This window comes from Cynara cardunculus (assembly GCF_001531365.2).
Source record: "Cynara cardunculus var. scolymus isolate 2C chromosome LG 4, CcrdV1, whole genome shotgun sequence".
Lineage (NCBI taxonomy): Eukaryota > Viridiplantae > Streptophyta > Magnoliopsida > Asterales > Asteraceae > Cynara > Cynara cardunculus.
The window spans coordinates 14,149,111-14,207,030 of NC_037531.1; the positions used below are offsets into that span (position 1 = coordinate 14,149,111).

At 33.7% G+C, this 57,920-nt stretch overlaps 6 protein-coding genes across 7 annotated transcripts; 3 read left to right on the top strand and 3 right to left on the bottom strand.

The window, feature by feature from the left end:
* Nucleotides 1-15,285: 15,285 nt before the first annotated feature.
* On the top strand, nt 15,286-17,202 carry LOC112510903 (protein LYK5-like). Its single transcript, XM_025116257.1, has one exon. The coding sequence runs from the start codon at nt 15,286-15,288 to the stop codon at nt 17,200-17,202; it is 1,917 nt and encodes a 638-aa protein (XP_024972025.1).
* Nucleotides 17,203-17,550: 348 nt separating this feature from the next.
* On the bottom strand, nt 17,551-23,281 carry LOC112511866 (protein DA1-related 1-like). Its single transcript, XM_025117690.1, has 12 exons — nt 23,207-23,281; nt 22,494-22,651; nt 22,208-22,289; nt 21,304-21,451; nt 19,834-19,954; nt 19,498-19,581; nt 19,061-19,180; nt 18,757-18,969; nt 18,612-18,674; nt 18,412-18,530; nt 18,087-18,145; nt 17,551-17,949 (listed from the first exon to the last, which is right to left on the bottom strand). Exons 2-12 carry the CDS (start codon nt 22,608-22,610, stop codon nt 17,678-17,680), a joined length of 1,398 nt encoding a protein of 465 aa, XP_024973458.1. The 5' UTR covers nt 22,611-22,651; nt 23,207-23,281; the 3' UTR covers nt 17,551-17,677.
* A 1,543-nt stretch (nt 23,282-24,824) lies between these two features.
* LOC112511867 (dirigent protein 17) lies at nt 24,825-25,477 on the top strand. The gene has a single exon (XM_025117692.1). It carries the CDS (start codon nt 24,833-24,835, stop codon nt 25,376-25,378), a length of 546 nt encoding a protein of 181 aa, XP_024973460.1. The 5' UTR covers nt 24,825-24,832; the 3' UTR covers nt 25,379-25,477.
* Nucleotides 25,478-28,152: 2,675 nt separating this feature from the next.
* On the top strand, nt 28,153-43,396 carry LOC112511865 (exocyst complex component SEC3A-like). 2 transcript variants are annotated; one of them, XM_025117689.1, is made up of 25 exons: nt 28,153-28,516; nt 31,137-31,207; nt 31,813-31,893; nt 31,993-32,060; nt 32,146-32,248; nt 32,823-32,968; nt 34,490-34,607; nt 35,119-35,223; nt 36,277-36,378; nt 36,454-36,591; nt 37,528-37,656; nt 37,749-37,829; nt 37,922-37,996; nt 38,749-38,922; nt 39,059-39,191; nt 39,269-39,327; nt 39,436-39,606; nt 39,677-39,756; nt 41,264-41,345; nt 42,039-42,136; nt 42,255-42,363; nt 42,496-42,564; nt 42,724-42,789; nt 42,865-42,954; nt 43,066-43,396. In XM_025117689.1, exons 1-25 carry the CDS (start codon nt 28,339-28,341, stop codon nt 43,174-43,176), a joined length of 2,637 nt encoding a protein of 878 aa, XP_024973457.1. In that variant the 5' UTR covers nt 28,153-28,338; the 3' UTR covers nt 43,177-43,396. The 2 variants fall into 2 exon arrangements, with proteins under 2 accessions (XP_024973457.1, XP_024973456.1); XM_025117688.1 differs by having other exon boundaries at nt 37,799-37,996.
* Nucleotides 43,397-43,941: 545 nt separating this feature from the next.
* LOC112511389 (mediator of RNA polymerase II transcription subunit 18) lies at nt 43,942-47,033 on the bottom strand. The gene is made up of 6 exons (XM_025116989.1): nt 46,894-47,033; nt 46,591-46,669; nt 45,771-45,870; nt 45,192-45,249; nt 44,744-45,100; nt 43,942-44,154 (listed from the first exon to the last, which is right to left on the bottom strand). Exons 2-6 carry the CDS (start codon nt 46,624-46,626, stop codon nt 44,052-44,054), a joined length of 654 nt encoding a protein of 217 aa, XP_024972757.1. The 5' UTR covers nt 46,627-46,669; nt 46,894-47,033; the 3' UTR covers nt 43,942-44,051.
* A 1,814-nt stretch (nt 47,034-48,847) lies between these two features.
* Nucleotides 48,848-50,088, bottom strand: LOC112510904. The gene is made up of 5 exons (XM_025116258.1): nt 49,729-50,088; nt 49,582-49,677; nt 49,406-49,490; nt 49,194-49,318; nt 48,848-49,057 (listed from the first exon to the last, which is right to left on the bottom strand). The coding sequence occupies exons 1-5, from the start codon at nt 50,086-50,088 to the stop codon at nt 48,848-48,850; spliced, it is 876 nt and encodes a 291-aa protein (XP_024972026.1).
* Between the last annotated feature and the right edge of the window lie 7,832 nt (nt 50,089-57,920).

Genomic DNA, 57,920 nt, shown 5'->3' on the forward strand with positions numbered 1-57,920 from the left:
TATATATATATATATATATATATATATATATATATATATTATTAACCTGGATATCTAACTCGCTATGCGAGTCGACTAATTCCAAGGCGACCACTTGCTTTGCAGATAGCTTGGAGTTGCCGCAATTAAACCTCCGTGACCACAATGAGATTTTTATTCCTCTTTGGATTTAAGTCTGAGACCTCCTGATATTTTTGACATTTGAAACCAAAACTCAAACCAATCAAGTTCCACTACATTTAACATATATTTAATATCGGAGAACATCAAACATAAAGGGTAAATGATTAAAATAACCACTTTATGCAACCCTTTTACACAAAATAACCAGTTTTTTTTGGGTTTTACAAAACTAACCACACGGATCTCCTCCGGGGGCGATCTGTACTTTTTCTTAGAAAAAACAATTTTAAAATTTCTTTTTTTTCCACTTGGGGCGAGCCACGTCATCGGATCGCCCCCGGGGGCGATCCAAGTTTTTTTTTTTTTTTTTTGTAATACCAATTTCACTATAAATATCAACATCCTATTTCATAATTTTTCATACTTTCCCTTTCATTTCTCTTCTCATATATTCTACTCTCACAACCTTTAACCCATTAAACACAATAAAACCATCACAAAACATGAAATCACGTCAAAGTGATGATGTTTGTGTGTATCTTCGAAGTGGCGGTTAAAGCCCGTACGCATATATACGTTAAAAATACGTACGTAAAACGTACGTGAATATACGTAAATATGCGTACGTGTTAAAACCCGTACGCATATATACGTAAAATACGAATTTTCAATTTTTGTATCGTTTATATCGTTTTTTTTTACATAATCCATCTCTCTCTCTCTCTCTATATATATATATATATATGTTACCGCAATTTATATCGCCTTTTATACGTTATGCATCTATATATATATATATATATATATATACGTTACCGCAATATATATCGCTTTTTTTACGTTATGCATATCTATATATATATATATACATTACCGCAATTTATATCGCTTTTTTACGTTATGCATCTCTCTCTCTCTCTCTCTCTCTATATATATATATATATATATATATATATACACGTTACCACAATTTATATCGCTTTTTTTACCTTATGCATCAATATATATATGTACGTTACCGCAATTTATATCATTTTTTTACATAAATATAAGTAGGTATATATATATACGTATATACATACGTACACATATATATACGTATATATATACGTATATACATACGTACACATATATACGTACATACATACGTGAAGATACGTAAATATGCGTACGGGTTTTAACCCGTACACATATATAAGTATAAAATACGAAGTTTCAATTTTTGTACCGTTTATATCGCTTTTTTTACGTAATGCATCTATATATATATATATAAATGTTACCGCCACTTCGAAGATACATACAAATATCATCACTTTGACGTGATTTCATGTTTTGTGATGGTTTATTGTGTTTAATGGGTTAAATATTGTGAGAGTAGAATATATGAGAAGAGAAATGAAAGGGAAGATGTGAAAAAAACTATGAAATAGGAGGTTAATATTTATAGTGAAATTGGTATTAAAAAAAAGAAAAAAGAAAAAAAGCCTGGATCGCCCCCGGGGGCGATCCGATGACGTGGCTCGCCCCAAGTGGAAAAAATATATTTTAAGTTTTTTTTCTAAGAAAAAGTATGAATCGCCCCCCACTAGTACGGATCACCCTCGGAAGAGATCCGTATAATTAGTTTTGTAAAACCCAAAAAAACTGATTATTTTATGTAAAAAGGTTGCATAAAATGTTTATTTTCATATTTTTTCTTCACAATCCTCAAATTTGACTATACATATTTGTTTGTGTCGGTGGAAATTACTGATAAAAGTACAAGTTTACGTACTTGAAGCGCGTAAAAGAAACACGACATTGGTGGGACCGCAATAAGTTGGGTGGATCTCATTTTCAAACTTCCCTTGGATACTTGGTGGATAATCATATTAAAAGTTACAAACAATAATAAATACCTCAAACCTAACATATGTAAACCATAAGGGTGGTGTCTGATTGGATTTATCTTGGCTTCAAAGATCAAAAGTAGTAGGAGGTTTCAGGTTCAAATCCAATGAGGAATAAAAATTCTTTTGTGACCACGGAGGTTTAAATGTGGTGACTCCGGGCTATCTATAAAGCAGGTGGTTTTCCTGGGATTAGTCGGCTCGTATAGCGGGTTGGATATCTAGGTTAATAAATAAAAAATAAATAAATATGTGTAAGAGAATCTTTGATAGATTTTTAAGCAACTTTTGTATGAATAAAGTTGTGTGTAATTAATTTGTCTGTATAAATTAGAAATTTTTTTGTTAGAAAAGTATTTTTTTTTCATAGATGGGATTTAATCGGATCCTAAATTTCTACATTTAAATTGGATCGGTCAGTTCTTGAATGAAGTCTATAATCCAATAAGACCGAACGGAAAAAATCCAATGACCACCCCATTACTCATCTAACGAGTATCCAACTGTTACATACATACATACATACATACATACATACATACATACATACATACATACATACATACATACATACATACACACACACACATAGGGATCAAATCAAATGAGAACCACAAAAATGTTACAAACTGCGTGAGAAGAGATTTAAAAATAAACTGTTACATGATATATTTTTTTTCATCAAATGCTAAGATTTAAAATAGTCTTTCACATATATTTGTTTCATATGTGATACTTTCACAATGTATTTGTTTCACCTTATATTTTATATGTATTTTATGTTTCACTAAAGTGAATTAGAAAAAAGTTTCACAAGCAATTTTTTTCATAAGGTAAAAAAAAATATACGTGAACCAACCAATATGTTAAATCATAGCTTTTGATCAAAAAAACTAATACAAAAAGATATTTTTTATATCAGTTTTAACAGGTTTGTAACATTTTTGTGATTCTCATTTGATTATCATCCTATATATATACATATATATATATATATATATAATTAATAATATTTTAAAATAAAGTTTTCAGTTCATATTTGTATATATTGGTTTTTTAAGAAATTAGAAACAATATGAAAAAAAAAATTGAAGCAAAAATTTATTAATGAGTCCCAACCAGGCAAGTACTATTCATAGAAGAAGCAAGAAAACTGAGCATATCACAATAAATAATAGGACAAGAAGAGAAAAGTGATTTTTGCGCCAAAACGTGAGCAAGGAACGTCACGTTGACTTTGAAGTACCTGCATAGTATTGGCATTTTGTAGACGTGGTTCGCTACCCTATCAGTTTGTTGCCTAACAAAGCAGAGATGGTAAGAGTATTGTTGAATGAGCAAAATACGACAACTCCAAAGAATATCTCCTTACTCAGAAACATCATTTCTTGAAGCATGGATAGCTAATAATAACATCTGATAGATATAACCGATCCAATCCAATCCAATCATCTATTGGATTGGATTGGTTGTCCAATATAACTGGATTAAATCGGATAACAAAATCCAACATCTAATGAATAATTAAATCAGATCGAATCCATCTTAATTTATCGGGTTTCAACCTATGAAACCTCTAATAACGAATACATCCAATTTAAAAAATAAGGTTTCAATGGTTGAATATATATATATATATATATATATATTTACAAATCTTGAGATTTAAAATGATATTATATAACAAGTATAAAAAAAGTGACGAAAAGAAAAGGAATATAATTGTTCGGATTTTGTCGAGTGTTATAAATTCGATAAGGTGAGAGAATATGACATCTTTATTATATTTAACAAATTTTAGCAAACAAAAGAAGCAACATAAATGCTACAAGAAGCAAAAACGCGTGTCTTCTATTTTTATTTGTCGCAGTCCCGAGTTCTGACATGTTTGAAAAAAATCACAATTCATTTCATTTTGTACATATTTATTGGTACCGACTTTTGTGTGAATTGAACACATCACGATTAGATATCTTTATCGAACATGGTTTTTGCGAAGACGACAAATCATTATCAACAACGATTGATCATATTATTTATTATACGTATAGACAAACAAAGGAAAAAAGAGTTTTTGACACTTTTGATATAGAACTCCTAAATCAACGTTAGTTATTAGATATGGCAATTTCAATCCATGGATCTAGAAAATGGTCGACTTGGATTATTTTTAGAAGCCGTTTATCAAATGCTTATTGACCAAGACTCTTAACTTGTTTTTTCCTCTTATTGGATAAGATTCTCGATCCTTGAAAACCAATCTCAACCATCTAATCACTCTAAGACCCAACAAGCATCTGCTCTTCATGAGAATGATTCAATCCAGCCATAAGTTCTCATGCAAATTCGTTTTCCGCTCATAAGTAAGCTCTTCTCCACGGCATATTTTGACTCTGATCTTCGCTTCCTTCATTCGGTTTCTGTTTCTTGGCTGAACCAGTAGGTTTCCAACCTTCAAAGCAATATGATGCTTTTACGTCAGATACAGATGAAACTCGTGCTCAGTTCAAGTCACCAGGATCTATCTCTTATGCAAGGTTTATTGATGAARGTTACCTATTATTGTAAATCTATTTTTTATATAAAGTACAAAAGGCGTTGTCGTGCATTCTAAACAAGACAAATTAACAACCTTAATTACTGTTTCATATATAATTAAGGAAGGATATTTTTTTGTTTATTGATATCAAAATTTAGAATAAATTATTATTTTGCTATAATTCAATCTTATGTGATGTAATAATAAAATATTTTAATTTTCATTAATTGATAATAATCTTTTATATTTCATTACTTTATTGTATTATTAATTTAATTTTCACTCGTTTATATTCTCAAATATACATTATTTATTGGTAACGTATAGAAAGACATGTATTTTTATAAAATAAATTTGACTATTTTAAATAATAAATATAAAAAAATTGTAAAATAAATTTGACTATTTTAAAATTTTATCATAATTAATATAATTTTGATAAACGTCATTGTTGACTATGGATTGGACGTCAAATGACTAGAATTGCCTCTTCAACATGCCATTTATCTAATAACTAGTTTCAAATTTCAAAAATATCACAAAAATGTCATCGTCTTTCATAGATGTAGATTAAATTCAATTATGATTAAGATTGGTGCTCACAGTCCTCAACTTTTTTTTTGGTCCTCACATGATTTAACCCCTAGGTACATAATTTGATAAATGTGCTAAACTGTTTAAAATTTGTTTTGAAAACACAGGTATTCGAAGAGAGGATATCCACTATTCTAAAAATTAGTACGTTTATATAGGCAGGTATATTAATCTCTCAAGCCCTTTCTCCCACATTGCACTCAAAGTCTCCATATACGTGTTCATGTTTTTTCATTCAAGCATTAATAATTTGTATTTAAGGCATTATAAATGTTGTATTCTGAGAATTTGAACTTTTTTGCAAGTTTTATCTAAATACTTTATAACATAGTATATATTAGAGTAGATGAACGATCATGTAAGAATAAGAGTTAGGATGAGAAATGTAAGAAGGGGTTTGGACCCATGATCACTTCTAATCTCAAACCAACCCATGAATTGCTCTTTAGAAGAAAATTGATCCGGTACTTTTCAACAACAAATAAAATACATCAATAAGAAAATAAATAAATGCTAAAAGAAAAAAAAACAAAGTTTATTCACCAACTAATTTTGTCTTATTCAAAATTATTATTAGAGCATTAAGTTAAAAATATTATTTTTAAAGAAAATTTCACATTTCTATAGTAATTGTTGTGTTGTGATAATTTACATGGATGGGTGCATGACACATATGAATTAACCGTAGGGTTCCGATGACAAGGAAAGTTATAGTGAGAAATGTAAGAAGAGATATATATCATCGGATCAATATATGTTTATATGCAAATGTCATCTTGGAGTGTTACATTTTATTTCAAGATTTCCAATTGCTCCATTCTTTTTAATCCAATTCGTTTTTTTGACAAAATACCAGTCAAACATGTAAGTCGGATCGCCCTTGAGGGAAGATCCTGGGATAGGTGGGGGAAATTTTCTTATTTAAGAAAAATCAGATACATGTAGACACCTAAATCAATTTAAAATATTTTTATGTACTTTTTTTGGTCAAAGAAGGTTGGATCGTCCCTCTATGATGAACATGCCTCCCGGGGACGACCCGTGTGGTTTTTTTTTGTGAACTATTTGAAAAAAAATGGTTATTTTGTAAATATATTAGGTATATTTTGGTTATTTTGATGAAAAACCCTTATATTTAACCTAGTTGAAATGTTTGTTTGAAGGGTAGATGAGTAGAAAGGAATATAAATAGGTAGGAGTAACCACTAATTTTGATGTTTGAGATTTAGGGGTCGTTTACCAAATACTCATCCGGGTAAGGCTTACCAAGTAACATTACCTCACCGGATGAATATGGTAAGGACCAAAAATCTTACCCGGTAAGAGCAAGACAGGAACCAAGAGTCTTACCCGGTAAGTAAGGCCGACGACTCTTACCACGGTAAGCGCTTACCGAGTAAATTGTTGCATACAATGTCGTTTTGGTGGATTAAAATCTTATCCGGTAAGTAAATATTAATGTTAAATTTTACCGATAAGCACTTACTGGGTAAATGTTTGGTAAACGACCCTTTAGTAAAAAAAGTTTGAAAGTGGAATCTAAACTTTGATAATTCTAAAAAACGTCATAATGGTTCTCATATGCTTTGAAAATGGTTACTGTTAAGTAACTCCGTCAATGAATATCTGTTAAATGAAGGATATGTTTGTCTTTTTACCTGTTTCTTTGTCCTTTTTGTTATCTTTATTTATTAATTATGTTTTTTTCTTATTAAAATTAATAAAGAAATATTATATTATATTAAGATAAAATATAATAATATATTTAACATTATATGTTTTTTTCCTCATTCCCTTTCACTCCCACGAACGCCACTCCATATTTCTGGTGACCCCTAATATTAAGGTGTCGTTTATCAAACGTTTATTTGGATAAGCTTTTATGAAGTCACTTTACTTTACCGGATGAATATGACAAGGGCTAGTAATCTTACCCGGTAAGAACGAAGGCAAGAATCAAGAGTCTTACCCGGTAAGTGAGGACGAGGACTCTTACCATGGTTAGCGCTTACCGGAATAAATTGTTGCATACGATGCGTTTAAGTGAATAAAATTCTTACCCGGTAAGTAAGCGATAGTGTTGAATTTACCAGTAAGTGCTTACAGGGTAAGTGTTTAGGTAAACGGCTCCTAAGATAATTTCTTAATTATTTTTAATAAAAAAAAAAGCATAATTAATAAATAAAAACAATAGAAAACGTGAAAAGATAAACATACCTTTTATTTAGCGGGCATTCATTGACGGAGTTAGTGATCAGAAACCATTTTCAAAGTAAAAAATAAGAACTATAAGGATGCTTTCTAGACATATCAAAATTTAGGTACCATTTTCAGATTGTTTGCTAAACCTTAAGGACCAAAATTAAAGTTTAATTTTAATAATAAGAATTTGGTTATTTATTAAAAATTAAATATAAAAAAATGTTGATTTGAAGGAGTTATGAAAACACAATATTCTATGGAATCGGGTCTCGATTTGGTTGGCAGTGTAATATTGTTTGAATCAGGATAAAGCAGATCTTGGTTTTCGTTTTTCTTGTGATGGGCCTGAAAGGGAGGGGGATAAATTCTTTTCGAATCACATAATTATACTGATAACTTGTAAGGTCAGTTCAAAAAAAGTCTGAAAACCTGAGAATGATAGAAAAATATAATAATATAGGTGTTAAATTGAAGAGAATAAAATGTTTATTTTTTATAATTGTCGGACTTTAGTTTTAATTATAATTTATTTTGAATTAGAAAATATGAAGGGTTTAAAAAAACTGTTATTAATAGTAACAATTTTTTTAATCACATTCATTAGACCATCTTATTGTGTATTTGAAATGTATGCTGTAGATACAACCTATCTTATTTGTACAGCAAATACAATCTTGGTCTAAACCGTTCATTTTATTTTATTTTTCCAGTTTTTTAATTGATGATATGTAACAACCTTTTCCTTCTTATCAAATTCTGACCGTAGATGAAGTAGTTGATGGTTAAGATGGGATTGAATTGGTTGTATAAACGGAATAGGTTGCAAAATAAACCACTTGTATATAGTAGGACATTCTTTTGAGAACCTATGAAATTGTGATAACCTTGAGACTTAGTGCAGCATGTGCTATTTCATATGATTTTTTTTTCATCTATAGTTAGAATTAGTGTAGTGATTAACGTATATGTGTTTCACAGTGTGATTGTTTCGCATGTATTTTATTCACAATATGAACCTTTTTGACGTGTTTGTGAAACAAAATTACACGTAAATAAGTCTCAAATTGTGAAACGAATATATGGGAACAAACACATTATGAAACAAATATATGTTAACCAATACATTAATATTATACTTAGATGAAAAAAAATCATGTGAAATTGTGATTTTTCGAGAGAAAAAAAAGACGAAAAAATAACAAAATTCAAGTGAAATAAATTACACCAAAAGAATATCATATTTTTCTCGATAATTTGGCATCAATCTTTATATATTTTTTTCATCCTTTTTTTGTGGTTTTTTGGTTTCTCGGTTTTAGATGCTACGTACTTAGGTGTAAAAGATATCAATTAATATAGACGTATTCTGTTATATCAGTAAAAATATAAAAATTCTTATTTGTATTGTTGTAAAATTGTGGGGACTAATTGATGATGTTGAAATCCTGAAGTTCCCAAGCAAGTTGTTTAACAGTAGCGGTTGTTTAGTAGCGGTTAGGGAGTAAACAACCATCTAACGATGATGGACAGCGGGAGTCAGGAGCAATTTCCGAGTTTATGTGCTAATATCTGTAATAGAATAATCGATAGAAAGTGGCAAAACGATTTTGTTTCCATCTTAATTGATACGAAATGCCGTAATTTGGTCAGGCCTTAGAATGGTGTCTTCGACGCTCAAAGCTTCTATTTTCCACTTATGCCCTCAAATGGCATCTCTCGTGTTATCGTCATCGTAGCTATTACGCTTCTTCGTTATTTAAAATTTTTTCCTTTGTTGTTGCATAATGTCTGGCATACAAATATAAAAATTTTGCGAACTAATTCGACTTTTCCTCAAGTTGATTTATTTTATTTAATCAACGGTTTTAATTGCACTAACCGTTGATAGAAAGTTGCATTTTAGCTTGATCTAAATGTCCTATTGTTCAGGAACGGACCTACTTTGATGGTCACGGTGGAACATGCCACCGTATTATTCCTTCGTCGAAGGGTAAAAAAAATTAGATTCGTGAAAGGTGCAACCGTATTAATCTGTTGTGTGTCGCCGTATCTATTTTGAAACTACAATGAGAACAAGTTTTATTTGATAAAGTTGGTTTGCAATACTTTTATTCCACCCTAGACCCAAGTTCAAATCGTGTTAGTGTTATTTTCTTAGTCAAATGGTGTCACCAATTGAAAAAAATATCATATTTGTTTCTTATTGTCAAACGGTGCCACGTTTGAAACTTTTTCCCTATAGTTTTTTTTCTTATAGTCAAATGGTGTCATCCTTTGAAAAAAAAATTGGGTCCGTCCCTGCTATTGCTATTGTTTTCCCTGCTTGTGATCTTGGTTTGATTTAAGGGTCGTTTACTAAATGTTTATCCGGTAAATGCTTATAGGATCAATTTATTTATCGGATGAACATGACAAGGGTTGATAATTTTACTCGGTAAGAGCGATGACAAAGACTGAGAATCTTACCCGGTAAGTGAGAGTAACAATTCTTACTAGGTAAACGCTTACCGGATAAATTGTTACATACAATGTCGTTTTAGTGGACTAAAGCCCGATAAATTAAGTTAAAGTATTGACTCTTACTCAATAAATACTTACCAGGTAAGCGTTAAGTAAATTCTAACATTTTCGTTTTGATTGTCAGAGAGGTAAATTTATTGAGCATAAGAACAAATAGTAATTTATAGACTTGGAAGAATTGACAAACATTAGAAGGCCCATTTTACTTCGAAGAAGACGAGCCCAAAATAAGCCCATTGGTTGGTTATATTTTTGACCCATTTATCATTTTTTTTCCTTGGTAAGATAGAAAACAAATGTTAAATCTTAAGGGTCCGTTTATCAAACACTTACCCAGTAAGCACTTACCGATAAAATGTAGCATTATTGTTTACTTACTGGGTAAGATTCTAGTCCACCAAAATGGTATCGTATGCAACAATTTACCCGGTAAGTGCTTACCGTGGTAAGAGTCGTCGCGCTTACTGTGGTAAGAGTCGTCGCCCTCATCTACCGGGTAAGACTCTTGGTCCTTGTCTCGCTCTTACCGGGTAAGATTTTTGGTTCTTACCATGTTCATCCGGTAACGTAATGTGACTTTGTGTTCACTTACCCGAGTAAGCGTTTAGTGAACGGCCCCTAAGTAACTTAACATATATGGATATTTCTCTCTTTGTATTTAGCTTTTGTTTACCAATCCTCAGTACTGTTACATATCCCTATAGAACCATCATCGATCTCTTATCTTGACCCTCCACGACATGGTTGTTATGTGTGTCTCTATCATACAACCGACACTTCCATCATGGCGTAAGACTACTTATCCTGCAAATCTTCTATTCGATACTCTCTTTCTTAGAGGACTCGTTCTTACTTGACTTTGGCCTAGGTGTGTTACACTTTCTCTGGGACCAATGCTCCTAACCAGGCCGACTTATTTTTTGATGTTTGGTAAACGTGTTTTTCCTTAAAAGGTTTGATATGTCTTTCACAAACAAAAAAACTACAGGATTTCTTCACAAAATAAACACGAATTATATTTACATTTTAGAAAATGAATTAATGCCAATTGATTGCCTAGCTACACAATTTTTTTTATTAACCTGGATATCCAACCCACTATACGAGCCGACTAATCTCAGGACGACCATCTGCTTTGCACGTAGCCCGGAGTCGCCGCATTTGAACCTCCATGGCCACAAGGAGATTTTTGTTCCTCCTTGGATTTGAACTTGGGACCTCCTAACACTTTTAACCTTTGGAGTCAAGCTCAAACCAATCAGGCAGTTTCCTTGTGGTCACAATCTTATTATCTAATCATGGGATTTATTTTTATTTTTTATGGATTAATTGATTTGTTAAAAATTAGCTACAATAATCGCATCCAAAATGTCTTGTTTGACCGATTCAATTGTATCTATAAAACACAACATAACCACTAAAGTATAAAATCATTATAATATTTATTTATTTATTTATTTTTGGAAGCTTTGACCATTTCTAGATAATCCATAAGATTCTTAGGATCTTTTTGATGGATTAAGTTAAATTCATCACATTTTATATACATAAATTTAATAAAACATTAAAATTATTCAAAACAAAAGTAATAACACTAACAAATTTAAAGATACCCGTTAAACCAGATATCGTTGTCAATTTGTCTACCCATGAATTCATATTATAAGTTATAGTTATAGTTGTTGGGTGCAAGTGTTCTTTTTGTTATATCTTTTGATTTCTTGATTGTTTTTTTTGAAAAGACGGGATAACATTAAATAAAAAAGCAAAAAGCAGTCCTGACTAAGGAAATCTAGGAGGAACAGATACCAAAGAGGAAATGAATAAAGCCCAAGAAGCAAAAACAAGTGGCCAAAACTGAGAAAACAACAACAGAACCTCAAGAAGCAGTAAAAGAAGGTAACATGAACTATACCATCTTCGAAATAGACTGACTTTTGAGCTTGAAAGCAATCAAAAAGGACTGAAACTGGTTGTCACTGAAAAGATCGCCACAAGAATTTACCCTCTTGAAGATACAAACGTGTATGAATTTCCAAAGAGAATAAGTCTCAAATCTCAATCCACGGAACCGCTTGTCACACACCCTTCAATGGTCCTGCAATTTGCCTCATACCATCGTAAATAAACGACTCAGAATTGGAAAAGGCAGAATGAAGTTGATATTCCACCATTTAAAGATGTTGTTCCAATACAATGAAGGGACCTTGCAACCAAGTAGATAACGATCAGTTGATTCAGCATGATCTCTACAAAAACAGGCAAAGCATTGGATCGAGATCAATTCCTCTTTTGTTGAGATCTTGAAGAACCGATAATTTGTTACGAAGTGCCTTCCAAACGAACATGTTCGCTTTCCAGCCACAAGAAACATGGGTTTTAGTAACGACTTTTATCGTCGCTTAAAGTCAATTTATCACCAGAAAACAGGTTATAGAGACAACATGTCGTAGCAATAGCTTCTTGCTGAAATATGTCGTCGCTAAAGGCGCATTGCTGAAACTCACTTTCTAGTAGTTATAACTAGCTTGTTTCATAATGTGATTTTATAGTCGGGAACAGATTGTAGAAATGATATGTCAAATGAAAAAGTTTAGAAAACCTGTTGTACAACCTGAAATTACCCGTCCATTTTGTCAACTCAAAAAAAAGTGATTCTCTTGCTCTTTTTATTTCAATATTTTTCTTTGTAATTATATCATTTTATTCAATTAAAATGGTTTGTTACAGATAAAAATACCTGATAATTGATGACTTAAGCTTTGGTTCAAAAACATTTTTTATTAATTAAATCTCTTTAATGTTGACATCAATTTGTTACGGGCCCGTTTACCAAACACTTACCTGGTAAGTGCTTACCGGTAAAATCTAACACTATTATTTATTTACCGGGTAAGATTTTAGTCCACCAAAACGGCATCGTATGCAACATTTTACCTGGTAAATGTTTATCGTGGTAAGAGTCGTCGCCTTCACTTACCGAGTAAGATTCATGGTTCTTGTTTCGCTCTTACCGGGTAAGATTCTTGATCCTTACCATATTCATCCAGTGAGGTAACATGACATGGTAAACACTTACCCATGTAAGTGTTTGGTAAACGGCCCCTGAATTCGATTACACCCGACAAATAAGCGTAACTAATATTGTTGTAAGGATCAAAGTATTTGGTCAATAAAAACAATCCAATCTATTTTTTTTGATTTGCCGTTTATTCTACTTTTTTAACCATACTTGTAACCGAAAGTTTCGAGTTGATTGTGTCGTTAACATTTACTGTTTGTAAAAAACAATACAAGTTTAAGAATCATGTTGTCTTTAATAAACTCATACAACGTACTTAAGACGTTAACTACAAATTTTAAATTAAAGATTTGATTGATTTCTCATCAATCTCGTTATTAATTTTATCACCAATTTAAAATCCATAATTTATTATCGGATTTTATATTTAAAAAACATTATTTAATTATAGAAAAACTTTAATATAAGTATATTTAATAAAAATAAATAAACTAAAATAAAATAAAAAATAAAAGACCGTTACGTGTGGATAAATTAACCCGGTCAAGCCCAATGGACCGATTCAAAAATTCGAAAGACAAATAGATATTAAACAATGATTATAAGTTGATTATAATTTATGACACGATCATCTTTTATTATTAAGTTTATAAGGACAGAAAGGGGAAACTTCGGTGTTGACAACGACACTTTAGAGGGTGTTTGGAATTGCTTATTTAAAACAACTTATTATGTTTTTTTTGTAAAAGTGTTTATCAATTTACGTGGGGTCAAACTAGATTTTATAAAAAAAGTGTTTGGATTAGCTTATGGCAATACCAAAACGTAATAAGTTGATAAATTTTTTTTAATATTTGACAAATTTTTCTTATACATGTCAAATGACCAAAAAGATCGTCCCTGTGATTTTGCTTATATAGAGGGTCACTTTAGGGAAAGAAAAAAAAAGCCCGGAATTCGAACGGGGGGCCGATGTGGCTGGAGAATGGAATCGGGCGCCGATGTGGTCGGATAATGGATGGGGCGGCGATGAGGCTGGAGAACGGAATGGAGCTTCACCAGAGGATAGGATTGTCATCGTAGGAGAAAAGATTTATTAGGGTTAAAAAGGTAATTTGGTTTTCAAATCTGATAAGTTGTTTCTGATAAATTAGAAGAGAGTAACTTATCAAAAACTTTTTATTACCAATTTGGCACCGGTATAAACATTCTCTTTTTTTCCCCATCCAAATACTAAAAAATGTTTATTACCGGTACCACACCGGAATAAGTCAAAAAACACTTTAAATAAACAATCCAAACACCCCCTAGTTGTGATCAAGGAAACATAAAAAACGCATGTTCATTGTGAATAATTGATGTAAATATTTTGTAACATTCATGATAAAATATGAACATATGTGTTCTTGGTGGTTTTCAGGTTCAAAACCAAATATGCCCTTATAGTGTGTGTGTGTCTATATATATATATATATATATATATATGTGTGTGTGTGTGTGTGTGTGTGTGCGCGCGCGTGTGTGTGTGTAAAAAGAGAGAGAGAAGGGGAGTCAACTGAGAATATGATCAAAATAAAAAAACATGAAAACAATCAAATCACATGTAATATATAAAGAGATAATTAAATTCATACAAAAACAATGACCAAATAAAAGAATAAAAAAACAATCAAATTATATGCTTTTACGTTAAAATCACACACGATTCATCCAACTTTAGCAGTGACCTATAATAGTGCGTCATGCACCTGCATGAGCGGAGCTAGCACTAGCCCACCCTGAAGTTTTTATTTTCAAATTGTTTATATGGTCCAACATCCAATAACTAACCGTCAACCATCAACATATTAGACTCTCACAGGCTAAAAAATAAAGGCTCAAAACACAAGTGTCTCAAACTCTCACGTACTCACCTCTCTCTCTCTCTCTCTCTCTTATATATATATATATATATAATTGAAATCCATTTCATGTTAGCAACCCTACATTTGTTCTTAATCTCTAACATAAATCCCGGCTCCGCTCACCTGTACACCCTTATTGACCACCCTTAAGTTTGGTGTAAAATCATATGTAATTTTACATATTATTTGATATTTTTATATTTAGTTATTGTTCTCATATAAACCTCCATCTATCTTATTTGGTTACCTTTCTCGTTTCCACTTCGATCTATATATACAAATTATTACAACTTTATCTTCAAAAGAGTTTTCAAATTTTGAAAAAAGAAAAAGAAAATAATAAATAATTTCCTGTTGTTTTCTTGCCCCTTGTCACACCAATAATTCTCCGATTCTATAAATAATGATCCCAAAGGCTTAAATCAATGCTCTTCACCACCCATTCACAACATTTTCATTCCATTTTTCTTCCTAAAAAATAAAAGAAAAATGAAAATTACAAACTGGGTTGTGTTTGATTTCTTCATGTTCCTTTGCTTTCACTCTCCATCTATCAAATCCCAACAACAATACTCAGCAAATGAGTTGTTTTCATGCCAACCCACTGATTCATTCCTCTACACTTGCAATGGCCTCCTCTCTTCTTGCCACTCCTTTCTCATTTTCAAGCCCCAACCACCCTACACCACCGTCACGGCCATCGCCGCCCTCATGTCCGCCAACCCCCGCCACCTTGCCCGAATCAACAACGTATCGGAAACGGCCGTTTTGCCACCCGAAAAACACGTTTTCATTCGCGTCAACTGTTCCTGCTCGGACCACTATTACCAAGCCAACACCACTTTCCATATTACAACACAAGCGAAAACATATTTTGTCATAGCAAACGGCACATTCCAGGGCCTGTCGACGTGCGGGTTGTTGAAACACGCGAATCGTTTTAACGAGTTCAAGTTGGAAGACGGGTTCAAGCTGAAAATCCCGCTTCGTTGCGCTTGTCCTATGAAAGATCAAGTCGTAAGTGGCGTCAAGTATTTAGCGACGTACCCGATCGGTTATGGTGATTCTGTTCGTGACCTTGCTCAGAGGTTTAACGTAACTGCAGAAAGTGTGCTAAAAGCAAACGGGCTTTCTGAAACGAGCACGATATTCCCTTTTACTACGTTATTGATTCCTCTACGAGCAGAACCTTCGAGTGCCCAGACCATAATCCAACGTTACATGCCAGAAACCTCGGTGTCTTCTGCAAAGGGATCAAACAAAAAGAAACCGTTAACAGTTGGAATTGCAGCAGCGTGCTCGTTTCTAGTTTTTATGGCGTTTCTAGTTACCGTGTTAGGAGTGGTTTACAGGAGGAGAAAAGGGCAGGCAGAAAAGAATGAAGAAATGATGATATCGCCGGAGGATCTCCTCGTCGAAATCGCGAGCTTTGAGAAGATCATCAAAGTTTTTAGCTTTCGGGAACTACAGAAAGCTACGAAAAACTTTGGTCCAAAGTGCAGGATTAAGGGTTCCGTGTATCGGGGAGTGTTTGGGAACCAGATTATAGCTGTTAAAAAGATGGGGATTGACGTATCCAAGCAAGTGAACATGCTGAGCAAAATTTACCACTTCAATCTTTTGAAACTATATGGATTTTGCACGCATAAAGATTCGTCATACCTTGTTTTCGAATATATGACAATGGGTTCCCTCCGAGAGTGGCTTGGCAGGCAAAGATCAGAAGAAACTCATGGCTTGTGTACGCGGGTCCAGATTGCGATGGATGTTGCTCATGGACTTCAATATCTTCATAACTTCACTAAGCCAGGGTATGTCCACAAGAACATCAACAGCAGCAATATACTACTTGACAGCAACCTGAGAGCAAAGATTTCGAATTTCAGTCTTGCAAGAACGACAAACAACGGAAATGACATTAGTGCCCTCAGCACAATTATGGGTACCAGAGGGTTTATGGCTCCCGAGTATGTCGGAAATGGTTGTGTCACTTCGAAAGTTGATGTTTATTCGTTCGGAGTTGTGATGATGGAGCTGGTATCTGGGAAAGAAGCTGTGGTTAGAGAGGGAGGTCATGAGGTATTGCTTTCAACAGCAATTGCTACAATCATGGAGGGAAAAAATGCAGAAACTGAGCTTAGAAGCATTACTGATTTAGCAAATGAAGAAAATGGAAGCATGGAGTATGCAATGCAAATGGTGAAATTAAGTCTAACCTGTGTGAAACAAGATCCAGCAAGCAGACCAACCATGGATGAGGTAGTCTCTTCTTTGGTTAAAATTCAAGTTGATTTACAGATAGCTCGTTTGGTACGTGGGCAAGACAGAACAGGACAGGACGGGACAAAAACTTGTTGTCCGTCGTTTAGCATGACATTAGACTGGGACAGAACAGATCTTGAGTGAAACAAAAATGCACTTTTTTTGTCCTGACAAAATAGGTGGAACAAAAATCAGGGTGATGGGTCAAAATTGGTAAATTACTAAACTACCGGTGTCAAAAAAAACCTTCCACACGTCTTTCACCCCCTACCTTACTCTCACTCGTCCAGTCATGTTCAGTCCCGTCTGCATACCAAATGCACCGTAGCAATGATTGCCTCTGATGATTAGGCTGTAATGTAACTGTTAGCTAGAAAAAAGTAAAGGAAGAAAGGAAAAGAACATATTATCTTTTACCATAAATTTGAGATAAGATTGTAATCAATAAAATGAAATGGAAGATTATGGGAGTTTACTAATATGGAAATATATTACATAGCGCGGTTATAAAGGCATATAGCTTGAATGTAAGTATGTAATTAATCATGGTATGCTTGCATAAAAAGCATTCATAATGAATAGAGTAAACTACGCTATAACAAACGATTGCAAGGCTCATTCAGAAAGGAAAGTTCCCTGTCAATCGTATGTGGTACAAGGTCTTTTGAAGGCCATATTTAAGCACGGCCTGATTGCCAGCTCTGAAACCATTTCCATACACCTGGGACTGATCAGATTCGATCTGGTGTTTGAAGAACTCTGCAAGTTTCTTCTCTGACGGAGACCTTTTCCCTTGCCTTGATGATATGGATGCTATCTGGGATGTTAACCACATGTGAGCTAGAACCTGACAGATTCCTTCTTCAACATCTTGCCTCAGAGTTCGGTAGCCTTCAAGGGAAAGAAAAGGAGAAAAAGAGATTGGTTAATTGACTAGATATGTCTCTATAATGATTTGTAACGAATCCAAACAAAATGATACAATTTGTCTGGTTTTTGCGCAGTTGCACAAAGAGTTGTGGCCAAACCTTTAAGCCGTAGCCACGCATGCATCATTTCATGAGCTAAGATTGATCCAGTAAGCAACCTGTATGCAGTGAGTTATTTAGTACTTGTAAATTGGGTCCTTTGGTTAAATGACCTTCTGCCAGGTTTGCGAATGTCACGGCTTAATAGAAGAATGCCTAGAAACCTGTCAGAAGGTCGTGGATTTAAAAGCACTTATCAGGAGGTTATTTAGCTAATAACCCCTCATGGATATTGTTTCAAGTTATAAAAACAAAAATCCTGCAGGTATATGATGCAACTGCTGAGAACTGTGGATAAGAATATCCAGGAGGCAACAAAAAATACCTTGGAAGGCCATATAAAATCAGAATGGCTGTAACTTCGCAGTGGCCGGTCAGTTTATATGGCTCTATTCTCATATTTGGGATCCGATTTCCTATCCCAATTCTTGGTTGCCTCAATACCTGCCAACACAACATTAAACAAACCTTATAACATCATTCCTAAAATCTGGGAAAGAATCATTCAGCTTTAGAAATTCTTACTGTGCTGACAGTTTGTTCCTCGGAAAGGCAAAGTCCTCTGGTCTCGGGCATGTGGTAATGGCCCTGATGAAAAAATGGAAAATGAAAAACAGGAAGCAGAAACTTTCCCTTAAAAATACATACAGATTAAGGATATTTTGCTTACACTCCTCTCCCCATTCATGGCCTCGTTAAGTGCTTGCCTTTCAACCAAAAGTAAAGGTACCTTCTGTTCCAACTTCATATCCAAACCTTCATAAAATTGTTGTATATCAAAATAGAGGGGTTGACACTCGGTAGTATCCATGACTGCTGAATCAAGACACTCCAGGCACAGTTTTCGACCATCATTAAGAGCAGCATATCTTGTTTCCCTTGGCTGAAAATGGCAGCGTCCGCTTATTGTATCCAAGAATTGCATAGATAATACAGGTTTGAACCAAATGTAATTTGATATTAATTAAACCCACCTCCATTCGTTCACAGCTACAACACCTAGGAGTCCCATCACTTTCATGGAACGGGCAGTATTTCTGAGCCCAGAAAGGATGTGTCTTGTATTCGATAAAACCAGCAGCATTTGTTCGAATCTGTAAAAGGCAGTGCATACATTCGAACTATCAGCTGAGAAGTAAAATCTAACATAGAGGAAACATAAAATGGAATCTGAAATCAAATTGAATGTGAATAGGCAACATCAGATTATTAAAATTACCAATGGCTATATTGGTTTCAGCTTCTCAACTCTAAAATTGCAAGCTGTTAAGGCTTCCAACAATTATAAAAAATGCCCAGTTCTCCATTCTTATATTTAGATAGAAAATAAAAATGCAGGTTAATTTTGAAAGAGGCTTATCATGTAAAAGATAAGGGAATGGTCTCATTATAACTGAAAAGCAATACTTACAAAGTGCTGGCAAACATCACATCGCGGATGACGTCGTTCCTTGTAGCATGACTTGTGATAGGCATAATTTCCAGACATTGAAAACTACATGATAAATAAAGAGACGCAAAGTATCATTAACCTTATAAAGACAAACATCAACTAGATTAACAAAAACCCACACCCCTCTTTCAGCACATTGAGCGTTGCAAATCTATGTCTATTATTAAACCTAAGAGATTTTCATATGCCACCACACCGTTAGTTTGATGAAATAAAAATGTAGTAAGGCTGTATGCATCAGAAAAGAAATTCCCAGCTATATTTCATGGCAGTCAATACACATCGGTTTAGTACCTCGTATTCAGCAATCGGTAGGTTACATGCATGGCATCTCAAACATTTTGGATGCCAAACAGCACCCATGCAACTCAAAATTGGTCCATGACCAATTGCGGAATTGCAACCAGCACATATCCTACAAAAAGGGAGAAAAAAATACAAGTGATGAAATATGATGAACATTTTATATGCACAATTATCACTGAAAATGACTAAAGGTACATTTTTCAAATTAAATGAGTATGCAATTTAGTCTTCACCATTTTATATTTTCTTTTTATTTCTTCTTTAGCCTACCCCAAATAGTTTGGAAGCTTGTTATCATGTTGTGGATTGTGCACTTAGTGAAAAAAGAAATTGGAAGCTCCAAGTGATGCATTAGCTTTCATGGTTTATCACTCTCCATCAACTTAAAACTCTACGAGGAGTTTATTCCTTACTCCCAAAGGAGAAAGATTGAGGCATGGACAGTAATAGAGATTTTATATATCAATCTGTGGTAATTATTCGTTGTTATTTGTTTATTTTTGAACTTTATTGTTAGGATAGTATTAGTTGTATTTGTTAGTTTTTAGATTTACTATTGAAGATAGTTACTATCTTTTATATTTATTTTTAGGATAATTACTGCCACTGTCACCAAAAAGCCCCTTCTCAGGGCATCATTCTACACACAATATGAAGAACAACACTAGCACCCAAACACATATTCGTGCTGTTAAGGACCTTAACATTGGTTCTTTTCCTTTTGCTGTTTGGGGGTGGTAGAAACGAATAACCAAAACAAATCCTCATAAACTAAGGGCCATATATAGTATTTCTTGCATGATAACAATAAGTATCAGTGTGCAATAAATAAAAGATAATTTGCGGCAAGTATCATTGTGCAAAAAGCTTACATATAGACAAAACAAAAAGAACTTTCTAGATTTACGGTGGTTAAATTAATGTCAAGATGCCCAAGGATTCAAGTTGAGGGGTTATTCTCAGTCTTCACCTTAAAATTTTGAGATCTAGTATACAACCCATCTCAGAACCGTGTGATAAAGATCAGCTGTATAAAAATGCAGCAGAATGTGCAAGATAGATGGAAGGTTGACATTTTCAAGTTCAAGTTCAAGCCTTTGTTTCAGTTTTCTAGTTCACAGATTATGTTTGGGTTTGCAAGTTGAAGTTTCAAGTCTCAATTTCAGTTTGCTAGTTCACAGGTTGCTGTTTTGGGTTTGCAGCTAGCAGTTTATTTCATGTTCAACGTCGTCATTATTTTTTGAGTCAACTTGTTCACAAGGCCAATGTAATTTTGGGATGGCGTCTTGCATCCTATAAATTGTATCCTCAATTGGATCATTTATGATCCACCATCAGTATAGTATCTTTTTCTCCAAGGACAAAAAAAATACAGCAAAACTGCATGTTGAAAATCAAAAGCAAGAATCTATAAAAAAATGACTAAATTATTGTAGTTAAGAAAAGCAAAGCACTTACCTAAATCCTGTTGAATATGGGAATGACATAGGTTGGCGAACATTTCCATTTTGATTCACATTTCTATTCCGGGGTGGAGGCCCAACTTTCAGACTTTCTTGTAGAGCCCTTGCAAGATATTCATCTTCTTTCAATTGGGAATCATCATCTGACCAGCAGATTTCAGTTTTAGGTATGGTTGATGGCATTTTAATTAGTAGAGTTAAAGCAATTGCTGTTCATTACAATTGTCAGAGAAGTTACATACACTGCTATATCAAAGATCCCTTCTAATTTACTTGGAAGGCATGGACTAGTAAGTCAAATTCCTGAAATACCATCTTTCTTATCTTCATCAAAAAGTATGTGATCTTAAAATCATCATTTATGCTGTGTGATTTAATTGCAATGAACCTGTTCGATATCAATTGCAACATGATGTTCAATTTGTTTCAAAACCATACAGCAGCAAGTCAAGCCATTTTATAGATACATGTGTACAGCCTTGACTAATAATTTTGAACTAGCTTCATAAAAAGCACAAAATTCTAAGATTATGACAAAGATCTACAATTACAAAAAAATCTAACTAGGGACATTTATTGAGCTTAGGTGAAAATAATAATCTTCAAAAGATAAATTGTGATTAGAAAGTAACATTGTCACCTCGGCTCAATGAAAGAACTGTAAATTACACATAGGTGTGACTTTAACAATATCAACCTGAGAATGAGTGCAAAAAATTTAAGAACATGGTCAAATGCAATAAAGTAATCAAGTAACTCTGTTTACATAATTCCGCTTTACATAGAACTTTCGAGTCCAATTCCACCTTTCATGGTAGATAATAGTACAAGATAATATGGCCAAGAAGAATCTATAGTTTCACAAATGTTTATCATGAATAGGTGATTGTATCACTTACTGATCATATGTTTCCCTTTTCCTTCTTCTGCAAGTGATACTGCAATTGCCCGGTCAATATCTTCGATCTCTGGCTGTGAAGCCTACAAACGGTTTACCAACAACAAGGTACGATTAATTATGGTTGGCAATGTCAAATATAAACAAAAAGGTCTCAAGTTTGGAGTTGGCAGATGTAACATCATACATATCAATCAGTTGCCAAAAAAAGGGAAATATCATAATGATGAAATACTAAGTCCCCCAAGTGACTGCATATAGGTGACAAGAAATTATCTAATTATTACCCATGATGTAGGGGGATAAGTTCTGATTGACGATGTATTCTCTCCATATCTGCCATTATATCGCCTTTCTGATGCTTCACGGGTAGTGCTTTCAAAAATTCTGCTAAGCCAATCCATTATGCAGTTAATAGAATCTGTGTACAGTCAAAGAACTTTACCTGCAAAAGAGCCATCGTCTTGTATTCATGAATTGGATGTTCCTCATAAACAACAAGATCTGAAATCATATTGGATGCAGAAACAATAGGACCATATATAGAAACAGGCCAAAAGAGCTTTTCTCATAAATAGCTCAATTGTTCCACTAAAACATAACAAAACTCCCGCCACTTAATCGATGCCTAATGAAGGTGATAAGTTGAAGATCAACATAAATAGTCAAGCATGATGGGTTCTTATTTATAGCAATGGCTTGATATAATAAGCTAACAAGGAAACAAAACCAGTATCAGCTATCTGATGTGGTGTCCTAGTCCTACTATATATACCAAACCACAGCTAACCAAAGACGAATAAATGAAAGCTAATTATAAGAAATCAATACAAAGACAGTCATCCAACAGATTAGACAAAAACAATAGACCAGTTCCTCGTACTTAGTAACACTGCCCATAAACGAAACGAGCCAAAGAGGTCAAGCAAATTCACAAAAATGCGACTGATTTCCACAATTCATCGATAAAAGATCTCAAATTAAGGTCATATTTTCTTACAATTCAGCAAAATCTTCAACCCTCCAAAATTCAAGGCAGAAAACGTCAAGCTCCAAATATTATCAGGTGAAGCTCGATGATGATGAATGAAAAGCCACGCCATTGTATGTGAGTGAAAAATCGGAATATATAGAAAAGAAGAACGGTTTAGGTTCATGATTCCAAAAACTGTTACCATCATTACTGCTGCTATTGATTAACAACCAAGCACGCATTAGGTTTTCCCCTTTAGCAAAGATGTGACAACCTACGACACGGTTTCTTCGAACTTGACGATGGTTATCGATTGAATAAGCTTCCAAAATATAACTTTTGAGTTTCCATCGTCGGTCTTCCAACTATCGTCGATCGTTGATGAGAGGATTCCATTGTTCTCCTTCCTTTACATCAGTCCATCAGCTGTAAGACACTAAGATGTGACTTGCATGTCTCCCACAATATAAAAATACGAATAAGTTACACATTTTGTCCTTCACTTTATTACTTTTTCTCGTTAATGATTCAAATAATCATTATTTCTCAATTTTAGTCCCTGAAAGTAACACCGTTAATGTTTTCCTGTTAAATTATAGAGTCGTTCTTTAGGAAGTTATGGTAAATTCTTCGTCTCAGGTTCAAATACAAGGATGAATAAAAATCCTTTTGTGGCCACGGAGGTTCAAATGCGGTGATTCCGGGCTATCTGCAAAGCAGGTGGTCGTCCTAGGATTAGTCGGCTCGCATAGCGGGTTGGATATCTATAATAAAAAAATATATTAATATATATTTTGGGTTTTTTATATTGAATCTTCAAATTAGTAAAACGTATCCAATTGTCGCTTTGTTCTCTATTCTATTCAGACGTATGTTTTATCTATACTATATTATAAAGCATTTGACAAAAACTTTTAAAAATCACTTTTTATGCGTAAAGTACTGTTTATTAATGCATATTACTTAAAACTCAAGATTACAAGTAGATTGTGCGTAAGTACAACTTATTAAAACTCCATATCTGAATTCGTGTAACTAACTGCATATAAACATAATCAAATATAGAATAAACATCCATTTTAAATATAGATAATCTAAAATATAAGTAAGATAATCATTGAGTTCTAACAAAATATTTAATTATTATCTTTATAAAAAACTTATATTGTTAAACCAAAAATAAATTACTTTGTTATCAAATCTAAATTAAATTATAATAAAAAATTGAATTACAGAAATTACACCAAAAAAATGAGATCTATTAAATAGTTAATTTGATACTAATATCGATTTTTTTTTATGTTATCTTCAAATTTATATTTCATTCAAAAATCAAAACATTATTTTTTTTTACAAAACCATATAAAATCGTATTATATCGATAGAGACAAGTAATAAAAATTAAACACTAAAATCGAGATTTATCTCGCTGCATTGTGCAAATATCCTCATAGTGTTTTTTTAAGAAAAACTTGTACTAATTTTTCATCATTCTTAAAAAAAACATCTTGCATTATATTACAACTACTACATATACATGCATGTTGGGGTTGGGTGGATTTGGTAGCAAAGGTGATTTAGGTGGCCAAAAAAGCATAAAGCATCTTTATAAAGCCCTCAAGAGATTAAGCCATTAAGTATCATAAATCTGTTATGTTTTCTAATAAGTTCATATTTTGTGGTTTCGTAATATCAGCAATACTTGTTGTCATACTTCTGGCCACCCTCTCACCGTTACCCCATTCAAAAACACCTTCAAAGTCATGGTTGGCCTTATCTTTATACATCCAACAACCGCAAACCACTGTTGTGCCGCCAGATGCGCACACAGTGGCACCACAGGATGCTGGTGCCTTGATCTTCCATCGAGTTTTAACTGAAGGGCCGAAGAACACTTCACGAGTCGTTGGGAAAGCCCAAGGCTTCATCATCCCTGTTGAACAATTTGCACACTCGGGATTCAACATTATTTATCTGACTTTTGATACTCGTGAATATTCAGGCAGTGTAAGTATTCAAGCCAGAAACTCGGGCAGTGATCGAAAAGATGAGTTGACTGTGGTTGGTGGTACAGGCTCTTTCGCTTTTGTACGTGGAAAAGCCTTTTTGACACAAAAGGATGATACTAATATTGTTGTACCGTATCATATTAGTTTGCATCTAAAATATCCTGATCGGTCTGAAACAATACCAGGATGAGTTACAAATCATGTACTGATATTTTATGAAAATCACAATAGTTAATTGAATAATTAGAAATAACTATCACCAATAAGTTCCAATGATTTAATCACACTGAGTGTATTTGTATGTTCAAAAAGCATTATTTCAGTCATAATTCGAGGAAGAAGTGCACATAAAAAAAAACAAAGTTGGAATTTAAAATTCATCATCAACCATTACACAAAATTTGATCGCAATCATATAGATAGTATTTTAATATATATGAGGAGCGATCAATTGCAAACCACCATCATTTGTGAAAACCCTACAAACCGATCTTATTCATCCATTTTTCTTGATCAATAGTCAAATTTAAATAGTGTTATATTAGGAAATTAAAAAAAAAGTTTAATTTTTAATTAAAAAAGGGCAAAATCGGCAAATCACCCATATGAATCTGTTTCACTGTATGAATCTGTTATATTAGGAAATTAAAAAAAAATTAATTTTTAATTAAAAAAGGGCAAAATCGGCAAATCACCCATATGAATATGTTTCACTGTATGAAACTGTATTTCATCGCTGTTCTCTTCATTATATGAAACTGTATTTCATCATTGTATGCAACTATTTCACTGTATGAAAAACATTATTACATCACTGTATGAATCTGGTTCACTGTATTAATTGTATTTCTTAACTAGATTAACATGTATTTCCTAATTGTATGAATCTGTTTCACAATATTTATTTACATGTCTGAATTTGGTTCATTGTATGAATCTGTTTCACATTATGAAACTGTATTAATCTGTCATCTTCATTGTATGCAACTTTTTCACTGTTTTATATTTAAAAACAGTTGATCTACATCTTCCATATAAACGGTTTTTTCTATATTTACGTTTTCATATTTAAAAATAATTAAATTATTTTCAATATTATATTTAAAACAATTGATTTACACATTTCATATAAACGGTTTATATATTTACGTTTCCATATTTAAAAACAATCAAATCATTTTTCAATATTAACCATTATACAGTAAAATGACAATTATACCCTTACTTATTAAAATTAAAGAATAAAAAACGAAAATTTCCTATTGGTCGAGAGTGGTTTGCATAGTTTTCACGAATCAGGTGGTTTGTAATCTAACCCGCCTCTAATATATATATATATATATATATATATATGGCATGACGGTTATCCAAAAGAAAAGAAAATTTCATTTAGATGGTTGCTATATTTACGAGTTAATTTCAACGGGTTTGAAATCAGTTATGAGCTAGCTAGACAAAGTCATTGAGTTTATTTCACTTGCAGTGACTTCAAAATATTAATGGTTGTTCAAATGTTAGTTGGTGTACATAAGCTAGTTTGTATGTTCATGATCACCCTAAAAAGCTAACGGGTAAAGAAAACAATCATGGAAGGTAGATAACGACACACAAAGGTGTAGACTCGTTTTCGTCATATTATTTTTTTATCAATATATATATATATATATAGAGAGAGAGAGAGAGAGAGAGAGAGAGAGAGAGCTTGGTTCAAATACTAACCAAGATTTTTGTGTTAACTTTGTTAACCAATCTTGGCCATTGATTCTTACAATAAAGAGTTGTGATTAATCATGATAAAAAGTTAAATTTACAATTTCAAAGAACATATGTGAAGAAAGGGGAAAAGAGTATTTAGGTAATTTTCTTTTTTTATGTAACTTTCATATCATTAATTGGGAGTTACAAAATCAAAAAATCTCATTATTTTTATTAATTTATTTTTGTTAATGTAAGAACCATATGAAAACACACACACACACATATGAACCATTGTGTCAAATACGAACAAAAATTGACATATATATGAATTTGAACTATATAGCATTTATGAACACAATATGAATATAATAAGAATAGTTGTTACACAAAAATAAATAAATAAAAAAACAGGTATGAACACAATATGAACAGTTTGTGAACAATAGTTCTTTCATTATGAACACATTCAGAAGCAAACCAATATTGAGATATGCAACTAGTGTACATATGAACACAATATGAACAGTTTGTGAACAATAGTTTCTTCATTATGAACACATTTAGGAGCAAGCCAATGTTGAGATATGCAACTAATGTACATATGAACACAATATGAACACTTGTGAACAATTCTTTAACAATTACATATGAATTYGAATTYCRATTRTAGTCGTAGACGATTTTAACCTTTTCATTCTCATTGTTGTCGATATGTTTTCCAATAGGTTTATCCATATTACTCGGACGATATCGAAATCTTTACAATCGAAAATTCTTTAACAATTACAAAATCAATATCATTATGGATAGAATAAATCGAAATTACAAAACATGAACACATATAAAAAATATCATTATTACATAATCATCAATTATTGAAAATTTTAGATTTGTAACTCCCAATTAATGATTTGGGAGTTATATAAATGACAAATTACTTAATTACCCTTGTCATTAATACATGAGTTATATGTGAACCTAAAGAAAAGATGAAATATGATTGGTTGAGTTTAATTAACAAAGTTAACACAAAAATTTTGGCCAGTATTTGAACCAACCCCTATATAGATATATAGATATATGTATATATTTACCAGAATTACGAGAGTAATAAAATTCTGATGATTTTTAGATTTTATTATTTATTATAATATTCTAAAATAAGTAACCAAAAAAAGATACATAAATTTGCGCAGAATATAGGCCTCTTCATGACTTGAAGTCGAAAAACCAAGATGACTCCTAAAACACAAAATTTGACCAAAAGTGGTGGTGATAACAAGTGATCAGTAAAAGGTGAAATCTTCAATCGTTACGCGTACGAAGTAACCAACTGTAGAATCCTAATTTGATTGAATATTGCTCCGAGATCTGTCACTGGTCTTCATCATTGGGGAGAGGTGGTAGTAGTAGAACGAATTGCATTGGAAGAGGAGAGGTAGGCAGGAAGAAATGGCGAAATCGAGCGCCGACGATCTTGAACTCCGGCGTGCCTGTGAAGTTGCAATTGAGGCCACCAAGCAGAAGGTTGTATTGTCGATCCGGGTTGCCAAAAGCCGTGGTATTTGGGGCAAAACAGGCAAAATAGGCAAAGGGCAGATGGCTAAACCTAGGGTCCTTGCAGTCTCTAGTAGGTTTTTCTTCATCTCTCTATTTGTCTTGCTTTTTCCTTGACTCACGGCTTGGTAACTCTTAGCTATCTGTTTGGGACGATGTAGCCCCGACTTTTATGTTGTTGTGATTATTAGTTAAGTTGGTATTTACTTGACGAATTGCTTGTTGTTGCCACCTGACGCGTTTGAGAACTTGTGGATCTTCAGTTGAACTCCAATTTTTGTCTGTGATGCTAATTGAGCAATTCATGATTAATGACCCACTAAGGTTATTATTTGATTGTAGGTAGTTTATCTGTTTAAACGGGTAAATGAAGGATAGGAATTCAAGAAGATACGTTGTGGAAAGTTGCTTGCTTACCTTAGTCTCTGATGAAGAAAGGATTGGGGTAGATAATATAAATGTGTTAAAAATGATAGATAATGTGAAACACGAGTTCTCTACCTCGACTCTTAATGATCAAGAAGACGAGTTAAAAGGAGAAAACAAGAATGAAGGATAAATTACCAAAAAAGACCAATGTATCGCTCATCAATTTAGCAATTCCAATATCTCTTTAAACCACTTTGACAACCTTTTCATCTCTGATTGATCGAAGACTCCATACCTGACATGTTATGTCGCAATAAGGCATGCCACATTGGCTTTGAGAACCTTCTGTTCTGAATTAGAAAAAAAGTTAGGAGGCCAAATGTAAAAAGTAATTAGAAATAAAACTTTAGAGGAGGAAAAAGATGAAGGGCCTCATGGCTCATGCTGCTTCCATCCACTGCATCACGGCAACCTATTCCACCCTCCTGGTCTACGGTCACTACCACCTTAGACAGAAAATCAACTGCTGTTGTATATCCCCATTGCCACTGTTGTGCTAGAAATAACTTTTTTGTGATTTCATTATTCTGATCCTAATTTTGATATTTTACCTCAGAATGTACTGATCATATTATTTCTCTTCTAACTCCTACCTGCAATTTCTGCTATCAATATTTTTCTGATCTTTTCCTGAATTCAATGTTGGCCAACCTTTGTTCTTGACTGAAATAGAAGGAAGACTTGTCAAATGTTAGTTGAGCATACCAAAACCTTCTCCTGCAACAAGATGAGTTTTATGTGGACAAATTCACAACGCGAGAAGCCTTTAGATGAAGGACACCCATCTAATACAATTCAAGGGAAGACGTCCCCAATCGCGAATTAAACTTTAGATGATGAATTATATTGCTTTGATTTGGAACCCTTAGTGACAAGGAGAGGAAGAGAGAACTTAACTGTAGAGGGAAGTGTTGTAACCAACAGTTTAGTTTAATTGAAGTATACACTTGGCCTTCTAGTTGTTTCCAGGTTAAATTTTGGCACAACAGGGTTTCAAAAATCAGCGTGGTGCGCCAGGTAAGAAGTAGGGCAATCTATGTATGAAGTCTGACACTAGTAATTTTTATTGGATGATCAGAGACTCATTAAGCTGGCTAAAAATGATACAAATATGAAACTTGTGAATAGCCAATAGAAGGTCTTTATTTTGATGATTAGTCAAAAAAAGAAATAAATAAGTTACCAAGTGGGACGAAGTTAGATAAATTGATTAAAGATTTTCATACTGATCATGCCGATTTGAGGTACAATGGTATTTTATATTTTAGAAGCGGAGTGAAGTAGAGAATGATGAAATGGTAATGACATGCTCAAATGCACATAGGAGGGGTAATCGTGGCTCGAGTTGGCTTACTAATACAATGAAATTAGGGTAGTTTTACTGCTTACAGAATTTCAATATTTTGGCTTCTCCCATAAGGCAAAATATGGTTATTATATATGTAGCGTGAAAGGTATCAGTGAGACTAATTGGTCATCTTCAACATGTGTCATAAGGCATGTTATTTTCAGTGTTTCTGAGCAAGTAAAATTAGCATAGGGCTTATTGCTGATGGAGCAGTAAAATTGGGTTTTCTGTGGGGAAGGGCCGAAAGAAGTCATATAGAAGTTGTGCATACTTCTTTTTAAATATCATGGCATGTTAATGTTACCAATGAATATTCATGGAAAAAGGGCATGAGTAATTCGTAACAAGATATATGTAAGTTTTGGGTCATAATTGGTGGGGCAACAACATTAAACCTTTTTATCCCAACCTTATTACTGGTCGTACTTTTTTTATATGTCTTTGTTTTTATATTATAAAAGCTTCTATAATATACATAATCAGGCTGTACTATAGTTCTTTATGATGATTTATTGTCATTTATTATAATCTTTGAAGGTGGCCATATGAGAAATCAACAATAGTTAATATATGAAGTCATCTACTGTTATTACAATGGCAACCACCATGATCAATAGTTAACTTGATATTTCTATAATGGTTCTTGTGTATTTGCTTGAAATTTGTTTGAAACAGTGCAATTCTTATCATTTCAGATACTAGAAAATGTTATTGTTTGTTGAGATCAATCTCCCTTGCATGTTTACTTGGTGGATCTATTTGTTTGGCTAGCTTCTGATTGCTCTTTGGGGTTGAAAATGATTTATCAATATTTGAGAAGTCATCAATATCCCTACTCTCCGAGTTGATTGTATGAATGCGAAATGATAGGTGTTCTGTGTAGTTTGGTCTATGTAACTAATTGTGGTTTATGCAGCAAAAGAAAAAGTCCAACAAACTAAGGCCTTTCTTCATGTCTTGAAGTATTCAAATGGAGGAGTTCTTGAGGTACATATTAGACTTTTCCTTCTTCTGCTCAATCTTGTTCTACCTGCACGCATGCACAAGAACATTTTTATTTAGAGTATTCGTTTGTAGGTTGTGTTGGTTGAAATACATCTTTATTTTGATGAGTGAAGTATTGATTTTTTTCATCGAGGGGGCAAAATTGTCTTTAACACAAGGACAAAGTATAACATAGTTACTTGAAAATCAGATATCCATAGATCACTTTTTATAAAGCTAGTAAAAATGATATAAAATGGAACATGGAGGAAATGTCCACTTCTGCTACGGATGCTCTGGTCCCAGTTAATTGTTTCTTTGCTAGGCAAGATCAAGTCCCATCATTCAATCGAACATTTTTGCTTTTCTGTTCTTGTAACTCTGTCTGTTAGTCTTTGCATAGTAAAACTTTTGTCAGTTGACATAAGGTGCATGCTCATGTCGACATGCATCATATAATCCTTGTGTTTTGGACGTTTAACAAATGGCATGCATAAGCTGTTGTCATAGAGCTAGCACACCGAGCTCATAAGTTCTATTACATGTGTATTTCTTTCCTGCATAAAAGTCAGAATATTTAACAAATATTATTTCTGAAACATGTGTAGCCTGCAAAATTATACAAGCTGAAGCATCTTTCAAAGGTGGAAGTTTTAACTAATGATCCTAGTGGATGCACATTTATGCTGGTAATCCTTTTTTTCTTCACATGATTTGTATTTTTTGCTTCTTCTGGGTCACAGTTGCTTTAATATAGCAAGTTTGTCGATTGGCTAATCTTTCTATAGGGTTTTGATAATCTTAGAAGCCAGAGTGTTGCTCCTCCTCAGTGGACCATGAGAAATATTGACGACAGGTACTGTTGTTTCAACCTATGCATTTACATCAACCATAATATGACAGGAAAGCTTACAATTCTAATGTATTTTCTGATGTTTTAGGAACCGTCTCTTGCTCTACATATTAAACATATGTAAAGACATATTGGGCCATCTACCAAAAGTTGTAGGTATTGATGTAGTGGAGATGGCTCTTTGGGCCAAGGTATGTATGAATTCTCTTAGTCTTGTTGTTTATGTTGAAATACACGAACTTCCATCATGTCAATGCAAAGCCTCATGGACTTGGGATTAGATAGCTGCTGTGACTAGACATGCACAACATCTCATTATTCGTTACTTTGGCTGGTCTGCGATACATAACTTTGGAATTTAAGGTTCAAACTGTAACATTTAGTTGCAAAAACTCTGGCTTGATCTCAACATATTTTTTCTCCTTCTCACCTATATTTTCCAAAGTTATAAATTCTAGTTCCCATTTGAAGCAAAGATCTTGATTGATGCTATCAACCAATAATTTCACATTAATTGCATGTTGACACATGAGAGCTAATACATACATGTACATATTAATTGTACTTTGGGAGCTAGATCTTTGTCTTCTTTGGCTGGTCAATTAACAGCTCCCTCCACTTTTTCAGGAGCTTTACACATGGCCATTTCAGAATCATGTTTTAAATTTTTTACTCACTTAATTTTTCTTTATCACTTGGTCCTCACTCCAAGTTTTTCTATGCCCATGGCTCATTATTGTTGATAAATTTACAACCCATGTATAGGAAAATACTCCTGCAGTTCCTAAGAAACAAAATATTCAAGATGGCCATGACATGGATGTTGTTGCAGAAAGTGACATGAAGGTTACAGTTGAAAAAGAACTTGTTTCTCAAGCAGAAGAAGAGGACATGGAAGCTCTTTTAGGCGTGTATGTATGCTTATTTCTTTGTCTGTTCCTGAAATAATTACTTACTCGAGCCTATGCCATGATTTTATACACCTAACTTGATGATGCTACATAAGAAGAATACTTGTTTCCTGTAAATCTTAAATCGAGCAATATACAATGCTTTAGTAGTATACAAGAAGGGTACTCGTGCAATGCATCGAGATACATCTTGATTTCAGTGTTCCGTTTTATTCCCTTTTTATGTCGATATAATAGGGTTTTATGTGGTTTTGAGAAAACGATAATGTTTTTTTTTTTCAATAAAATGTAAATTTAAAAATATTATAAATTTTTAAAAAAAATATATCGATATCAATATCAAATTAATCTTTCTAAAACTTATTGTGTTTGGTGTAATTTTCTTAATTCAATTTTTTTATTTATAATTTAATTTAGGTTTAATAATATAATTTTTATAAAAATAATAATTAAGTATTCTGTTATAATTTAATGATTATCCTAATTATATTTTAGATTTTTTATATTTAAAATGAGATGTTTATTCTGTATTTGATTATGTTTATCTAYAGCTAGTTACAAGAATTCAAAGATAGAGCTTTAATAAGTTGTACTTAAGCACAATCTACTTGTAATCTTGAATTTTAAGTAATATGCATCAATAAACAGTACTTCATGCATAAAAAGTAGTTTTTAAGAGTTTTTGTCAAATGTTTTATCATATAGTAAGTATAGATATATGAAACAATGATAATATACCGCCATTGACTTTTGCCACTCATAAAAAATAAAGAACACCACATAATATGTATTGCTCATAAGCATTGTTCATATAACAGCACATTTATCAACTGAAATGGAAAATAAAACGATAGGAACAAGTTAAAATGATTAAAAAAAGGTTCAACAGTCAACACTGTGCAAAGTTGAGGGACTAAGGTTTGAAAGTTCAACACTGTGCAAGTCTGTAAGAGCAAGAGAGAGAGAGATGGATCAGTTGTTCGTTGCCTGTTGTGTCTTATCTCTTTTTCTCTCACTCTCCAGCTGATGTAAGGTTTAAGTTTAGCTATGACATATAGATGTTGAATTCACTTTTTTGTTTATTTATTATAGGACCTCAATTTGCCCCTCCCAGCAAGAGAGCTGCACCCCTGTTACTTGCCCAAGAAAATATGCTATTTACGTTCCCTATACCCAGGAGGGATCCTCATTATGCACTCTTTGGCTTGACTACCCCTCTAGTTTGTTATTGAACATTGTTCTAATAGTAGTTGTTTTCTTGTTATATATATTCATGGCCTTGTACTTGGTAGAACTTTTCAAGAGATAAATGCATAATTTACTGTATTCACGATGTTCCTATTTGATGAGGTTAGGCATGTAGGTTGCTCTGGAGGGATGGACCATTCTTATTATATGGTGAATTGTTGTTGTTTAAATAATCCATACAACTAGTATATACTAAATTCCAGAGATCAAGCCTCTTCTTATGGGATTGTTTTAATCTGCTGATGGTGATCTTGGTAATGACATTGTTTCCAGATACGTTATGGGTATTGGCGAAGCAGAAGCCTTTTCTGAAAGGTTAAAACGTGAGCTTCATGCTTTGGAAGCAGCAAATGTGCATGCCATTCTTGAAAGCGAGCCCTTGGTCGACGAGGTATACCTTTCATACTGGGTAATACGAGTACATTGCATTCTTGGAAGAGTTTAAGCTTCTTATTGCTATTGTCTGCTTGGCTTATGCTCATAAGAATGGACTTTTTGTACATTAGAGACTTTCGGAATCATCGTCATGCATGTAGCACAATAATGTGGTGTTTTGTGAATGCCTTGTATCCAAGACGAATCTGATTGTACAAGTATTTACTCAATGGTACATATTGCTATGCAGACTTCTGCTCATGGTGTTCAATGCATCCCTGTCTCTTGCACACAATGATTTATTGCTACTTCAGGCAATCCATTTTAGCCTGAGTTGACCAATTTGAAATAAAGAATTAGTTGAGTTGAGTTAAACTTTGTTTCTCACGAGGATGACATTCTTATACCCTTCATCATGTTGTGAAGAGTGATCTTGCTGATTGAAAAGCTCATATGTTCAGTGTTTGACTTCTCACAAAATGTTTTATGTATGGTATTTTCTAATTCTTCTGCGTAATGTCCTACAGGTATTGCAGGGGCTTGAGGCCGCCACAATCTGTGTTGATGACATGGATGAATGGCTGGGGATTTTTAATGTAAAACTTAGACATATGCGAGAGGACATTGAGTCGGTATGGATATCTGCAAATTATTTGTACTTTGGTGTGTTTCCTTTAGGTCGAAATTGTTTCATTCCATGATATAGCAGACTTAACCACATTTACAAACTATACATTCATCCCTTACCCAGGACTATCTATTATCAGTCTCGATATTAATTTTTTTGAGGATTTATTTGTTCTTCGGGCATATGTATTACCAATGACCTTTCTTCTGTTGGACATATTGATCAATTGTAATGATCTTATGTTTGGAAAATACGAGCATCTCGACGGGATTATGTATGGTTTTAAATATTTGATTATTTTTGTTTGTTGAGTACTGTAATGATATTATGTTTGGAAAATACGACCAATGATCTTTTTGTTCATGCCTTAGGGGCTGTTTGGTTTAGGCTGAGGAATGAAAATTGGAGTGAAAATGAAAATCATGGAATGAAAATGGGAATGAATTTTCATTCCCTCTGGTTTAACCAATAATGAAAATTTGGGCTTCTGGGGGAATGAGCCCATTATATTAATATAAAACCAAACAGTTTCTTTTATTTTCATTCCCATTGATTACTGTTTAATGCCTCTAACCAAACACCCCCTTAATGATTTCTACGTTCGATCATGGATGATGTATATCCTTCACACCCACTACGTAGCTAGAATTGCCCCTTCTTCCCTTTTGGCACCTCCTTTATATATTACTTTTCTTTCTTCGATCCCCTTACATTGAACATTTTTGTATCCCTTTTTTGTTCCAAACTCTCTCTCTACCTTTTGGGGTAGACGTAAGGTAAGGCCTGCATACATCTTAAACCTCCTACCTCTGCATGGTATTTACTGTGACTGTTTTGCTCACTTTTCTTTATGTGCCAAACTCTAAACCTGCACCCATACACGAAGATTGGAAATATGGGACCATTACATCAATAAAATACTATATCAACTCTCTACAAACCTTTAACCTGACTCATGGACTCTTATCTAGAGATGGGTTAATGGTTGTGTCTCTTTTATGTTTATCTCAAGTTCTCTTTTGGCTGTGATCCATAATGTTTCATCTTATTATCACAGATAGAAACACGCAATAACCAGCTGGAGATGCAATCCGTAAATAATAAAGCTTTAATTGAGGAACTGGATAAGCTTCTTGAGAGGCTGCGTATTCCTTCAGAGGTACAACATATTCAATCAGTATTAACTTGCTAAAATTATTTAATCGTCAGCCCAATCGTTCTATGTCTATTCCAGTATGCAGCATGTCTAACAGGAGGCTCCTTCGACGAGGCTCGCATGCTTCAAAATATCGAAGCATGTGAATGGTTAACAGGTGCTTTACGTAGCCTTGAAGCACCTAGTTTGGACCCAAGTTATGCAAGTATTAGAGCGGTATATACATTTTATCTTTTTTACTCTTGCAACTCTCCCACAGTTTTTATTTATTATTCTCTCTATTGATGTGAAATATGGTGATGGTCTATGCATGTCTGTCGTAACAATCATAGCTTTCATCTGAGAATTGGTGATTAAGCTCATTGGTGAATGGCCTTTGTTCTTAAAACTCCCAAAATATTTAGTATCTTAATGTCTACTCCTAAAGAAACAGTTACAAAGTACTTGAACATAATAAGGTACCACTTCATTACAAGAAATAGCTATTTAGTAGAGTACACACTTCATTACAACCGGAGAGTTCTTTCAAACTCAAGGCTACAGTATAACAGTGAAGTATTTCATTGCAGCTATTGCGAAGCTAAAAAAATGAACGCAAAGTAAAATGTGACCCTTGGGCAGAAGCTTCCTAGTTTTGTGGAGGTTATGGTTGGAAGTCTTTGTACAGTCTTTTCCCTCCCGGTCCTAAATGAGTAACCTTCCCATGAGGCAAAAGCAATAAAACGTAACACAGTTTTGGTTCTTATAACACTTGGTATATGCAAACTATTTTATTTTAGTACCAAAGGTATTTAATGTGAACTTTTGCAGTGTGAGGTTGGCAAATAGTTGGTCGGTTTTGGTTAGTGACAACATCTATGTGGTAGATCTTTGTATCTTATCTCCACATGTTACACTTGATAAATTTAAGGATCTTGTGTCTCTTGACCAATTGTAACTATCCTATTGGGGGTTCTTGGAGTCTTTTGCTCGCTAACATGCCTGAACTGCTCGATTTAACTTTATGCATTTTTTGTTCATCTGGCCTTTTGACAATATTTGATTCAACTGCATTTTATGTTTGTGACTAGTCATGAACCTTGTCTCACCATGAATGTGCATTTCTTTGTTTATCCTACATAATTACGAAACTGTAGTCTCATTAACTTACAGGTAAGGGAAAAGAGGGCAGAACTTGACAAATTAAAAACTACTTTTGTTCGGAGAGCCTCTGAGTTTTTGAGAAACTATTTTGCTAGTTTGGTTGATTTCATGATAAGCGATAAAAGTTACTTCTCTCAGGTTTGTTCCCTAGACCGTTTCTTAGTTATTTGTAATGTTGAAGCCATTAAGATTTAGAACTTCGAATTTTGATTGTGGTTTTCATTGGACAGAGGGGGCAACTAAAGAGGCCTGATCACGCTGATCTCCGCTTTAAATGCAGGACTTATGCTCGCCTGTTGCAACACTTGAAGGTCAATTGACATACAAGCTACAATTATCGATTTTAATGTTTTTTCTACTTACTAATATTATGTTCAGAATCTTATTTACTTGTTATGTGCAGAGTCTTGATAAAAATTGTTTGGGTCCTTTGAGGAAAGCTTATTGTAGCTCCCTTAATCTGCTTTTACGGCGTGAGGTAAGGGTCATGTGCCTGTTTAAGCTTCTTTTCATGTAATTTCCACCAATTAATACAATGTTCAACACAAATTATGTACTTTGTGTGCTTTAAGGACAAATCTAAATAAATATGCCAGCTATGGACACACACACACACACATATATACATATATATTTGTAATTCAAGGTCCAGCTGATCGTATAGATTTCAGGGTCCAGTTGTGCTTTAAGACCATTATGTGGATATATTTGTAATTCAAGGTCCAGCTGATCGTATAGATTTCAGGGTCCAGTTGTGCTTTAAGACCATTATGTGGATATATTTGTAATTCAAGGTCCAGCTGATCGTATAGACTTCAGATTACTGCCATCTTCCAATTCATGCGGAGAGACATTGTGACTGAGGTGCACCTCAAGGTCTTGGCTTCGAGTATTGGAAGTGAGAAGTATTCATTTACTGTAGTATATACTAGTTCCCCTCTGGAACTTCCTCACTAGATTTATAGATGCTACATCATAGTAAAATGGGACCTTCAAGAAAAAATTGCATCATCTTATTCGAGAAACCAATATAGATGTGAAGATTTGAACTCACAATATATTTTTAAATGAGAGCTCCATAGCATGTTTACTTCCCAAGTCATTAGAAAACCAAAACTACTTGAGAGATGGCTTGATGTTGTAATTTTATAAAAACTAATCATCTCTGACTAAGCAAAAAACATGAAAGTGAGAAGATGTTTAGCTAAAAAGTCTCGCAATCTTTTTCAGGCTCGTGAATTTGCTAATGAGCTTCGAGCTAGTACCAAAGCATCAAGAAATCCAACTGTCTGGCTTGAAGGTTCCACTGGTTCCAATCAAAATGTAAACAATGCAGATACTTCCACAGTTTCAGAAGCTTATGCCAAGATGCTCACAATATTTATCCCACTCCTTGTTGATGAGGTTAGGATAAACTTCTTCTCTCTCAACTCTTGTTCTTACACACAAAGGGTCCTAATTATTGTCATTATTGTTGTTTGTTGCTTTAGAAGAATTCTTAAATTGATTCATTTCTTCACTTACACTATGTGAACTGCAGAGTTCCTTTTTTTCACACTTCATGTGCTTTGGAGTTTCTGCACTTGCTCCACCTGGAAGTCCTGCCAATGGCGACAAATCCAATGATGATGATTTAGGCATTATGGACATTGATGATAATGACAACAACAAAAGTAAAATATTTTTCACGCGCTTCTATTCATCCATGAAACTTATACTGTCATTGAGCTCTGTATTTAAAATCTTGTAGGTATATCAGAGCTAGGGGCACTAAATGAGTCGCTTCGTGATTTGCTCGATGGGATTCAAGTACTAGAAGATCTTTCTATTTAATAATTTTTTAATGTCATGAAAAGCCCCAATCACTTTATTCCGTATTTAGTTCTAAGCCTTGTTCTTATATATGTTGATTTTCAGGAGGATTTTTACGCGGTTGTCGATTGGGCATACAAGATTGATCCTTTGCGGTGCATATCAATGCATGGCATAACAGAACGGTATATTTCTGGTCAGAAAGCGGATGCAGCCGGATATGTGCGCCTCTTGCTTGATGCGCTGGAAGAAAGAATCACTGCTCAATTTACCCGTGTATGTTACCACTTATATGTTGGATCTATAGATTTTAGAATCACCTCTAAGATGTGACTTGCCAATGTAGTTTGTAGATGAAGCTTGCCACCAGATAGAAAGGAATGAACGAAATGTTCGGCAAATGGGTGTCTTGTCATACATTCCCAGGTAAGCTAGTCATATCTGTTACATTTGTTTTCCCTTACCTTATGTCTCAATGCAATTCTTGATGCTCATACGGCTACATTCTTTTGGTATATTAAGTCGCATCTTCTAACTGGTATATCCAAAGATCTAAGATAGATTTGACCAACCCTCTCAAGCAGTGTTTCCTCAACTTTCTTTAGTTGATGCCAACCAACATTCTTCAGATATCATTTCTAGTACGACTTCTAATTGTGTGGCCACACATCCACCTCTAGCACTCACCTTTTTTCTACATTCAGGGTTTGAGTTCTTTTTGGTCCATGTATCATCCTATGGAGCTTACCCTCTTAGCTTCAGTGCGACTCCTGGATCACATGAGACTTGCAAAGATGCATTAAAAAGAACTTACTGATGGAGTCTGTTAGCACTTAGCACTACTTCTAATATGTGCTTCATGTTTTTTTGTTAAAGTTGATGTAAGTGTACACGGAGCTCTATTATAAATGATAAAAGGTATAAGAGAACCGTTTAGGTTCTACAACATTTGGAATATATATAAAAAGTCACATGAGATAAAATAGTGTTTTATCTCTTTTGTTACAAGCATAGTCTGTTTCATTTTCGTTCTACCCCAATTAGTTTGGGATAGAAGGCTGTAATGGTTGTTGGAAGAAATATATGTCAGCTGTTAAAAAGTTAAATATATCTGATACAGTTACACTTAGATGCTTAAACAAATTACTTCATTATGGAAAGAGAACCAGTATTTAGTCGCATCCCAGTAAGATATGATGAGTTTGAGGGAGTATCCTGTTCCCCCCGGAAATCATTTCGCCTGATTTGGACCATTGTTGGCACACCAGCCTGAGAAGGGCCTCACTAGAATTTTTGCAACTACTTCCATTACTCTATTAAACTATTAGTCTCAAACGTTTTCTTGTAAGTCATCAATGCCACTAAATTTCTCAGTTCAGCAGGGTAAGTAACATAATGTGGACGCATGAACTTCTAGAATGTTTCTCCTTGATAACTCGGACTTGTTTTTGGCAAGGTATAGGGACCATTACTAATGGTTTTTATTTAGGCGAGATACCAATCAGAAAAAAATTGGGCGTCCTGTTCGTACTCTCGGTATCTGCTCATTATGTGGAGCTCTGTCCAATCGAGTTTATGATCTAGTGAACGGATCTACTTTCTTATAAATCCAGAATTTACTTTGACATTTCTTGACATAAGTTTTTGAGCTCTTTAAGTAATTCCTGGCTGATCTTTTGTAATATTCAAAATTTACTACAAATTAGTCAGAACCTTGGCTTCCCTAGGTGGGATGTCATTTCTTGTGTGTACATGTCTATGTGGGTGAAGTGAACGTGAAACAACTTGTATTGTGCTTTAAGTATCTATATGAGTGAAATGCACATGAAACAATTTTGTATCGTGCTTGATTTTTTATTCCATATGCGTGCTATTTGGTACCAAATTATGGTTATACATCATGTTAAATTGAGGTTTGAGTTATTTATTGTAGATTTGCGACCCTTGCTACACGCATGGAACAGTATATCCAGGGACAGTCTAGAGATCTGGTTGATCAAGCATACATTAAGTTTGTAAGTACTCTCCAATAATCATATGGCATTGTAAACATACATGTATGATGCCTCATTGCTATAAGTTGAGATGATTAGATGAATCTTGTGGGCTTGCTTCTTTTTTCCTTTAGATTGAAGTGTGATAACTATTTCTCCTTCAATTTTTTAATTATTTTCTTATGTTCCATATTGAGAGGCTCTCAAATATATGCCCTTTCTAAAACAGGTCCAATAATAACTACTTTAGAGACAAGTTTTGTGCTACATTCAAACTAAGTGGGATTATATCTTAGGGTATATGGGAAGTAAGAAGTGGTATCTTTTGTCTTTTAGTTGTCTATTGGATTTTCTCAGCAAGTGCGTTCAGTTAAAGGGACCAATAATGGATGAAGTCATATGATTACGTACTATGTGACCAAATGATGCATGCTTCAAAGTTCCAACATGTCAAGATTTTACCTAGTTTCAATTAAGGATACATATGTATGGTTGCAGCAAAGTTACACATGTTCGTGATACAACAATGTGCTCCCTTTTCTCTTTATTGGCCCACTTAAAACGCTGATTATTGATACAATTGTTAAGCTTCTTCTCATAATTCTTTTATTAACCTGACTGTAAGCAGCTGTCACTCTGTTTAAATCTTTAAAAAGATTGAATTTTTGCTTTTGTACAAACTAGTTAACCACAGCTGGTGAATATTTCTGGCAGATTGGTGTGATGTTTGCAACTCTGGACAAGATTGCTCAAACAGACCCAAAATATGCTGATATTATACTTTTAGAGAACTATGCTGCATTCCAAAACAGGTAATGATATTTTGGAGAGTGATATATATGTGTTAATTAATTACTATATTTATGTTGTTCTTTGGAGCAATAAGCATGATTACAACACTATATGCTGATCAGAAACAGTTTTATGCAGCCTGTATGACCTAGCTAATGTTGTACCCACTTTAGCTAAGTTTTATCATCAAGCAAGCGAATCTTATGAACAAGCTTGCACACGTCATATCAGTGTGATTATATACTACGTAAGTAGAAGTACTTTTGCTTATCGCTATTCAGATTTAGCATTTTTATTTTCTCGAAGTTCTATTTGAATTGAAATTTCTCTTCGCATTCTAGTCATTATTTGTTCTTGGATTGCATTTCAATTTTTGCAGCAATTTGAGCGACTTTTCCAGTTTGCTCGAAGAATAGAAGATTTGATGTACACCATCACGCCGGAAGAGGTTAGTGCTTAACAGATTGCTTATGATTCTTGTCCTAACCATTGATGAGATTGTTTCACTTTGGAGTAAAAAGCAGTATTTTGAATAGAGGTTATAACATTAGAAGTAGTTGGTGGATTGGAAGGAATGTTAAGAGAGATGGTAATGTGCTTGTTACAGATTCCTTTTCAGCTTGGACTGTCAAAAATGGATCTTAGGAAGGTGGTGAAATCAAGTTTATCAGGAGTAAGTTTTATATAAATGATTATTTCATCTCATTTAGGGAGGAGGATAATTAATTAGTATTTGGTATGTGTACAGGTCGACAAGCACATAGGTGCAATGTACAAAAAACTGCAGAAGAACTTGACCTCTGAGGAATTATTACCTTCGCTATGGGATAAATGCAAGGTATTTTATCGGGGTTTTCTTGATCAAGTGCAGTGACTGATATATATTTAGAATTTTGTAAGTATATATATATATATATGTATATGATAATGGTGTATGTATGATTTGCAGAAAGAATACTTGGACAAGTATGACAGCTTTGCTCAACTGGTGGCCAAGATCTACCCAACCGAGACCATTCCATCCGTAACAGAAATCCGAGACCTTTTAGCCACAATGTAATCTAGTTCACATATTATTATTATTGTTCCATTTTGGTTTGGTTTGGTTTGGTTTGGTTGGGTTGGGTGTAAATTTTTATGATTTTTGTTTACTGTTATCTCAGACAAATTGTATTTCAAGTTCCCTAGTTTCAGATTTCCATATCAGAATTGTACTGGATTCTACTTGGTTTAGTGATATATTCATTTATATATGTTGAATGTGTATGATCTTTGTTTTTATCAGATGATATTGCTTATGCCTGCAGTGGCGTTGAACCCGTTACATGAGCATCAAGGGGTATATAACTGAGATGTGAAGTTATTATATAACTGAGATGTGAAGTTATGGTTAGGTTAGGATTGATATAACTCATACAATCTCAACACATGGTGCTGATGGAACACTGATGAGGCCCCAACCTCCAAGAGTAAAATTGCTATGACCCAGAATGGATTTGAACCCGAGAGTCGAGACCTCATCTTAGGTGAACAATTTAGCAGAGATGCTGATGAACGTCTTTGGATGGCAGGTACAAATAGGGTGGCACTTTGATGATCAAACCCGTACATATGGTGCAACAAACAGGTTGACTTGATAGGAACATACGCATGCTCTTTTGCTCTTTCGTACCATAAACTGAAAGAAAATGAAGGTGAAAATTGGATACATGGATGGATCTAATACAATCTTGTAGTCTGGTTTGGGATGATTGCTGCTTATCTGTATGGTTTGGATGCATGTAATGAAATGGTCAGCACCTACTCCTATTATCTAGCAAAGCAGAGAGACAAACCTGATCCAAATTTATAAACCAAATTATCAGTGTACAATAGTCTAATTGAACAACCTAAATTGTCACAACGAAAGAAAAGAATTAAACCAAGCGACATTGGCTACATAATCGTAGTTCCACCATACGACATGAGAGATGCAGCAGCTGCAGCAGCAGTTGGAACGACTCCTGTTGAAACACCAGGCTTCGATAAATGCAGCAGCCTGAAATATCATATCATATCATATCATACATATCACATACCAATTTAAGATCAATATATTACACCGAAAACAATACAATTTCTTCAAGATTTATATAAAATACTAAACCTTTTTTTATAATTCTAAAGATTGCATACAACTAAAAGGTTTCAGATGCAAACACCCAAACTGATCCAACAATCATCTGCATAAGGTTTTAACAGGATATAAAATTGTACCCGTAACAGACGGGCAACTCAATGTTTCAAATCTCTGAAATTAAGTACTAGCAACAATCATCCCGAAGGATAGTAAACAAATTCCCAAACTGATGTGAAAAAGATAAGTGAAAACAATAGAAATTTACCAAGCTAAATAGATGGTGTATACAATACAACAAATTTTTTTGTTAGTGAGTTGACACATATCATAGAAATAACAAAAAGTTCACTTTTTCCTGGGTTCAAAATGCTTTAGATGAGTCAAAGATATCAAGACCAAATGATAACATGTATAATTTCTTGTTCCAACTTATGTATTCTATTATTTTCTATCAGAAATCATGCTAAAATAATGGCATGCAAAGACTTCACAAAAATGAAAGACTTACGGTGCAAGATATTCACAAAATGATGAGACTGCTGCTGCAACTTCATTGTAGTTTTCAGCGGATGCAGGTGCCGTCACTTCAACCAGTTGAATGCCTGGTGTTACAGGTACGGCCTCATCAGTGGCATGCAACTTTAGCATCTTATTAACTGAAGAGACTGTAACCGTTATCTGAGCACTCCTTTGGAAATGGAAAGCGAATCCTACTCTCAGTAGCTCATGGTCTAACTTGTACCCAAGCAAGTAAAATAAGCGAAGCACATTTTTGCTTACTTTGCTCTCTACCATTGTCCTCACCAAAACAGAAATTTGATCGGCACCAGCACCCCTCATTGAACCCCCGACATGTCTAACAGTCCTATACAATGGAATACAATTTCTGTAACTATGATAGAATGCAAATAAGGCAATGTGTGTGCATAAAAAGAAGAAAGGACTGTTTTTATTACCAAGTGGGCTCAGGCTGCTCAAGATCACATAAAAGTCGGACCTCTGATGCTTCGGAACCTATATAATCAGACTGTCAATTACCATATAAACCAAGAACTCTTACCAGTCGGCTTTTAGTAAAGCAGATGGCAAGGGGAAGTGCGAACAAGAGCAGCTGATATTACTGTCTTGCCAGCTCACCCACCCAAGAATAAAGGAATGTGTAACAATAAACTGCATAATCTACAGATTTAGATTCTCAGTTTTAATAATTATGAACTTGGAACAAGAAAAACGATTTGTATTTAGAGTACCTTCTTCTTAGGGGTAGGCTAAATGCACCCCTTGCTACATACACTCCTACCTACTTTTTTTTTCCTCGCACACGTTAACGTTAAAACTCAATATTTATATTTTTAATGTATGATTTGATCTGATTCTGACATAAATAGGGTGCATAAGCAACACCCACCTTTGTAAGGTCAAGATTCAAAAAACAGAAAAAGGGTATTATAGGCCTGATAGGTTAGCCGTTTATATTCATGTTTACATGCTGTTAGCATATTGAATTCCTTCTTACATATGTAGAGACAACTCACCTAGGTTGGGGCCGCTTTTTAGGCATAATTCATGAACCCTTAAGCGTACCCTGTGAACACCACAAAGACCTAGAAGAAGAATCTCAAGGGCTTCAACATGCTGCAAAACAAAGGCCATGTGAGAAAACATGCATTTTTTTCTCTTTTAGGAGTTTGTTTAGGAAAAAAACTTATTCCAAAAATTTAAACTAGTTTTACCATCTACATTATCACATTATGACATATTTTAAGGTACTCGGTAGATCTGCACTTGCCTGAATGCAAATATTATCCGTTACATTTAAGAAGGGAAAACACATACCAGGAGATATAAAGCAGAACTATCATTACCCTTTGTCTATAATCCTCTAAATTCTAAATTAGCAAACCATTTTTGTGCAAATGAACTAATCCAATTATCTTTTTCTTAGCAGGACAGGTTGAGAAAAAAATATGAATCTTAGTCTTGTGATCCTGTCTTTCTAAACAAGCAATAAAAAAAGTTAAAAACTTTAACAAGGTTGCCTTATAAGGATCAAATACGTCCTCTATCTGAAGCGGTCTAAAACCATGAGTCTAGCGTAGATAAAGTGGACAATTTCTGGTACAGTTGGTTGGGGATGTTACACTTATCCCCCTGTTAAGTAATAACTAAAGATTCAGCAGACTTGTACTCTGAAAACCGATACTCAAAATCGATGGTTTAGATAAAGGATTTTCTTTCCATCGTTATTTTAATTTAACAGCAAAACTTATAACCAGGTGTCATTTGCATAAACCTAAAACATCCACAAAGAGATCATATGATTAATCCACAACGTACCGCACCAATATAGTTTACCTGAGTTTCTATAATTCCTTGAACCACGCATTCCATTGGTATTTTGCTTCAAATTCAGCTGAACAACAGTTCTATTTACCTGTAAAATTAATTCAATGAAAACAAAACAAAATTACACCCACAATAGACAACAAGTTCCTTTAGCCTTCGAATAGGCCGTATTCACGTTTTGATTATGACTCGAATATCAATGTGATGAGTTTAGGTCTCCGATTCCACAGAATCGGGATCAGAAGAATCCATTTCGAATTGGGGATCAAAAACAATCTCCAATCAGTATTTCATAAAGTGAAACATACATACCTAAAAACAGGCCGATAAATTGAATTATGCAGTTTGCCAAATTCGTCTTCCGGTAGATGATGAATATGCTCTGGTATTGTTTGATGCTGCTCGATTACTGAAGCGAAAAGAGTAGCAAAAAGGGTTTGCAATGGAGGATTCTGATTTTGGGAAGAAAAGAATTGGGGGAAGTTTCAAATAGGGTGTTTAGGATTGTTTATTTGAATTTTTTTTTAATAAAAATATTTATAAATTTATTATAAGTCAAAAGTGTTTAATTTTTTCAAAAACTTTTTATTATTGGTTTGATATTGATATAAGTTATTTATCCAAAAATTTAAAAATGCTTATTATCTATACTATACCGAAATAAGTCAATAAGTTATTTTTATAAACAATCTTAAACACACTTAAGTTTGTCTTTGCTATATAATTTAATAAAATTATTTTATTTTGTTATTAATTATTAATACATTTCATTAAATAATAAAAGATTAACTACTCCTTTTAATTTATAATATTATTTATGACAAAATACATTTAAATATAATAAAGTTATATATAGTAACAAACTCTATTTTTTATTCTCTATCAATATAACTAGGCATCAAAATTTCCTATTTTAAGACAGATAATTACTAGATATTTGTATAGCAAGTAAAAACTATTAAAATTTTATCAGTTTTAAAATAAGAATACACACATCTCAAAAATTAAAATTGTGAAAGGTTGTACAGAAAATAATGTAAATGGATAATGTTAAATTTGGTGTAAAAAATAGTATGTTCATTGAAGATAAAATGATGTAATAAACAGTGTTTAGTGTAAGATTTCGGCACCCTGTTAAAATTGATGTTATACAGTTACGCTTCATAAAAAACTTCCATTAGATGAAACGTAATTTCATGTCGAGATTGAATAACAAAATTTAATATTTTGCATAGAAAAACATATCCCGTTAACAAATTTTGTTGAATTAATGAAACTTGCCATTACTATACCTCATATTTTTTTTATCCATTACCTGTATTTGAAGTGATGTGACGATATATTATATGATATGAAACAAGAAGTGAAGTGAGGTGAGGTTGATGAGAAGTTGAGCCATATAACCTTGAAAAATGGTGAGTTGTTAGGTCATTGAAATTGTTTCACAGTCATGAGTGACATTCTTCATGCCCGTGAAGGTCCTGCTTTACGCCAAAAAGGTGGACAAAAACCTTTCGTTGCCTCCTCACAACCATGAAGGATTTGCTTCAAGCACGTGAACGAACATAAAATCAAAATACCATTTTTAGCATACACATGAGTTGGATTTTTCGTATTGATAAGTATAAACACAACCACTTAGTTGCCATCTATAGACAAAAAAAAATGAGGGAGAAAAAACCCTAATTTGAGAGAGATTTTACAGAAAGATCAAACACCATTTGGTGTTTTCAGTATCCTCCATCAATAGAGTTTCCTACTTTCATTTATGGACGGACATTATGTTACTGATGGTGGAACCATATTATTCATTAGCGTTACTGTCTTGCTTTCTTTAATTGTTTATTACACTTTACATTTTTTTTATTTGTCATCCTTATAATTCAATTCAACCATTCCATATTCGACTGTTGGTGATTACCACACATGTGATTGATAAAGTTTGACACATTATTTGATTTTAGAAAACCATAGTGATCAAAATTCCAACAACTTTATCAATTAACAACTACATTGTAAAAAACGTGACATGTTTCAATAAAATCGAACATCAAGTCATTCATCCATAGGTATCAATATAAAGAATTAACTTGTTACAATATCATTCATGATAGTATCTAAAACTGTTACAATAAGGATTACTATCGATCTACAAAATAATTTAAGAATATAAAGAATTGTGTTTTCGGCCTTCGATTTGTATATACCACTCGTTAAGTTACCTATATATATATATATATATATATATATATTTTAAGATCGGGTATCAAGAATCAAGACTAAGTTTTGAGAGAATGAATAAACCAGCAGACGAAACAAATACTGCTCCGGCAAAGCATGCGAGATCCAATCCGGTAACCAAAGGTATGCTCTTGAACTTTTCCAACACTCCGACTTGAAGCAACAACATTAGAGCATACCCGATCATCGACTTTGCTTGGATCACGGATTTCATTCCGACCCATGATGGATTTTCCTGAAACAACAATCATGGTCACTAAAACTGTTGATTCGTTTCACAAATCATCAAGAATTCAAATAAATCCGGTTAGATTTTTTCAATCATTACTCATTAAAAACTGTTACATAAGGATTTTTGTTATGTTATGTACCTTGAGATGGAAAATTCCGAAAAAGTTAGAGGAATGAAGCTGCGATTTCGAACCCTGCGATCCCACGAACATGACATGCAATCCCATCCCGAATACAAGCATTGCGGTTCCAACCAAGAACATATCTGCAACCCCAAAAACACTTCTAATCTCATGTTCTGTTTGCTTAAATAAAGATATCGATATGGATGGTGATATAGAGATCAATGTACCTAAAGATTCGATAAGTAGTTGCATAATATGGCCATGGTCGGATTGAAAATACTGGAAATATGACTCCATAACCAAAAATATTCCCTGCAATTTATCAAAAATTTAGGGATTTGGATCGAATTTCATAATCAATTTGATTTTGACACACAATTTTTGAATTTTGTAAGATTTTTACCTCGAGGAAGCACAAAACTGAACCGAGCAAGGTTCCTGCTATGGCGAACAGCGTGAAAAATCGACAATCGATTATAGCCTGAAAATTTTGATGGATCTATAAGCATCAGGAACTTAAAATTACAAAAAGAATTAAGATAATTGATACCTTTTCGATGAACAATTGAACAATCGATCTCCACGATCTAGATCTAGTAACCAACAATAACCTCCGAACCACCGCAGGTCTTACAATCGCCACCAGAGTAACCACATCTAATCCTCGCCTTGTTTGCATCGGTGCATCGACCGCACGGTTCACCGCCGCCTCAGAGCAGGCAGCTGCCTTAGCTATCACCACCGGTTTTCTCTCTCCATCTCCTGTGAACCGATTGTTCTCTAAGCTAAATCCAATCGCGTTGCTCATGCTACACTTCATCTTTACTGATGTAAACGTCGTTTGGGAGGTTGAAGGGGCGCAAATGGCTGACGACGGCCTCCAAGTACGTATCAATTGAGTGGCCGCCATTGTTTTTTGTAGTTCCGGTGAACGGAGAGTTGGGGAGGGAAGAGATTGAAGATTATATACAGGACTGGTGGCAAAAAGGGTAGAATTCAAAGCAAATTGGCAGGGGAAATGGGGTTTTTGATGGGGTTTTGAAATACTTTTTTGGGTTGAATTTTCTGGTCAATGAATTTGAAAAGGCAAAATTCGAAGAATATACGGGGAAGGTTTTTTGCATGATTTATGTGCGTTTATGATTCGTGTGGGCCCACAAGGGTTCTGGTCCGGACACGTGGACGTCTAAGAAGGTAGCAACCACGGTCGGCGTGGCTGAAGAAGGTCACGTTGGTTTTTCCACACCACACGACGAAGACATGCGAGTGCATGGTTTTCCTGGAAAGCACAATTTTTTGTAGTCAAAATCCACATAATTAATTAAAAATTAAAGTTAAATATATTAAAAATGTAACGAAATATTGGACAAGTGTTTATTGGATGCTACTTGTTTTAATGGGTGAAAATAGCAAAGACCAAAATCTTATCTGGTAAGAAGCATAAGAGTTACTTTAATCTTAACCGGTAAGTAAGGGAGAAGACTTTTCTCCGACAAGTGTTTACTGGGCAATGACGCTTACCAACAATCTAGACGAGGAATGTTACCCGATAAAGAAAATGAGAGTGATGACTATTGTCGGTAAGTACTTATCCGATAACCGTTGACAAGCGACCCTTTTGTACAGCTTTGCGACATCATTATTATATTTGTACTGTTACATAAGATAAAACTAGTTTTAACTTGAAAGTTATAGATAGCTTACCGTAATCGAAAGAAGTATCACAAACTAACATGAACCACTTGTATATGATTTGTCTTTGGTAAGTGTTAATTAAAGAAACATACCGGTGGAATTAGAAGAAAGATGATGTCAAATTCCGGTATGAGTTCTAATTTTTTTTAACTTACCGAAGTTTTAGTTATCTAATCATTTAAAATAAACACGAAAATTCATGCTTATACGAATTTGACACAACTCAGTGTTGGATACGAGTTTGTTGGTTGATTCCAACAATCGATAACAGAGGATTCTTATTGAAATCAGAAGATATTTGTTATGTGTAAATATTTAATGTGTTCCTCGACCGGAGAAGTCATTTAACACTGCTTCATACCCAAAAAGAAGAGAGATAAATCTGAGTCTTGTCGTAAAAAAAAATTGCTTCGAGCATCCGACTTCACCATTGTTGCCTGCTCTCTCCTTCTTTGGCACTTCCTTATCCAAAATAGACCGAACTCCGACATATATTTATTCCCGTAACCTATAAAGTCAAGATATACATAATCCTCACCAGAAAGTAAAAGCCATTTGCTTGAGAACAATTCTACGATAAACTGTTTGTACTAATGTAATTCTTTCGTCATCTAAATATATCAATGATTTTATATTTTATTTTAATTTTACACAGAAGTTTTAATCGATCGTTTGAGATTTGATAGTATAGAATATGTGGAAGTATTTTAAGCTTTCAAATGTGTTCCTTGTGTTTTCATCAAATGTTGGTGATTATTTTGTATATTTGCATCCTTGGTACAATTGATTTCATAAAACCATGAAAAATGTGTATATTTGGGGTTTCGAGACATTTAAAAGATACAAATCACTCTATTGTGATATTTTGAAGGTTGATTCAAATAAATAGGAGTTTGGGATATATTCCCATTTTATAAATAAAATTGCATAAATATGAAGTAAATATATTTGATTGACTTATGTTGACTTTCCTAGAGTAGTCAAGTAAGTTGGAGGATTTGTTGGTTTGAAATTAGTTCAAACGTGTTTTGAGACATTGTTCCACAAAAATGGTTCAATGGTGTTCAATGGTGATAAATGAACGAGTTTTGCATATATTGCGTACTTATTTGAGAATACATATTTTGAGTGTGTTAATCATTTAAATTGGCGTCATGTAAGTTGAAGTTGTAGTTGATCCATAGGCCTATGAGTCGATCGTATTTGGCGTGTGTGGAGTCTTGGTGTTATTTGATCGTATTGATCCCTGTACGTGTGCTAAATAGTATGGTATTCATGGCGTCGAACGTTTTATATACAAGATGTTATGTATATGAAAGATGAATACCTATAGAGTTATTTAGCATGTTTAAGGTGTACATTATGAGTTCTGTATATGAAAGGGTTGCGGATGCCAGGGGGTAAATGAAGTGAGATTCTGGCAATAAGAAACTCTATATAGTAGGCACTAAGATTATTGAATCTCGAGGTGCTATCCAGAGGGGTAGACACTAAGACCCATGAGCTTTGAGGTACTACCTCGCGTGGTAGGCACTAAGGACATGAGTCTTGATGTGAAACTTGGATAATTAGGCACTAAGATCAATTGAATCTTGAGGTGCTACATGTTAACGTTGATCTATGGCTTACTCTGTGTTTTGCCATAGTCAATGGAAAAAAGGTCTCTCCTGTCACTGAGAGATTTTGTTTTGGGTATTGAGTTTATCCTTGTTTTTGGTGTTGCTTTGACTATAGAGTGTTAGCCATGAGGAGTTGTTTTAGTTATTGAGTTTATCCATATTTTCGTTGTTGCTTTGACTATGGAGTATTAGCCATGAGTTGTTGTTTTGGGTATTGAGTTTACCCATATTTTCGGTGTTATTTTGGCCATGGAGTGTTAGCCATGAGTTGTCATTTTGGATATCAAGTCCTGCCCATATTTTGGTGTTTTGGATAATGGAGTTTCATCCATGTTTCGGTATATGTATTTTTTAGGTAATTCACGTTTTGAGTATTGGTTTTGGTTTTATATTGAATTTGGCGTTTTGTATATGGAGTTTTCATCATGGAAATGGTGGGTTTTTGAGAAAGATGTTGCTTTTACAATAAATATGTTTCATTTGGGAAATTGTGATGTTAGTAGCATTCTTTCAGTCTCATCACTTCATTTCTTTGGGATGAAAATTGTTTAAGCTCACTAGACTTTAAGTCTAACACTTTTTCTTGTCGACATGTGCATCAGGTACTGGACTCCTGGCAGGGGTGGTACTAGTGACACTTGTAGCTTGGAGATAGCAACTCTTATGTAGGTTTTAATATCAATTGTTATTAACCTAGATCTTGCGTTTCGAAAGTTGTTGGCTATAACCCTTATATATGAAGTAGAAAGTGTTTGATATTGCCATTTGGCCAGAAGATTGTCATTTTTTCAAGAATTTGGGTGTTATAGATTATATTTGGTGTTTAGTAATTGTTCGGTTTTTCATGATTTTTAGAAATGGACTTTTCGGAACACGTCTTGAAGTTTCGTGGTTAAGTGTTTCCATCGGTGAAGTTCAACAAACATCGTCCTTTCAGTGAATTGATTAGAGTTAATAGCAAAAAAGTCAATGAACATTACAAAATCAACTCATATTATTTTCACAACTGAAACGGTAGTCCACATCACAATGAAAGTGAGTGCTTTCACGACAATACATGTATTGTCGTTGTTCTTTGACTGAATATAACCATAATAAAACACTTCGTCAGGTCTATGTTCGCTAGTAGATGATCTTGGATTTGTACTTCGTTATAACAAAACACGTTTTTCGTATGATACATTGCCCGGAAAATGAAAATCATATGTGTGCTATTTATATTGCCTTGTCATATCAGTCTTTATCGATGTTAATTTTTACTTTTAGTTAAATACCAATGTATATTCTTGTTTATAATAAAATAAAACTATAAATTTATATTATTATTGCAATAAAATAAAATCACTAAAAATGCGTTTATAGTTTTAGGGGTCGTTCACCAAACGTTTATCCGGGTAAGTATTTGCCAAGTCATATTACCTTACCGGATGAGTATGGCAAGGACCAAAAGTCTTACCCGGTAAGAGCGAGCTAATGAACAAGAGTCTTATCCGATAAGTGAAGGTGACGACTCCTACCACGGTAAGAGCTTATCGGGTAAATTATTACATATGATACCGTTTTGGTGGACTAAAATCTTACCCGATAAGTAACTAATAGTGTTGAATTTTACCGGTAAACACTTATTGGTAAGTTTTTTGTAAACGGCCCCTTATTTAGATTGTAATCAGTGAAAACTTAACTTTACTGAAATTTAAATTATTTAAATAGTTTGGATTTTCATATATGAGAAATCAAATATATTTCTCTATGCACGAACTTTAGTTTATTTATATGTATTATTGCAATTTTATGTCTCCTATGTTAATTTTATTATAATGTATTAAAGTAACTCAAAAATAATATAATTATATCTAAATAATTTGGACAAAAGTTGATTATCGGCAACCTAAACGGTTCCACGTAATACGTATATCTAAACAATAAAGAGCATCTGACATGTAGCTTAGTTTGCAAAAGGATATGATGACTTTGATCAAATACAAGACATGTCTTATGTTCGATTACAGTGCTTCCTGCTAGCCTCAACCATTGAGTGAGTAAAAAAAAATACTCTTTCACATTGATGTCTTTAGAGTTTGGTTTCGTATGGATTGACTAGAACTACCGATAATCAACTTCTGTCGAAATAAAGAAAAGGTAAGGAAAAAGATTCCTCGCTACATGGGGAAAAGGGTAAACTTAGTTTGGTAAATATAATAGCGAGAAGTTTAAAAAATCTAAGGTAGCGTTTGGTACACATATATGAGTGGACATGACTGAATTGGACAGGACGAGAGGGTTGGACGAGACAGGACTGGACAAAACAAAAGTCTGTCTGATGTTTGGTAGGACTAGGACTGGATGAGACAGAACTAGACAAGTTGTCTCCAAAAGTTATTTAATGATTTTAAATATCATATAATCGTTTTTTTATTAACCTGGATATCCAACCCGCTATGTGAGCCGACTAATCTCAGGGCGACCACCTGCTTTGCATATAGTACGGAGTTACCGCATTTGAACCTCCGTGGATACAAGGGGACTTTTATTCATCATTGGATTTGAACCTGGGACCTCCTGATATTTTTGACCTTTGGAGTCAAGCTCAAACCAATCAGGCATCACCCTTGTGGTTTATATCATATAATCGTTATAATTAACACAAATGAAGTAAATAATTAACTTATAAACATTTTTATACAATTTTCATATACATAAATAATACATATAATAGTACCAAATTTGAATGAAAAATTGATATAATTGATAGTAGTTTGAAATTTTTTGATTCGTACGAAGGAGAGATAATGTTTTATTTGGTTTGAAAGATGCTTTTTAAATTGGCGAAGATGGAGTGTTGATTATGATGGAGGTGGAAGGGGTGGTGATCGACGGTACCGGTGGTGGTGGAGATGGATGATGGTGGTCGATGGTCAATGGTGGTTGAAGAGGACATGAAGATGGTAGATAGTGGTAGGTAAAGTGAAGATAAGGTGGACCATGGTGGTAATGGTGGTGGCGATGAACGGTGGTTATGGAGGTGGTGGATGAGGTTGTCGTAGTAAAGGAGAAGGTGGAGGTGGCCAACGGTGGTAGCGGTAGGGGAGATGGATAGTGGTGGTTGATGGCCAACGGTGGTTGTGAAGGTGGTGATGGATGATGGTGGCCGGTGGTCCCTTAAAATCTTATCTGGTAAATGCTTATCCGGATAAGCTTTTGGTAAACGATCCCTTAAAATCTTATCCGGTAAGAACAATGACAAGAACCAAGAATCTTACCCGGTAAATAAGGGTGACAACTCTTACCCGGTTAACTTTTATCAGATAAATTATCGTATAGAATATCGTTTTGATAGACTATAATATTATCCAATAAGGTAAGTGATAGTATTAACTTTTATAGATAGGTGCTTAAAATGTAAGTGTTTGAATAAACGGATGTTTAGTTTCATATTTATATGACTTTGCTACCACTTAACCTCTTTTATTGAAGGGAGATTTTGTTTGCCACGTTTAGACTTGGAAGCTGGTAACAGGCTTTGTTACTGGTAAGTTGAAATTTATGGATAGTAATGTAACATGTTCAAACATAAAGGGGGTATCATGCCATCTTCACTAAATCAAAAGCCGCAACCGTCCAATGGAGCTCCGTCCAGCCGCAGCCGTCCAATGAAGCTCCGCCCAGCCGCAGCCGTCCAATGAAGCTCCGCCCAGCCGCAGCCGCAGCCGCCTTTTATCCCCAAATTCTCGTGTTGAATAAAAACGGTCAAAAACACTTGAATTTGTGTGTTTCATTTAAAAAAAAAAAAAAGAAACCCCTATGGTCGGGTTTATTATATATGGACAACTTTAATTTATAAGAAGACGAAAGAGAATATAAGTTATATAATTTATTAATTAAAAAATATTATAAATATAAAATAAAAAATAAATAATAATTTTATAAATTAGCATAAATTCTTAAAAGTTTTATTCTATCTTTTAAATTTTAATTAATTTATAATTTTTTGATCATGTTTTATATAATTTTTTTAGGTACATTTTTTATTAAAAAAATTCACAATTAACATCAAAATTCATTATCTATTTTATCATTTTATCTATATTTTTTGGTTTCACGTTTTGAATGGCATGTGTTTAATCTTGTTTAACATATGATCCACTATGTAAATTTTTGTAATATTTACATCATAATTTTTTTTAGAAATGTACATTCATATATGATTAACAAAATATTTATAATTATCACATATGATTATGTGTATAGAAAAAAAAAGGTAAAAATATAATGAATTGATTATGGATCATGCGATATTTGATGAAAATTGTGAACTTATATATATATATATATACACACATATATATATACACACACACACACACACATATATATATATATAGAGAGAGAGAGAGAGATGCAAAAGATCGTATTAAAACATGAGTTAAGTTGAGAGAGCGTAAGAAAGAATCTAGATTCTTGATTACTTTTAATCTCATATTTATCCCATGAATTACACTTCTCACATGAATAGATCCAGTGCATCTTATTAGTGTTGATCTTCAATTAAGATTAACTCAAGGATGTAGATCCATTCTCATCGTAATTTCCATTCTCACTGGAACCCAACCCTCTGTGTGTGTGTGTGTGTATATATATATATACATAAATAAGCTTAAATATTTGAGAACTCCAAAATATGTGAGATCCATTCTAAGCTACTATTTAAGATAATTAATGTTATTAATTAATTTGATAACTAAGAAAATATTTATCGTTTTCTATTAGATAAAGTTTATGTATTTTTGTAGGAAATTTCATATTTATCTCTTTCTCTCCATCCCCTTCTCTCTCCTATCTCCATTCTTCGTATTAAAATACATACCTCAAGGTGAACACATTCTTTAATTAAAAAAAGTGTGGTTGTTCATAATGGACATGTTTAGATTAAGTTTATGTTCACAATATGTTCCCAAATGGTACTATATCTCGTAGATTTGTGAACATATTGTGAACATACTTTTTAATTTACGAGATTTAACATAACCTGTGAAGACAAACTAAATCAATAAAACGAAATCTGAATATACTACTTGTGGACACCCTAACAATTTTTTTTTATCTTAATTGTTTGCATTTTGTTCACCTTATATGCACAATTTGTATGTTAATATGAAGGTAAGAAAGAGAAGAGATGGAGAGAAAGAGATAAGTATGAAATTTTCTAAACAAATTTATTAATTTTTATTTAATAAATAATATATATATATATATATATATATACTATCTTATAAAACATTTGGCTAAAACTTTTAAAAACTCTTAAACTCGTTCATCCCTAAACGATTTCATCTCTATCCGATTTCATCTCATATCTGAATTTGTGTAACTAACTACAGATAAACACAATCAAATACAGGATAAACATCTCATTTTAAATATAAAAAAT

Excerpts from the sequence above, each read along its gene's own strand:
- LOC112511867 (XM_025117692.1), top strand. The coding sequence starts at position 24,833 with ATGTTTTCTAATAAGTTCATATTTTGTGGTTTCGTAATATCAGCAATA.
- LOC112510903 (XM_025116257.1), top strand. The coding sequence starts at position 15,286 with ATGAAAATTACAAACTGGGTTGTGTTTGATTTCTTCATGTTCCTTTGC.
- LOC112511865 (XM_025117688.1), top strand. The coding sequence starts at position 28,339 with ATGGCGAAATCGAGCGCCGACGATCTTGAACTCCGGCGTGCCTGTGAA. Across the intron at positions 28,517-31,136 it reads TAGGGTCCTTGCAGTCTCTA|CAAAAGAAAAAGTCCAACAA; the intron begins GTAGGTTTTTCT and ends TGGTTTATGCAG. Across the intron at positions 42,565-42,723 it reads ACACCATCACGCCGGAAGAG|ATTCCTTTTCAGCTTGGACT; the intron begins GTTAGTGCTTAA and ends TGCTTGTTACAG.
- LOC112511866 (XM_025117690.1), bottom strand. The coding sequence starts at position 22,610 with ATGGATTGGCTTAGCAGAATTTTTGAAAGCACTACCCGTGAAGCATCA. Across the intron at positions 19,181-19,497 it reads GTGATGTTTGCCAGCACTTT|ATTCGAACAAATGCTGCTGG; the intron begins GTAAGTATTGCT and ends TGCCTTTTACAG. Across the intron at positions 18,146-18,411 it reads ATTTTATATGGCCTTCCAAG|GTTGCTTACTGGATCAATCT; the intron begins GTATTTTTTGTT and ends CACTGCATACAG.
- LOC112510904 (XM_025116258.1), bottom strand. The coding sequence starts at position 50,088 with ATGGCGGCCACTCAATTGATACGTACTTGGAGGCCGTCGTCAGCCATT. Across the intron at positions 49,678-49,728 it reads TTCAATTGTTCATCGAAAAG|ATCCATCAAAATTTTCAGGC; the intron begins GTATCAATTATC and ends TGATGCTTATAG. Across the intron at positions 49,058-49,193 it reads TCGGAATTTTCCATCTCAAG|GAAAATCCATCATGGGTCGG; the intron begins GTACATAACATA and ends TTGTTGTTTCAG.
- LOC112511389 (XM_025116989.1), bottom strand. The coding sequence starts at position 46,626 with ATGGAATGCGTGGTTCAAGGAATTATAGAAACTCAG. Across the intron at positions 45,871-46,590 it reads AAGGAATTATAGAAACTCAG|CATGTTGAAGCCCTTGAGAT; the intron begins GTAAACTATATT and ends TTTGTTTTGCAG. Across the intron at positions 45,250-45,770 it reads AAAAAGCGGCCCCAACCTAG|GTTCCGAAGCATCAGAGGTC; the intron begins GTGAGTTGTCTC and ends CTGATTATATAG.